This window comes from Bidens hawaiensis, unplaced genomic scaffold (assembly GCF_021521415.1).
Source record: "Bidens hawaiensis isolate Kalapana, Puna unplaced genomic scaffold, B.hawaiensis_p1.1 tig00011733_1, whole genome shotgun sequence".
Lineage (NCBI taxonomy): Eukaryota > Viridiplantae > Streptophyta > Magnoliopsida > Asterales > Asteraceae > Bidens > Bidens hawaiensis.
This window is the reverse complement of record NW_027491929.1, coordinates 587,980-660,068: the sequence shown is the minus strand read 5'-3', so window position 1 is coordinate 660,068 and position 72,089 is coordinate 587,980. Positions and strand designations below refer to the sequence as shown.

The window sequence follows — 72,089 nt, the reverse complement described above, 5'->3', positions numbered from 1 at the left end:
AGTTTCGGCCGAAACCCATTTTGTTCCGAGCCTAATGGATATTTTTTTAAAAGATAACCTATTTTGACCCAAACCAAATTGATACATTCTTAATACGACCCGTATTGATTCAAAGTGATTTTGCTTGAAACCCGTATAACCATAAACAGTTTTGACCCTAACCAAATTCATACTTAATTTAAAAAATACATTTTGACCTGATCAAAATAGTAACATTTTTAAAACGATCTGTTTTGACCCAAATCAAACAAACACATTTTTAAAACTACCCGTTTCGACCCGAACTCAATTTGCTTATAAAAACCCGTAACAACCCGAACTCGTTTTCACCTGAACAAAGACTAATACATTTTTTAAAACGGCCCGTTTTAATCACACAAATGCAGTAATGTGAAAGACAAACTATAAAGTATAAACTCAATCATGTAACAATCAATAATCACTTAAGCACATGTTAGCAGTATAAATAACACACCTGCATCTCTTTCAAAAATAGATTTCTTGTAACTCATATTGAAATCCAAAGGTTTCTGTTCTGTCTTGAATGCACGCTTTGCGCTTTTACGTTTTGTATCTTGAAACTAAACATAAGTGTCTAATGACAGCCCGTCTATTACTTCAGTAAATATTATCTAATTATCTAATAATAACTCTCATTCCCAAGCTTATTCACAACATTAATCTTACCTTGTTCATGTATGGAACAAGATCTTGTAGCGTCCTCACTTATCCGGGTTTGTACTGCCTGAAAATATTCAAAAAGTCATCTGGTCATCTGAAATGTAAAATTAATATTGGCAAGTCAGCCAGGCCCATTTTCACTCCAACTAAAAATTACTCGTTTTGACACACCATTTTGACCCCTACCAAAAATTACTTGTTTTGACACAAACCAATTTTGACTCAGTTACAAAATTACTTGTTTCAAAATGAAGTAAAAACATCATAAAATACGAGTGTGCTACCTATGTGAAATCTGCTATGGTATTGTTACTGTCAAAGTAGAATTATTTGTGAAACTCATAATGGTTTGTTTTGGGATGTGTTTTCTTGAATGACTACATTCATAGTGAACATTAATTAAAGCTACAAACATGTCAGAGAAGACACGACTTAAATTCTAATTGAAAGGACATTTTGTAACAAACATTTTAGTCAAGAATGAACGAACACGAAAATTATTTTAGTTAAATAAACGAACTGTAATAAAAGTTTTTGCACATTCACTTAAACGAACGAACATGAACACAAGTCTCATTTGTTCAGTTCGTCAATACTCAGTTCGTCAATACTCATTTGTGTTACCAAACAAAAATAAGAAAACCATGTTCATTAAATTCTGTGTTTGATCATTTGTCACTTCGTCTGACAAATGATAACGAAATTGTCCTGCTTGTGTTCGTTTACAAGCTTAATATAAATTGACTTGCAAAAAGTATACCACACGCATTAACCAGGATTTTAATTTATTCTTCTCTTATTCTTAAAAGTAACTGAAGAAATGAGAGAATCATCAACTTTGATTTAATTTCTTCGATTAGGCATCCAAAAATATTTGTAACAGAATTTTGCAATCTTGTAGATACTGGTCTAATTGATGTTTTGATACATCTTTAGCTAATTTTCAAAGAAAACAGAAGATATATAAGAACAAATGTCTGCACATAAGAAAGAAATTACATACTTATGAAATGTTAACATTATTAGGGGTGTTCATTATTCGAACTGCACTTGAAAAAGTCAAAATTCGTCCACTCACATCTTGAATGCAGCCAGCTTTGTTTGATGTTCGCTCATGGAATCCGTACAAACCTGAAGCAACAAGTTGTTTTGTTAAACATCTATCTTATTTAGTTTTATGAATTTGTAGTAGTCTTCACTCAAGAGACGAAAATAATTATAAAACAATGGCACTTGACTTAATTTATAGTCACATTATACCGTCTCTGTTTTGAGTCCCAATCAAAAGCTTTTATCAACAGTCAACGCTAAGACCGCCTTGCCAAGGCCACCAAGTACAGCTGTAGTGAACACTTTGTTGTAATCCAGAAACAGTAAAAACTTTATGCACTTTCTTTACAATGCTAGACACAACACAACAAATTTTATATTTGATCATGAACACCAAATTTCAAATTAATAACTCTCTCATAGCATATTTGAGTATTTGGATCGATCCGAAAACCAATATGAGAGTTTAATCATGAGGAAAAGATAGTAAACTATCTGAAACAAAGATGAAGTTATTTATCATTTAGATGCAGTAATAACAATCAAAAAAGCCTTCCCCTTCATTTTCTCATCATAGTAATTATTCACTTGTTATAATAGCATGAACATGAACAATAGCAACAAAAAACCTAAAATATACGCCATAAACACATATATGCAGGGTAAATGATGAACACATCAATATATAATGTCTATGCAGTAATATATTCATGTACAAACAGAGATATTTAAAATTAGGGGTTTGCCTGAGCTTCTTTGGTAGGGGCTATGGGTTCCCACTGGTCTTTCGAATCTGGTCGTTGATGGCCACAATAGAGAACAAATAAACACATCAAATTGATTTAATTAGTAACGAATTTGAACAGAATTGAATAATATGAGTTTGAAGAGGAGATTACCAGGATTTTCGATGAAGGTTTAAGCGCTGAGTCTTCCCAATCAGTCAATAAATATACCGATTAGAGGATGAATTGAAGTCTCCGTATGGCTTGCTGCATCAACGCCTATGGGTTTTGGGGAGAAAGAACGCGATATAAATAGGCGGTATATTCAAATCTAGGGTTTCTAATATTCAATGACGATGAGATGAGCGTCTAGGAACTTGCTAATGTCTTGAATGATGCCTCTGGTAACGGATGTCTTGAATTGAATGCGCCGGATCGTGATAGTTGAAGCCGGGATGGCTGCCGAGAAAGTTATCGGAGCCTTAATAACTATTTAATATTAAGGCGTCTGAAAGAGAGAAAAGCGAAACAAATATTTTGGATTTTATGGAAGGATAGTAAATGAATTTTAGCTGGATTAATTATTTTTTTTAAATTAATATGAAAATGAAATATTTTTTGAAATATAAATATTTCTATTAAGTTGCATTATAATAAGCGTGAATCTTAATGAATTTTAATAACATTTTTAATAATAAATACTATGACTGCAAAAAAAAAATTTAAATTCTATATATAGCTTTATTATTTTGAATATAAACAATAATAAAGACGTTAATTATTTACTAACCAACATGTAACACTAGCGTAAACCCAATTCGTTGCATTTGTATAATAATAAAATTAATAAGTTAATATAATATTGAAATTTTGAAAGTAACTAATGAAAATGATATTCTAAGTTTCAACATCCTAAATGATTATGGAAAGCGAAAATAGTGAAATTGGATTGAAACAAATTTTTTGTTTAAAATTTTGAATGCTTTTAATTAAGTAATTTGTCTTATAAAACATAAATTAAATATATAAAAAAGTATAAATCAAGTCATAAAATATATGTTTATGAAGCATTTTATTCTGAATTATAGAAAAAAATATTAAAAACTAATTAAATATTGATTTTCTTATTGTTAAAACATTTTATACTACACAAAAAAACCATATAAATAAAGGATTAATTTAATATGTACCCTTACAAAATGACAGAGAGTTCATATAGTAAATCATTATGCATATGGATTATAGTTATAATATTCAACTTCAATAATTTAATACTAAACACCAAAATATATATAATAGGTATTCTCTATGTTTGCAATATTTATACAAAATGTTTGGAGAAAATTACGAAAATATTCATTTTCTTGAGTTCAACCGCATATATGAAAATTATTAAATCCAAATTTGAAACCAACTTATATAAAAAATTATGCACTGCTGCTCGAATCCCAGTTTAAAAACAATTTATAGTTTACCATACAAATCTAAATTCTTCGACAATGATGCACCTTTATTTTCTTTATTTGCAATTACCCGTGACTTTTAAAATTTTATGCTAACAGACCTCAACTTTAATTTTTATATTTCCTTATTTTCTTATTTCACCGTTAATGTTAATAAATGAATCGGTTAGGATTTACATTAAATAAAAATATTAAATTCATATATTGAAATTGGTTAAAAGATAAGGACCATATATTAAAATTGATTGAAAAAAATGTGAGAAGAGCTATGAGATTGACAAGTTATAAAAGTGATAGTCTTTTATTAGAGTAGATAGATTAGAGACTTATAACTTTCTAATAGGGCATACCTTGAAAACTTGAAACGTTTAATAGAGAAATAAAGGTGATATAGCAGACAAATAGATAATTAGAAACTAAACGAACCATTTTATAACCTTTGATCAACAAACAACTAAAGGAAGGAATAATCATGAATAGAGTGAAACTAGGGACAGGACACGACATCCCCAAAAATTGTTAAAAATTTTTAGGTTGAAGAGGATAAAAATAGGGTTTTCTAGGGACACCAAACACATATAGGGCTATACGAGGGCCCTATATGCCCCTTATAGCCCTATACGGCGTATAGGGCACCGTATAACCCTATAACGGGATGTATATGGGGTGTTTGGGGTGCCCCTAGTAGGACCCTATAAATATTTAGACCTTAAGGAATTTTTTTTTAATTTAAACAATTAAAATTTTAATTGGCTTATTATGATTTGGGCTACGAATTTTTTCCTTTATAAAAAATGAATTGAGAATTTGGTTTAGACATTAGGGATTTTTAAATATTTTCTCAAAAATTATTAGCGAAATGTGTAATTAAAAATATTACAAGTGAAAGATATCCCCCCCTAAACATTAATATACGTATTTTTTTAAGAATATATATATAGGTGTGGAATCTAGAGAGAACTCATTTTAAAAAGAGAACTATAGAACTAATAAAAACTATTTTTAATTTTTTTTTTTAAATATTTTGCGATTTTTTTTATTTCCTCCTAATAAGATGATATTGTTCCTAAAAAAACCGTCGATGTAGTGTATATGTGCACTAATGTGTATTGCATATATACAATAGTGTTTTATTGCATATAATACAACATAATTGCATTATACAATACACACTATTGAATATATGCAAAATACAAACACTAATAATTGTACTCAAAACAAACAATCGCATATACGTAATACAGCACTAATGTACATATGCACTATATTGTTTTTTTTGTATTTTTATATATAATAAAACACTAGGCACTAATACAATACAAAAAATTGCATATATGCTATTCAACATTATTGCACATATCAAAATACACACTAATGCACATATGCAACAAAAAAAATCGATGTATTGCATATGTGCACTACAATGAGTTTTTTTATTATTATTTTATTTATTTTATTTTTTTAAGTGAATGGTAACAAAATATAAGAATAATGGCAAAAACAGAAATTTAAAAATATTTTTTTAATTAAATTAAAAATATTTATTTATTAGTTCTCTCTTTAAGAAGGAGTTCTCTCTTGATCCTATCTCTCTCTCTATATATATACAGGGAAGATTTCAAATGAGAACCCCTTTGAGTTTTAAGAACTCGAAAGAACTCCGTGTAACAATTTTTTTTTCAAAATTATTTTTACACATACATAATATATGTAGGTTACATATACGTAAAAAAATTACAGAATTTTTTACGCGCCGAGTCGACTTATTACACATGTGTAACGGACGTAAAAATTAGTGTAATCACTTACAACCTTATTATCTCTCCTACTTTGACTTTTTAGTCAGATTTAATCTCAACCACACAATCCAATCCATTTAATAAAATGTATGGCTAAAAATTGAGTTCTTAAGTTCTTAAAACTCAACATGGTTCTCAAAATATCCCTCCTATATATATATATATATATATATATATATATATATGGTAAGGTTAAAATGAAAACCCACTTGAGTTGTGAAAACTCTAGAAACCCGTTCTCAATAACATGTTTTTAATTAAAGTTTAAATCTTGTGGTCCACATCTAAAGTGAATAAAAAATGTAAGTATAAATATAAGTTTTTCTCTCTCCTGAAAAATATATAAAAATTAGTAAAAAAAATTTAAAAAATTAACAAAACAATTTTTTTTTAGTTTTCGATATTTTGTATTAAATGTTACAACATATATTACGTGTAAAAAAACAAAAAAAAAGGATGTTACATAGGGTTTTCACAACTCAAGTGGTTTTCATTCTATACTTCCCCTATATATATATATATATATATATATAAGATCAGGATCATGTGAGAACTTTTTGGGAATTGAGAACTATGAGAACCATTTAGAACCGTAAAAAACCCAAAATAAAAAAAACCATAAACAAAATAACACAAAAATAGAAAAAGTAAAAAAACCAAAATTCTTATTTGTCATCCCGGTTTCATAAAAAACGAAAAAAAATTCTCGGTTTAACTAAATTATACATATATGTATAATACGTACATATATGTACACATATGCTTTTTTATACATATATGTATAATTTAAGGTAAATAATAATGTAGATATGTGTAACATTACGTAACTAGAGATTAAATGAAATTATACACATGCATATTGGTATAATGCGAATTAATTTTTTTTTGGTGTGTTTTTTTTTATGAAACCGGAATTAAAATATAAGAAGTTTTTAGTTTTTTTACTTTTTTAAAATTTTCGCTTTTTTTTGTCTTATAGTTTTTTAAATATTTTTTAGAGGTTTTTTTAATGTTTTAAAATAGTTTTCAAAGTTCTTAATTTGCAAAGGGTTCTCTTAGGATTCTTAAGATATATATATATATATACATACATATATATATATATATATATATATATATAAAGGTTAGTATCATTTCAAAACTCCAAAAAAGTTTAAAAAAAAACTTTTAGAAACTCAGAACAACAAAATATTTTTTAAATTGTTTTCTTATATTAACATTGTTTAAGACTAGTTTTATCATATTTTATATAAAAAATTTTATTACATATATAAATCACAAATTTACATACGTGTCAAAATTTATAGAATAACAAATTTACATATATGTAAATAAAAATTTGGATAATTGTAAAAACTAATTTTCATAATTGTAATCATAAATGTAGATATAAAAAGTAATAAAACTATACTCAAATAACATTAACATACAAAAATTTTTATAAAAAACGTTAGTTATTAAGAGTTCCTTCAAGTTATTAAATAATTTAAGAGTTCTGTAATGATACTCATTATATATATATATATATATATATATATATATATAATATCATTACAGAACTCTTGGGTTAAAATAAAAAAAGATAGTTTTCTATTAAGACTAGGAATAAATCATAGTCATTCGATCATGTTAAAATCAATGGTTGAGATTTAAAAATTATCAAAAATCGACATAGTTTCCTAGAATTATTCTTTGAACATAGGTTATAATGCCACATGTCAAAAATTTATTGGTTCTTACCATTCTTAGGAAACTCCTTATTCTTATTTGAACTCTTTTCTATATATATATATATATATATATATATATATATATATATCTTACTATTCTAATAAATAAGTACTATTATATGCCATTTGTCAATCTCTTAGCAACTCTCACCATTTTTAACTCATTTTCAAAAAATGGTGTCTCTTCCGGTTCAACCCCCCCAATAATACTAACCGGATCCATTTTTATTATTCTTTTTTCTTGAGTTATCAAACCCTAATTCACGCTCTAGATCCAACAGTTGTTCTTCTCTTCCATAGCCACCTACGATGCCGCCATCACCATCGTCGTTCCTCTCTTCCTCTCTTCCACCTTCGTCTATGTTGAGTGTTGAATCCATGTATTTTCTCCGCCGCCATCGCCACCTACGCTACCGCCGTCTCTTATCTGCATCGCCACACCGTCGCCCTCGTCATCGCCACCGCCGTCGCCTACATGTAAATTGATTAACCCACTTTTTTATATTGTTTTTCGTCTATGTTGAGTGCTGACCCTCTAATTTTTTATTTTATTTTTTTTGTTGCAGTCTTTCTGTCTTGCTTTCGTGTTGATACTAATGGGGTTGGTGTTCGCGATGATGTCACTTGTAATGCTATCAAGGAAAAACTGATAAGTTGTACATACTGGTAAAATACTGGACTTTGAGTTTTGACTTGAAACTAATTGTTGCAGCAAATCGACTGTAATATGCTAAATTTTGTGTATTTGAATAGGAACTGATGTAATATGCTAAAGTTTTTTAAGTTTAATTGGATCTTAAAAGGGTATATCACATAAAAAAGATCATACTTGTGATTTAGAATTTAAATCATGATTTTGTGTTATTTTATTGAAAGATTAATATTGTAGGAAAACATATAGATGCATTCAATTCTACATCCTATAGGAATCACGCAAAAGCTGTGTTTAATAATTTTTTTTATACAATTTGCAGGAGACCATGATTATGACACAGTTGGATCACTATGCTCAAAAGATTCGACCCGTTTTCTATCCATTTATGAGTCACCTTGCAAACATCAAAGTATCAGTGATTCATACTCTCTTTTTCTTGAAGAAGAAAAGAAACCATCAATTGAAGTCCTTCTAGATGAGCTTCTTTATGTAATCTTAAGGCGTTTGCCTGGTGGTCAGGCGCGAAGTGCATCTGCGTGTGTCTCTAACCGTTGGCTCACGATCCTGAGTAATGTTAGGACCTCAGAGATTGTTCATGAACCGTCCAATGATGTAACATCCGTATTACGAGATTACTAAATAAAAGAAAATTATTGTTTCGTGTAAGTCGCTCGTTTAAATGGGTGTGTGTTTATATTTGATAAGGATTAGGATTGGTGAAGGAAGTGGGTGGTGGGGTCCATAGCTCTCTATATAAGGCCATCCCCCCCCCCCATCCCTTCACCATTTCTTCCCTCAACACACACACTCCCTAAAACACACACATACTCTCTCTCAAGACCCGAATCCGATTCCGGGCTAAAGTAAGGAAGATCTTGGTGATCAAGTGTCTTCAAACAACAAGAATCACGTCTAGATCCTCGAGTTGTCCAGATCCGAACCAAACCCGAAGCCAAAGGTGAGGTTTAGCCAACAAGGTTAAGTTTTGTGGTTGAGTTCGACATGCAAATCAATATGTTAGTAGATCGGGTTGTAGGATGTAAGAAAAACATAAACTTGGTGAGTCTTAGCCTCACGAGTATGAAATAGGACAAAAAGGTGATGTTCGGACCTCATAAAACACGGGTATACAAAGTTGGTATGACCCAAAACCCATAAAAAGGGTAAAACCGGGTCCTAAGGAGGAAATAAAGAGAAAATTGGCTTTAAAATGGTAAAAGCAAAGAAAAAGGTAATTTCGCATCGCACAGCTATGCAAAGCGAAAAAGGTTGTTTCGCATCGCACAGCCATGCGAAGCGAAAAAGTTCCATGCGAAGCGAAAAAACATGCGAAGCGAAATTCCCATGCGAAATTTTATGAAACTAATTTTCTGATGCGTTTTTGTTAAAGGACCGTTAATGAAAATAAAAATTTTCCGAGCTGACCTGGCAGCTCAACCCCAGCCAGGGGCTCTGCCCCTTGGACCCTGCTAAGGGCTGCCGCCCCTAGACCCCGCTACCAGGGGCGCTGCCCCCGGACCCCCGTTAGTTGAGGGTTCGTAAACTTAAATGTAGGAAGTAGTGGTAATAGATAATTGACACGTGTAATGTATTGTACAGTTAGCCGTACACAGCTAAAGAAGGGCGTTACCATTAACGGCGAGAGAAACCGACTCCAGGTGAGTTTCTAGCCCCATTTCTGTGTTATGTTTTGGGGCTGTGTGCATACTCAATGTGATTAGTTAATACACTTACCTTAAGTGGTAAGTGTATGCCGTATGAATGTTTATAAATATACCTGATTAGTGTAGAAAGAGTTAAACGTATGTGTGAAGAGGTGTATGAGAACAAATATAGCTAATGAAAAAAAGGTATGTACGATATGTGTAGTGTATGAATGGTATGTATGATATGTAGAGCTGAAGAATTAAGGGTTGCTTACCCTAATAATATAGGCGAAGAATAAAGGGTTGCCTACCCTAATGATTTAGGCGAAGAATTAAGGGTTGTCTACCCTAATGATATAGGCGAAGAATTAAGGGTTGCCTACCCTAATAATATGGGCGAAGAATGAAGGGTTGCATACCCTAATAATATATGCGAAGGTTATAGAGCGAAAGGCTCTTTAAAAACGTAGGAAGGTTATGTATGTATAAAATAATGAAGGTAAGTAAAAGTAGGAATGTATGGAAGTAAGAATGTAAAGAATGAGAATGAAATGTATGTACCTGCTTAACTAGAACTCACTCAGCGTAGCTGACTTTTAGTATGCACGCAGGCAAATAGGCTGAGGCAGCTGGCTTGAGGAGGGACACATGGCATGAGCTAAAGAGACGGGTATCTATGAAGAAGCGTCATGATTGTTTTATGTTATGTCTATGAATGGATAATTTGTATGTAAAGACAAGATTCGATGTTTTGTAATGTAATGCATGAAGTTTTTAATTATTCCGCGAAAGTTTTAATTAACTCTGATTTTAGAACTGTGTTTATGAGTAAATCCAAAGCCAAGGTAGGGTTTCCGGGATTGGGGCCTTACAAATGATGTTGAGATGGTTCAAGAAAACGATGGGTTCCTTACTAGATGTTTGGAAGGAAATAAAGCAACTGATCGCGGACTTCAATCGGTTGCTGTTGGTACTTCTGCTCGTGGTGGTTTGGACAAGCTTTCGGTTAGGGGAAGTAACAAGGTTACCAAGATATGGTTCACAGAGATTGCACATGGCTGCCCTTCACTAAGGGTTCTATCTTTATGGATCGTTCCTTCAATCGGAGATGAATCTTTAATCGAGATCTCGAAAGAATGCCACTGGGCCCAGAAGTTATTATGGGTAAGTGCCATCTACCGTATTATCCAGCAGCGTCAGCAAGTAATTACATTTTTGTTATTTGAGTTTCGTGTTTTGTACAAACAGGCCTTGGATGGAACTATCCATGTGATTTGTGGAGTGTTGGTTGCATACTTGTTGAACTTTACACTTTAAGTATTTTATTTTGTTTATATTAATTTATAATTCTGTTTAATAACTCTGTTTTATTTTATTTGTTTTTTTCTATTAAAAAAATATTTAAAATAAGATGGATCTGAAAACCAAAATAATGAAAAAATTTTAGTAATTAGGATAAATATTAATTAAAAATCAAACTTAACATACTATTTCAATCTTTTCTAAATATGTAATATTTAAACGAATCTATTAGTATAAAAAGTTATAAGTCGCTTTAACTTTCAAGTCAACTATTTAAAATTAACATATTTAATAAAATATTACTTTACTAAATTATTCAAGATAAATATGGAAAACTTTAATCAAAGATTATTAGTTGGTTAAATAGTTATACGGTAAATCAATTTAATTTAAAACTGCAATAATTTTCTAAAATATCGACTAAATATACGGTATTACTATTCAAATTTTATTACTGTATTTTCTTTCACTAAACTTTTTATTTTGTGGTTAAATTTTTATTTAATTTTCTTGTATACATGAATTTAACAGTCGAAATAAAGTAAATAAAATTTGATCGCAATGAAACAATTCACGGTTATTTATTATATAACTATTATCTTAAAGAATTTTCAAAACTTTTTTTTAATATGAAGAAAAACGAGATGAAAACTATTTTTTTTTATTTTGTATTTTAGTTTTTTTGATTCATCTTATTTTAGATAGAATTTTTTTATAAGAGAAAATATTCTTATATAATAAAATAAAAGTGGAGAAGATGAAAATTTTGAAAAATCATCTAATTTGATAAATACTGTTGAATTCCTCCATTTTTGTAAATATCTTTTCCACACTAAATTATTTTAGGAATACTTTGTTATGGAAAAGATCATGATAATTTATTCATTATTTTAAATTTAAATAATTATAGTAACATATATATTGAAATTTCAAAAGATTTACAGAATTATAGCCGTCTAAATTTCAATCATTATCTAGGGTTGATTTGTACTTGAAAGAACCCGTGTTCTCACATGGACAGCTATATGTCGCCTTGTCAAGAGTTACAAGCAGGTTTGGATTGGGCTCAAGATTCTGATTCTTGATAAAAAAAAGGTAATCTGACAATGCAACCACAAATGTAGTGTACAGGGAAATTTTTTCTTATTTGTAGACTCATTGCGTAATGTTTTGCTTTGTAATTCCTGTAATTTTAATGAAAGTTGTAATTGTATTAACAATATATGATAATTGTGTTATTGATTGTATTTTGTTTAACGTTTAAATATTGTAATTTTCATTAATTCCCCGTGTAATACATGGGTCTCAAACTAGTGTGTGTGTGTGTGTGTGTATAGGCAAAGTATAGAATGAAAACCCATTTGAGTGAAAACCCGTGAAAACCCTATGTAACATCGTTTTTTTTACACATGTAATATATGTTATAACATTTAATACAAAACATCGAAAACTTAAAAAAAATGTTTTGCTATTTTTTTTTACATTTTTTTACTAATTGTTATATATATTTTCAGGAGAGAGAAAGTGTAAATTAGCTTTTACATTTTTTATTAATTTTAATTGTGGACCACAAGATTTAATCTTTAATTAAAAACATGTGTTTGGGAATGGGTTTTAGAGTTTTCACAACTCAAGTGGGTTTTTATTTTAACCTAACCCTATATATATATATATATATATATATATTGTGTTTAATCAATGGTCAACAGTAGAAATGGCATTATCGTAAATAAAAACACATATTTATGGCATATTTTTAATTAAAAAGCGCATACATGTCTTTTGTGGTGTTGGCCTAATTAAAACAGACATTAATTTATCCGGCGGTTATTTTTTCTAGAATAATCAATGCTCATAAGATGATTAATACTAGTTTAATACATATACATGATATATAAAAACATACACCAACTTGTCTCAAGTGACTACACGACATTAGTTTTACCTACACTACATTAGATATTTCTACACTACATTAGTTATGACAATACATCATTTGAAAGTGTCCCTACACTACATTAAATATGTCCAAAAATACATTAGTTATGACTACATAACATTTGAAAGTGTGCCTACACTACACTACATTAGTTTTGCCTACACAACACTAGATATATCTACACTACATTATTTATGACTATACAACACTTGAAAGTGTGCTTACACTACATTAATTTTGCCTACACTACATTTGAAAGTGAGCCTACGTTACATCAGTTTTGCCTACACTGCATATGATATGTCTACAAGACTACACCACATTAGTTATGATTATATCACACTTGAAAATGTGTCTGCCCTATATTAGTTTTGCCTACAGTACATTTGATATATCTACACAACATTAGTTATGACTACACAACATTTGAAAGTAAGCCTACATTACATTAGTTTTTACAAGACTACATATGACATGTCTACGCTATATTAGTTATGACTATACAAAAGTGAAAAGTATGTATACACTAGATTACGTATCTTTATCTACATTACATAAGATAAGCCTACACTTAGTTGATTAAAATCAAATAAAAAAAAACACTTCACATTAGAGATCAAATAAAAAAATTAATTAGCCATGTGTTAGAATAAAATGATTTTAGATCAAATGGAATTTAATTGTTCAAATTTTAGATGAAATAGATAATAATAATAATAATAATAATAATAACTTATCATTTGGTACTAACTTAACATTAATTAAACCATTAATGAGTATGAGTTACAAAACAAAACATTTTATATTTTACTAACATACCTTTTTATTTAAATAATAAGAAATTAAAAAAAATCATGTGATTGGTTATAATCTCTTCTCGCACTAAAAACACTTATGAAATGAACCAAATCCTATATATATATATATATATAGGTTTAAGTTCAGGAAAGAAATGGAATTACTGTGAGAAATGTGATAAATGAATATGGACCACTAGTTTTATTTTAGGTTTTAAATGTTTAAAAATAAATGAAAAAAATATAAATGCAATAATAAATGCATTCTCTCTCTTCAATTAATACAACTAATATAACCATAATAAATCGCTTTCTAATTATGGATACACATATCCTATACGTGTGTAGGTTATATGTTTTTTGTATGTAGGTAATATATTTTCTTATTCTTAGAACAAGTGTGTGTTATATGTTTTTGTTTAGGTTGTATATTTTTATTGACATTTAATGCTAACATATGTAAGATAGTTTTTTGTATTATTCATCACAATGTACCTACGTGTCGATTGATATTGATATATAATATATGAATAAATTGTATTTGTGTAGGATAAAATTTTCGAGTGTAGGTTATATGCTTTTCGTGTGTAGGTTATACGTCTTCGTGTGCGTGTGTAGTTTATTGATACTGAATTTTGTGTGTCGGTTATATGTTTTTCGTGTGTAGGTTATATGTTTTCTTATTATTAGAACAAGTGTAGGTTATATGTTTTTGTGTAGGTTGTGTACTTTTTTGTTGATATTTAATGCAAACACGTGTAAGATAGTTTTTTGTACTATTTATCACAATAACTACATGTTGATGGATATTAACATATTGAGTTGTAAGAAATTGGTTTTGAATAGAAAGAAATTTTAATGTATGAATAAATTGTACTTGTGTAGGATAAAAATTCAAGAGAGAAAAAATAAATTATAAAAATAAATGAATTCTTATTATTTTCCAATTATAATAATTTGATAAGTTATATTAATTGAATAGATAACTATTAAATTTATTAGTTATATTAATTGAAGAGAAAGCATGCATTAATACTTTCTTTATTTAACTTTAAGCATTTAAAACATAAAATAAAACTAGTGGCCATATTCATTTCTCATATTTCTCACAGTAATCACATTTCTCTCCTGAACCATCCAAAATTAAGGGCTACTAGGGTAATCAGGCAGGAAGCAACCCCCCCTCCCCCAAACACACACACACACACACAAAACCAACAATGACTAGCAATGATAATAGACATGTATTGATAATCTCAATCTTGTGTCTAATTGTAAAATCATGTTCTATACACGACCTAATTATGCCCGTCGAGTATCAGAGTTGGTTTCATGTATATGCCCATTAGTTTGTACAAAAATACCAATTTCTAGTACATTTGTCGCCGGTGTGTATGATGAAGCTATTGAGCAACTAAAGGTGGGAGGGACGATTTTTGAGCTACAACACCGTCTCCCTGAGCTACATATCGCCCCTTTTGACCACGTGTCAAAAGTCTCCCCCATTTTATAGACATCCACTACACATAACCTTAAGAACACACATACCCTAAAAGTGATCATGGGATATTAAAACAAGGGAGAAAAACTACTGATACTTGCCTTTAGAAACCCCAAGTAAAAGAAAAAAAAATGAACCTAAAAAATTATCTATATATATAGTAGAAGTAAAGTTTGTTGCCACAACTTGGCTTTCTGATTTCATAGATTTTATTTAGGATTTGTTTTTGGTGAAAATATACATGAGTGCATTGTGGTGAGTTGGTTTGTTTGTGCTAAGTTAGCAGGTTCTGCAACGCAAGTTTGAATCCACTGCTTCCCTTGAAGTTTTTATTGGTCTTAAAAGCTATTTGCCTTTTTAGTCCACCAGCTTTTCTTTTCCTTTTTTTTTCTTTTTCTTCATCTTCTTTTTTATATATATATATATTGGTTTTTAAACCTGTATTCATTTCTTTGGTAGGCTCAGTAATTATGAAAACTAACCAAATTCACAATTACTGAGCCTACCAAAGAAATGAATACGATGCTTTTTTGTTGTTTTATGTTCTTTTAATTTGTTTTTTTACGATATGGTTTTTAAAAAATCAAATGTACCGGACACCGACCGATTTTGCGTGAGGTCACTGCCTCAATAGTCGGGTTTTACCAATACCCGGCTTTTACTGGCAGATACCACTCCGCTGGCCTATCTCAATTTTTCTATATTTTTTTTTAGTTCCGATACCGTAACAAACATTACTGACACTGACCGAATTTGTGTCGACTCGTCGCCGTAGCGCTTAGGTTTACCAATGCAAGGGTTTTTCCAACACCTAACTTTCGACGCGCGGGTTTTGTCAATGTGCATGCTTTACCGACCGAATAAACATCGTGACGTATACTTTGTTTTCTATTTTCTTATTCTTAGTATGTTTATTTTCAGGTTTATGGTCGGTGCCGTAACGAACATAATGAATACTGACCGAATTTGCGATAACTCGCCACCGCAATGTCCGAGTTTTATCGACTGAATTAACCGCGCAAGGCGTGGGTAAATAACTAGTTCTCTCTAAATTAGCTATATGTGCACCTTACAATGCACAAGGTACAACTTCTATTGCGTACTCATTACTGATGTGGAATGCAGAACTCATTGATACATCATGAATGATATGTCACGGTAATTTATAGTTATAGAAGTACTTAAAAACAAAAATGTGATGACCCTCAAGCAATAAAGAGTTGTATGGTACAAGTGTACACCCCAATAACGCGCACTATACTGTACAACATATGATCTAAAACGTCCATACCTACGGCCACGTCCTTCATATGTCTAAAAGCGTCTCTGTAAACATAGTTATATGTACAACTTGTAATGCATTACTCATTACGAAGGACTGTAAAACTTGTAAGAAACAATATACTTTACAACATCATGGGCTATTCTGTACTTATGAGGACCCTTCAGTCTAGATTTTGTTGCTTCAACTTCGTAATAAGGGATCGCACATATAATATTTTTAATATGTTAATATTAATCTATAATAATTGTACTTGTCAATAACAAGAATAGCGTTCGTCATAGCGTGTTTCATAGCGAAACGATACTTTTGTGCTATAATTGATGTATAGCACCTTAATAGTGTGATATAGCGATAGGGTTTTTTTTTTTTTTTTTTTTTTTAATATTAAAAACCGATTTTTAAACATTAAAATTGATTAAACATCACCAAACTCAAACCAATTCCACCGTAAAAACTCATATTGCGAATGAAACCCCCATGTTTAAAATAAAGAAAAAAAATCTAATACATCATCGTTAAACATCAAATAGCATGCTATTTCATCGCTATTGCTACGTAGCGTGTAGGTAGGTTGTCACTATTGACCGCTATTCGCTATTCACAACTATGATAATAATATGTGCAGATGTAATAGGAATTAAGAAGATGACCATCCCAAAAGATCACCTAAAAGAGTGTGCACACAAAGTTGAGCATATGACCAAAGTGTCAAACGCGTAAGATTAGCAAGTTATTATTAGGTAGACCGTAGACAAGGATGGTGTAAACGAGCTTAGTCACTCATTAGCTACATAACTGTTTGTTAAAAGATCAACACACACTTAGTCACTCATTAGCTACTCATACCTGTTTGTTAAGATCAACACACACGCACCCACCCACACACATAGCAGGTTAATAACCGGTTATGGCATTTCAACAAAAATAGTTGTTTTTAATGGCTTTCTAGCGGTTTGGACATGAATAAAAGTATATTACCTTTGGAAACTCAAAGACCATTTGAATGCATGTAGCTTTAGAAGTTTAAGTAATACGAGCACATGCTAGATCTACAACGTAAGTAGTATTAGACTTCTAAAGTTGCATAGAGTTACCGAAGGAAATATACTTCAATTCTCGTCCAAATGGCTATGTATTTTGTTCAAAGTTCAAACGCATATACGGTCATCAACCTAATATAAATAACCGGTTTCAATTAACTGGTTATTAACCGGTTCCCACATGAAAATCAATAAGGGTCGTCAGAGGCAGACCTAGCATTTAGCCAGGGGTAGCGGAAGCTACCCCTCAACTTTTCGTCAGTAATACAAATTTGATATGTTTTGGTCGGTTTTCGTATTTCACTACCCTTGAAAAAATATAACGTTACCCTTGTTTGTTTAAAGCCCAACCAAATTAAAAGTCGAAACTAATTAAAGCCCAACCAAATTTAAGCACCAACTAATTAAAACCATTTGTTTGTTTTTCCTTTATGCTAAAACGCTTGTTTTAGGTCAGACATCAACATTCAATAAGTAAAGTTTCATTCAGTCGTGGCTTACGCCCCTCACTGCCCCAACCCCCCTGCATGCTGTAGCCGAGTAGCCAACGCTCGGTGCTCGTTCAGTCCATCACTCACTCGTCAACGATTTGAATTCTACTTGTTTAATTTAGGTATTCTTCCACTTAAAATTGTAATTGTTTATTTGTTTATATAAATTGTTAATTTGGAATTGTTTATGGACAATTAAATGATTTTTTTAACTGTGAACTTCTTTTAATTTTTGTTGTCTTTAGGATTTGAACCCAAGACCTCCCTTTCAAACCCATGTGTTTTAAAGGCTTTGCCTTTGGCAATAGAGCACCACCCCATTGATAGCAATTGAAAGATTGATTATGGTTTGTTGAATATTCGGATAATATTTGATAATTGTAATTGATTAGGGATTTAGGGCTTATGTGTAAATTGAAATTGATTATAGATTTATGGTTTAAATTTTATCCCTTCTAAAATTAGGGAACTTGGAAGATGAAACAACAAAGTCTTATTAGCAATCATTTTAAATAAAATAAAAAGAAAATGATGATATCGGTCCAAAGGCAAGTTAAATAAAAAACTATTGTACGAAATATCGTAAAAAAATTCGTAAAAAATTTATTTTTGAACGTTACCCCTGAAATTATAGTCTATACCCGCCACTGAGGGTTGTATCGGTTTGAAACCGATTTCTCAATAACCGGTTAAGGTGTTCGTTTATAGATTAACCGGTTAAGACACTTTAAGATTAAGTAATTTACAAATTAACAAACATACTGTACAACATACAAAATAGTCCATTGAAAATATTCAACGAATTCTTTAAACATAGTCATCATATTTTCCCTCAACTTTAATTAACTTTTGTAAATTTAAATAATTTACAGCAATGGCCTTTTAACTTTTAATCATATGTTTTTTTTTAATTTCACATTTAACTCAACTTCCATCCATGACTTTATACGGTTATAATTTTTTCAAACGCTAATATTTTTTTTTAAAAAAAGGGCACCATAAAAACGAGAATTTTATTCTCTTTAATTTGAGTATGATATTGCTTTAGTTTTTTTTACTTAAAAAAATTAACATTTACGTAGCGGTGTTTGCGATCCGGTTTCGATGGTTTTTAAATTAAACCATCAGTAGCGGTTTTTTGTCATCGAAAACCGAAACAAAACCGTTAAAAATTGAAACCGAACCTGTGTTCCTGCTGCAGCGCGCGGGCACCTGTATAATACATATTATATGTATGAAGCCACTCAGGTTATATGTATAACCAATTAACCATGTTAACACAATAATCCTACACAAACTATAGCATGGGAAAAGAACATTACATCTTACCAAAAAGAATGTGTGGAAAGAACAGCAAAAGTGCTGAACATAATAAAAAGAAAAAAGAGAGCTTGCAATAATCTGAAGAGCAAGCAGGCTATCTTGAGCAGTAGCTTAAGGCTTTCTTGTAAACATGGCTCCAAACAAATAGAAAAAACCGACATAAAAGGTTAGTGCATTTAACATTAAATTGAACACAATAATTATTAGGCCCATAAAAGTAAGAAGCGCGCAAGCGTACCTCAAAACAAAGCACTCCAAGGCGTAAGTCTTCTGTCATGAGCTTGCCTGCAATCGAATGAAGTACGCCACATGACCTTTCAATTGTGCTCGCTTACCCTCAGTATTTTGTGGATTATATGAAACAAGCACTTGTTTCTTAGTTTTTTTTAAAATAAAGCCTGTACTGTAATTTAACTAATACCAACGCAAAATAACAGTTAATAGGATTATGAAGATTAAAACGAAAATAGATACTCAAGCTCTGATGCTGTAGTTTGAAACACCAAATTCTTTTTACTACGGCACGTTTGGGTCATGTGTTAGTATCAATAGGGCCAGGGTTATCGTATTAAGTTTATATGGTTCGATTGATAATAATCAAAGAGTCGTGACTGAGTTTTACGCATAAATCGGTTGGGTTTTTTTGGGTTGCTTAACCCAACTGTCAGAAAACTACAGTAGCCACTTCTTATAAAAATAAACCAGCACTTCCATTATTATGAACATGTATTCTGCAGATAGATGTAAACATATATTCTGCAAACTTTCAATTCTTAGCCACTTAAAAGGCATACTTCACAACAACTATATGGTCGACAAAATAAATCACAAAAACTAGAGAATCACAAACAGAAAAAAATAATAATAATGGGTCTTATAATAAGTGATTAAAACTGTATAATATTAGCATATATAGAAGACTTTTGCATGCAAAATTGGAAAAACAAAGAGATCACTGCATATTGAAGAACTACAGTAAACTGATAACAAGTGAAAACAGGAACTTAGGAAGATAAACAAAATGATCACTTTGCATTATTACAAGCTGTGGCTTTAGCTGTGAGCTGTTGTAGAATAATATAAAAGAAAACACGCATAAAAAGCTCATATGACAAACATGATTAATTAAGGATAAAATAGCATCTTTGCATTATTACAAGCTGCAGCTTGTTTTAAATGCTGCTAAAAACTACTTATTTTCAAAGATCAAAAGCTAACCTCCTAAAAGCTAAGCGCCAAACATACACAACGTGAGGGCTAAATCAAGTGAGCACATTCTCAAACACCACAAGAACTTCATAAATTAAACATTATAGAAATTAGAACATTGATTCACTATCACTTACAGATGGTCAACACTCTTAACATACTTTGAAGCCCTGCTGTCAATAGCGAAGATAGCGAGCGGTAAAGCGCAAAACATAGCGAAGCAGGAGTTCCCTGCAATCTAATGCATAGTGATTGAATAGAGCGAAAATAGCGATAGCTATGGTTTTTTTTTTAATAAAAAATAAACATCAAAAGTGTTTTTAGGCATCTCTTTTGACCAAACTCCACGAATTCCACTGTAAAAAAAAGTTTCATCAACGAAATCCCTAATTATTTTTAAAAAAAATTTCTACTCATTATCACTAAACATGAAAAGGCGGGCGCTATTTCACTGCTATCGCTACATAGCATATAGGTAGCTTGTAACTAATGACCGTTATTAGCTATTGACAACTATGCTTTGAAGAGTTGATTTCAAAACCATGAAGAATTTGCTTACATGACATCCCCTACACTCATATATGAAAAAGATACTATTTTTAACTCTGCAACATTAAAGCAGCAATATGAAATATCTCCAAAATACAGAAACTTTGATAAAGAACAAAACAAATATGATCCATTACACTCATGTTTAAAAATATGGTATGTTTTTCCGTTCTATCGAAATTGCCTCCATGTCCACTATATTATTTAAATTTCAAGTACATGAGTATGCTATGAAGATAATTATGAGAAACAAAATGCCTAAACCACATCAACACAGGACTTCAATAAAAGCAACTAGGCCTGTAAACAAACCAAACGTTTGGCGGGAAAGTTCATCTTTTTTTGTTCGTTTAATTAAATGAACGAACATGAACAGATGTTTTGTTTGTTCATTTATGTTTGTTAATACGCTAGTTCACGTATGTTTGTTTATACGCTAGTTTTTTGTCTGCTGATAAATGCATATGTTTGGATGAATTGTTCGTTTGCTCAATCATGTTCGTTTACTTTTGTTTGTTTAGTTTACTTTGCATTCACAAACTGATCATTTAGTTTTAAAAGAACTAACATGAGTAAACACAATAATGCACATTTTCTTAATGAACAAACATGAACAAAAAAGTTTGTTCTATTACGTGCTCCTGTTCAGTTAAATAAACAAACAATCACGAACATGACCCATTCATGTTTGTTTGGTTCGTTCACGTGCCTAAAAGCAACAGCTCCCAAAGAACAACTAGTAAAACTTGATATCAAACAGGCATAAGTACGAAACGAAACCAAATAATTGATTAACCGCAAAGCTAAATTCATATAAGAAAGACTAAAACTTTACACCTAATAATCCGCTACTAATTCACTATCATAACATTAAAACTAGTTCAGAACGCCTCTAACCCATAAAGCACGCCCGCATACTTCTCCGGTCCACCACGGCAAAGCCCCCTAATCCTCTCGAACGCGTGCCACGTCAACAAACTATCCGACCCGGCCTGATGACACTTCCCAACCGCCCTGTCCACGTCCAAAGTCTTGGCCACACGGTCCAACCCGCCATACAAACTCTCACAGTACCTCATCAAATGCTTCACATCATAAACCCTATCCCCAAAAAACGTCCTCAAAACCTCCAGAAACCGACTCAACTCATCCGGCAACGCCCGACCCGTCAAAACCTTAACCAAGTACCCGAAATCATACGCGCTGTGAAACGTCACCCAGCTCACTCGATCATTACACACCAACCCTGACGTCATCATCAACTGAGAAAACCTAACCGAACTGATCCCGAGTTCTTTGTTCCGATCGAAATTGATACCTTGCCGCCTCAAAAGCTCGATCGAATCCAGCGCGTGGAGGTCACGCGCCGGGTCAAAGTCCTTGAAATTGAATTCCCAGATAAACCCAGATCCAGATCCAGATCCAAGATCCGGGAGGTTGCCGTTGACGTCGGTGAGTGTGAGGCCGACCTGGATGAGATTGAGAACATTAACGTTGGATTTGAGGAGGTTGTAGTGGTCGTTAGGGTTTTGGTTAAGGAAGTGATGGTGTCCGGAGTTTGGGCGGACGACGACGCCAGGGAACTCGGTGTCCATGGAGACGAAAGGGTAATCGTCAATGAGGGTTGAAATCAATTGGAACTCTGAGTCTGCGTTGTACGCGAAGACTGATCGGACGATGATGTTAGGTTTTTGTTTCGATTTAGGTTTTGACATGTTGATGGCGGTGGTGGTTTTGGCTTGATTGGTACTGGTAATGGGGATGAGTGAGGGTTAGGGTTATATAGAGATGGGTTGAAGTTTATAAATATGAAAGTGGTTATTGTGAATATTGTGTTTCCTTAACGGTAATAATAAGATGACAAGTTTTGAAAATTTTTTATTATAACTGTTAAATTATTATTATTATTATTATTATTATTGAAGGAAACAATACGTTGAAGGACGAGTCGATGATCAATTTTATAACATTGGGTAACCAAAGGTCCAAGACATTGTAAACACATAATATTATTATTATTTTACTTTGCTGTTTTGATAAATAGATTGATGATTTGAGGTCTAATGATCGGTTCATGGTGGAGAATTTGACATAAATAATTATCTGATATGTTACGTTTTATAAAATAAGAAAACATTCTCTTTCCTTTTTTAAAAGTATGATTCGGTTTTAAGGTAACATGGTGAACGAAATTGTTAGTAATGGTTTTTTATTACTAAGAAGTGAAACAGAATCGCTGAAAATTAATAGCAACAGTTTGGTTACACAGTTTTGTTTAAAAACATTTTAGAACGAATAAATTCTCGAATAATTTGTATTTAGAAACATAAAATTTGAATTTAACAAATTTAGATTGAAATTAATCTTAGTTCGTTATAAATATACTTTCTACAAATATATTTTAGAACTAACCAATTCTTGAATATATTTTAATTGGTTAGTTGTTTTGTAAACTTCTAATCAAATTTAATAATATATGCATTTATTTATCAACGCGTTAATGTTTTCTTATGTGAAACACATCGTATATTATGAAATCCACAATTATTTCCAATGAGAATTGATCAATTTTTATGTGTGATACGTGATTCTAATGTAATTTTGTCATTTGATGTGTAATCGTAAGTATAACATGTTAAATCGGGAATGTTTAGATAGTTATTTTTTATTATGTAACATAACTAATTTAAATATGTCACACTAATTATTTTATTACAAGTAATTAAATGACATCTTTTTATTAACTAAATATTTTGTATTTGTAGAATGTTTATTCTCCAAAACTTTCTATATAAACCCCACACTATAAATAAGGTCTTTCTTCTTATCAAAATCCATAAAAACATGGGTTTGAAACTCAGAAAAAAACTTAACAACACTAAGGGTCTGTTTGGTATGAGGTAATGGAATGAATAAATGAATGAAATGAAAGTGTAATGGAATGGACAAAGGAATAAAATGGATTATTACCATTCCATTGTCTTGTTTGATGAACACATAGTAATGAAATTAATCATCAATTTATATTATTTTGTTTAAATAGGAAACTATACACACATACTATTTTTCATCAATTAATAGATGAGAAATAGCATAACAATGATATAATAATATAAATAAAATTATAATTATAAAATTAGAAATAAATAATCACACATTTTGTATATTGGCTGATAATAATCTCACCTTTAAAAATCACTAGCAACGGTTCCACCTTTTAACTATTTTTGTCTCACTGGTCCTCCGTTAAAAAATGCTTAACGTCGTTATGTTTTTTTCCCTAGTTTCAAACCGATGTTTTAGGGCTTTTGATCGGAAGAACGATATGAGTCGACTGATGTAAAACTTATCTCGAAACGGTGATTCAATATAATAATAATAATAATAATAATAATAATAATAATAATAATAATTGTTGTATACATATATTATAATAGAAAAGTAACATCGATAACAAAATAATACTTATAATAATGATAATAGTTATATTGTAATAGAAAATATAATATTGATAATAAATAATAATTATAATATTAATTATTATTATTATTGATGACTTTTTTTCATTATATTCATTGAAGGAATGAAAAAATAGCACATTCTCTTAAGGAATGAAAAAAACTATAAATGGAAGGGATTGTATTCCTTTGAAATAATCCATTTCATTGATGCATGACAACCAAACAGGTTTAATTCCATTACTTTGGAATGATCTATTTCATCCCAACCTCCAATTCCTTCATACTAAACACTACCTAAGTGTTTTTTAACGGGTATCCATTAAGACAAAAATAGTTGAAAGATCGAACTGTTGATAGTGATTTTTAAATGTGAGATTATTATCAACCAATACACAAAAGACAAGATTATTTATTTCCAATTTGCGTATGACTAATGATTCTGATAATAACCTACACTTCTATTTAATTTAGCAAGCATGTATTTGTTTTTAAAGGGATTTTTACATATTTCTCCTTCCTAAACCTTTGAAATTACATATTTCCCTAAAATACAAGTTTTTAATGCACAATGTACAATGTTTTTTAAGCATGGTTTTAGGAAATATGTAATTTCAAAGTTTAGGAAGAAGAAATATGTAAATGCCCCTTTTTAAACAAGTTCATAATGTTTCATATACCCAAACTAGATTATTAAATATTTTTGAGTTAAGTGTTATTTTCATACCTGTGGTTTGCTCAAATACGCAACTTTAGTATCGTTTTTGAATTTACTGCAGTTGGATACCTCATGTTTTAAAAACATGCAGTTTTAGTATTTTTTTTTAACCCCGTCTATTTTATTCGTTAAGTCGGGGTAAATTGGTAATTTTCTTTATTCCTTTATATCAAATATCTCCACCGTCTCCGGTTGCGTGAATCCTCAAATATGACCACCGATATGCCCCCTCCACGGCTCCACCTCGTCGTAACCCTACCCCCATCGTCACCTCCACGTGCGATTAATCCTCACCGGCAGAAACTGTCACCACCACGCTATGCTAGATGACACAAAGAAGACTCTTATGCACCCTCCACGGTTCCACCTCCCATACAACTTCTCCCCCAAATTATACAAACAGACAAATCCGTACCGGTTACCGATTCAGCTGCTAATTCGACGACGATTGAAGATGCTAATTGCCAGAGAGTAAGAAAATATGCAGAAACCGTCTCGCAATGCCGGTGGTGCACTTGCAGTTCCGTATTTGATGTGTAAATTGATTAATTTGGTGTTTAAACTTTTCTGTTCTGTACACATCCTTTTGTATCAAAAGTAGTTGTTTTGACCCAATAGTGCTTCAGTGTATGCAGCATGGGATACATAAATTCATTCTGTGTGTTGTATTGTGATAATGTGCTTAAATTGATGTAGATGCATTGCCATGGTTATGTTATAGTATCATGTGCATTAACATTTGGGTTTGAAGGATCGATGTGTGTGGGAGGGTTAGAGATGAAGATATAAAGGGGGAATTTGATTACAGGAAAATAGAATATAAATAAAGAAAATTACCAATTTACCCCTGACTTAATGGATAAAATAGATAGGGTTAAGAAAAAAAAATACTAAAATTGCATGTTTATGAAACATGAGGTATCCAACTGCAATAAATTCAAAAACGGTACTAAAGTTGCGTATTTAAGCAAATCACATGTATAAAAATGACACTCGACTCAATATTTTTAATTGAAAAATGAGCAAGTATAACACATAATATTTGAGAATTATAAGGGGTGACCAAAGTTGCTACATTAGTCAAAGCATCTCTAAACGACGTGTTGTAAAATCATATCTAAAAGACCTGTTTTGAACTTTTTAGAAGAGAGGGATGATGTGAAGAGAGATGTATGATGAATGTTCTTGCATATGAACCCCAGAAAACAGGTTGTGTGAGGAGAAGATACAGGATGCATGCTTTTAAGGCGTCTTGGGCAGGTGCTTAGGTGGCCACATTTTTTAGACCTATCATTGTGGGTGCTCTTCGAAAGCATGCAAAAAAACCCATCTAATATGCCTTGCAACAATGTTTTAAAAGCTGAACAATAAGATAGGAATCAGGTGTTTCGGCCAATTCAGCTACAAACTAATATACCAAGTACAACAAATTAACGATACGATCTAATGAAAACCATTTAAACCCTCAATGCTAACCTCTATCATATGTTGGAGGATCAGTTTTAGACGGCATTGGTCTGCCAATTTAACCGGTGCGGTTATCAAAACATTGACTTATCGCTTGACCTAAAAATAGATTTATTGGGGAATTAATAAAAAAAAAACACCAAATAAAAGGTTTTAGTAAAGCCAATGAAACATGCACCTAGAGCCAAATCTAGCAAATTAACATGTCAAAACGATACACATATCAAACACTCAACACAAACAAAGATCATTCCCATTAATCAAACAACATTAAGATGAGAAAACATGACAAGGGTTCTTTGTTTTTTGAGGAAACATCATCCACTACATTTTGTTGACTTCCATTGACCATTAATCATTTGAAAAATGTGCACCAGATATCATATGACCATAATGTTTTTGTTTAGTCAATAATTCCTTCAACCGCTAAAAGAAAGTACCTTCCGGTGGTTAAACAAGCTTACGGTTATGAGGAGCCGCCATCTCTTTCTTCAACTGTATGAGTATGTCTTCCATTGTGTATTCCCTCTGCCAGTTTGCCAAAATCCCAAACTTCTTGGCTTCCACCTACAACATAAACCAATTAATCCACAGAATCGAACCCAAACGACTGAATCATACAAAAAAACGTATGATTTGCTTTGTATTTACTGAAAACCGAATTTCACGGTTCAGTTACGCTTTGTATTTTCTGAAAACTGAAAAAGAAAATCGAACCACACAAAAAATCGATGGTTCGGTCCTGAATTTACTAAAAACGAATTTTCCTGTTCGGTTTTGGTTTTGTATTATCTGAAACCAAATAAACAAAAAAAAACATTGAATTTATGTATAATTTAATATTTGAATGTTAAATAGTTTATTATAAGTTTACAAATGGTATAGCCCAAAATATTTAGACATAGATATGAAACATTTAATTAATCATCTACTAACAAAAACTTTTAGACCAGAATTCATTATTTTTGGGGGTTTTTTTTTGGCGTAAAATTTCAAGCTGAAATGGCAAATTGGAAAAACCGAACGGGAACCCATCGGGAAAATCGAAAACTGAAAAAACTGAAACCAAACGGTTTGTAAAAGTTCAAAAACTGAACTTTTGGTTTTTGGTTTAGTTCCCCAAAACCGACCCATGCACAAACTCAACTCATGTTAATAATATCAACCTTGACCCAAACACACTTATAATCGTGTTAACATAAACACGAGCGTTTAACCCATTTATCTAAACAAGTCTAATGGGTTGACCGATTGGCTGCTAGCAATAAAGTTGCACACTCTAATCGGGTTAGTAGGTTAAAATCATAGTTATCAAATGCGCTAGGCGCACAAGGCGCGGAAAAAAAGCGAGGGATTGAGAAAAATAAAGCGCTTTAAAAAATAATAAAAATTTCATATTATGTATAAGAAAAATAATACTATTCTTCAAATACAATAAACAAAATCTATTATGTAACAATTAATATCATCTAATTAGTACCAAAAGTTTTGAGATAGTTATTCCTTCCGAAATTTATCATTTTTCTTAAACTACACCTTTAAAATTTATTTTTAAATTTTAAATAATAAAACGGGTTACTGTAAAGCAAATTAAATTATAAGGAACATGAGCAGCAGAAATCATATGCAGATTAATCAAGGAATACAAGAAAGATGATTAAAAAAATATACTTTCACTAATCTTGTAGTCTTGTGTGAATTGTAGAAACCAAAAAATCGATGACTATACAGAAAGATAGGAGTTAATCAAGTAAATCCAATTATTTTTTAAAAAATTCTTATCAATTAGTCAAGTGATAAATCAAAAAAATCAAAATAAGTCAAAAAGAAAAATAAAAAAAATCAAAATTCCAGATTTGGTTCCTAAATAAACACCTTCACCATGGAAAGTCGGTGAAGTAGCGCATCGCCCAAAATCGACCAGGTCCAGGCGGCCGCTTTTAATAACTTATAATAAATGAGTTTAACAGATCATAAACGGCTTGACAGGTCAACGTGTTTAAGAAAAAGGGTTAAACAAGTCTAAACAAACACGACCTGTTTTTATTAAACAGTTTAATATGACAACCCGAAACTTGATTATGTTCATGTTTAGAAAATTGCCACCCATATACCAATGTTACAGAGTCAACACTTTAACTTATAAACAAGGTCAAAGAGTGCATACCTCTCCAGTTTCATCGTTGACACAAGTCATGTTGACCCGGGAATGAAACCAAACAGTAGGAGGCTTCTCAGGGTAGTCTTTGTCACAAAATAGCTTCAATTGGTAAATCCTTCCTTCATGTACAGACTGAAAACACCACACAATAAACAAAATGTATTTAGAGGGTGTTTGGATGTAACTTCTAAATGTGACTGGTAATATATAACCAGAATAACTTAAATCAACTGCAATTAAAGCAGCTATAGATTTTACTGTTTCGGTTGTTTGGCAAATGATTATCTGAATCGGTTATTAATATGTTTATCCAAATATCAAAAATTCATTATTACAACTTGAATTCACATTAATTAAATTTCTTTTTCCATAATTTATAATAATAGAAATGGTAACTTGTGTAACAATACTTAAGGGCATTATTAGGGACAAAGAGTTTGTAATGTTTTTAAGAAACATAATGCAATCATTAGCCAAACATATTTGAATGGAGCTTGTTTGTGTTTGGTTGTTTAACTTTAGTTGAGCAAACGATCAAACACAACCAGTTAAGTGAACAAGGTTTTCTTGTTCTTTCATTAAGAAAATGAACAAGTTCGTTTTCGTTTATGCTCGTTCGTTAACAGTGCAGACGAACTGTTCACAAACATTACTAAACATAGATGTGGACAACAACTGTTGTGCTTAAAAGTTATCAAACTAGACTACATTGTAACGAGCTAAAAAAGTTAGATGAATATATTAAGAAATGTAAGCGAACGAGCTTAAACAAACATAAACTAACGAACGAACCAGACACGTGCTCATGTCCATTGTTTTACTAAACGAGCAAAAGTTTCTATTCATGTTCGATCGTTTATTAAATAAACAAATATAAACGAATTTCCCGCTAAACGGTTCACCAAGCTTCGGTCCGTTTACAGTCCTAATATATGCCACAAGGCCCAAAACTAAAATCACGTATATCCTGATTCTGCAATCAGGTTATTATTATGAAACAAAAGGATTATGTTTTGATCGATTTTATTAAAAGTAAAAGCTCAGTTTATAATATATATATATATATATATATATATATATATATATAATTGAGTTTACATTATGAGGACCGATGATGGTGCCGGTCCACGAACGCATATAAATGTCATCTCCATCGTCAATCCCGTAACTCACGGTACCATCTCCGATACCCTTTTCTACACGCTCGAGTTCCTCCAGCAATCTGAAATTTCTAGGCACTACAACAAAACAAAAATAAACAAATAAATAAATTTGAGTATTATCATTGAAGCAGGTTTTAAAAAGCGTGAATGTTTATAATTCAACGTATATTCTTGCCACTTCTACATATACACCAGAACTAACACGAAAAATATAGCAAAACAAATGCACACACATTGATAATTTAAAGTTGGACTAACCTTTCTTATCTCTATATACAATAATAAAAAGTATAACATGCCTTCCTTATCTTTATGTAAAAACATAAAAAGCATGGCCTACCTTTCATCTCTATGTATAACCATATATGATATATTTTCACCTTTCTTTATATCTATAGCCTCTTAAGTATTAAAAGGCGCTCTGAGAAGTTTTGGTATCAAAAGCCAAAGGCAGAGGCGCTTGGTGTAAAAAATATTACTAATAACTTATTAGAACATAACATTTTAACCTGTTAACTTTAAAACGCAAAAACAAATAAAATATTAAAATGAATACAAATAGCCTCTAGGTACAACCAAAACTGCGCCTAAGGCACAAGCCACATCGCTTTTGACCACCTAAGGCGCACACAGTCCAAAAAGCAAACTTGAGGCGTGCGAGGTGCACTGAATACAGCCTGAGGCGCAGGTGAGACACGCCTTTTGTACACTGGGTGTTTTTATGGATCAGAATGTTGTAAAGCTGGCTTTCTAGGCTGTACATGTATGTTATTTAAATATCAAATCATATATAAGGCTTAATTATAGCTAAAATTTAGGGTAGGAGATACTAAAAACCTATGAGATACATAAAAAACTTATATAAAACGTTGTGCCTGGCTGCCCGCATATAAAAATCAGTGCACTTTTGGGCTTCCGTTTTAGACCATGTCTCTTATCTGCGTTTCTCGCTTTTTAAAACCAATGTTAAAAAAGAATTCCAGATATTCTAGCCTTCTCCATGGACCTTCAAACTTGATATGTACCCTCCAATTTTTGACTCAATTAAAACCCAAGAATCTAATACAAAGAATATACAAGATTACAAGTATCCAAACAGTCCCCGAAATATCAACATTGTTGAAGATTTGAAGTTGATAATAGGACCTTATCCAAATCTACTAATAAACGTGTTATACACCCAAATAACATGTAAAAGAAATAATATCCATTTGCATAAAAAGCTTACATTCCTAGACATTAAAGTTCTTAACATATGCAGCATGTCAACATATGCAGCATGGCAATTGGGTACCTGTTAAATACACGATAAGACCTGTTAAGCAAAAAAGTTGCGGTATGTGATTTTTTAATTTTCTTAAATAATTGAAATTAGTAGGCTAGACTCCATTATATTCCCTTATTGGTACATGAAACTTAAAACTGTCTTATAGTCATGACATATAAAGTAGTTAAACAAGTCGTATTCATGTTTTATACTTTTGTTTTGCGCGTCGCTTCATACCTGTTAAACCTGTTAAGACACGAATTGCCAGCCCTACAGCATGATAAATGAAAGACGTGCATTGAACACAATCTTTAAAATAGTTTTCTATAAATACGCAGCGCGATAAATGATACACGTGCATGAAACCTTGAGTCCACAATTAACGAGCGTAAGAGCAAAGTATCATTTTTCAACTTCTAAAATATCTCACACTAAGACCAGAAGCTATGGCTAACTGATAGTAAATGTTCAATGAGAAAAATCACACTGAACAACAAAGGATTCGGATCCAGTGGCAAAGCTTGGACGAAAACACCGGGGCGCCCCGACTGAATACATATAAAAAATTCATAAACCGGGGTGTCTGGGCTCAAAATTTTTGAACGAAAACGCATAAATATACACTACTGAGGAAAAAACAGGGGTGGTCGGCCCACAATACAAGCTTAGCCCTTGTTCGAATCATAACTCACAGATCCCAATTTTCTTGTAGGTTCGGCCTCAATGGGAAAATAACACGTGTGTCGGCTAGGGCATAAGGGGCATGATGACTTGACGCTTATCACCGGCAGTCTGTTGAGTTGAGGGTTCCATAACAATTAACCTAATTCTGAGAATTAAACTAAACCCTAGAGCTAGAGGTGATGAAACAATTAAAGTTAATCTGCAAACAGAAACATGTATGTATATATATAATCCATAAAAAACACATAGTGTAATTGTGGAGCAAATGAATTAGCGTGAATTGGATCGAAACCCTAAAAGACGTGAATAAGCGTGGGTTTTGGAATAAGAAAACTGACCGACAACAGTGGATCCACCTGAGCCAAGCGTCATCGGTTCACAATTCCAAGATCCAAGAGACCAAGCAAAGAGAAACAACAACAGCAGAAATTAATTAATACCAAAATTTTTATCCTTTATTTTTATTTATTTATTTATTCTTATTCCTTTTACTTTTAGAGTGGTTTTTTTTCCTATGATTATAGCGTTACATGGGTCGATTAATTATTACCAATGGAGTTAGCTGGATTTGATGTTATTTTAGGGATGGACTGGTTAGCCGCCAACCAAGCCCGAATACTATGTAACAAAAAGGCTATTGAAGTTTTAACTCCAAATAAGAAAATGATGAGAATAGCTGGCGATAAAGATTCTGGTAAGATAGGAATCATTTCAAAAATAAAAGTTAGTCTTTGTTTGGGAAAAGGTTGCTTAGCATTCATGGCTTATGTAACCAAGGAACCCGAGCCTAAGAAACTAGAAGAGGTCCCAATTGTCGCTGAATTCAAGGATGTATTTCTTGATGAGTTGCCTGGAATTCCGCCCGATCGAGAAGTTGAGTTTAGAATTGACTTAGTTCCGGGAACAGCTCCGATTGCTAAATCACCTTACCGATTAGCACCAACTGAAATGAAAGAGCTGAAGAAGCAATTAGATGAGTTATTGGAGAAGGGGTTTATACGACCAAGTTCTTTACTGTGGGGAGCACCAATATTGTTTGTTAAGAAGAAAGATGGATCAATGAGGATGTGTATCGATTACCGTGAGTTGAATAAAGTTACAATCAACAATCGATATCCACTCCCAAGAATAGATGATCTCTTCGACCAGCTACAAGGGGCTAGTTGTTTTTCCAAGATTGATCTAAGATCCGGGTATCATCAATTGAAAGTTCAAGAAGAAGACATATCCAAGACAGCATTCAGGACCCGATACGGACATTATGAGTTCACTGTTATGCCTTTTGGACTCACTAATGCTCCGGCAGCTTTTATGGATATGATGAATCGAATCTACAAACCTTACTTGGATAAGTTTGTTATTGTTTTTATTGATGACATTCTTATCTATTCCAAGACGAAAGAAGAACACCAAGCTCAATTGAAAACCATACTCGAAACATTAAGGAAAGAGAAGCTTTATGCCAAAATTTCGAAATGTGAATTCTGGTTAACCGAAGTACAGTTTCTTGGACATATTGTTAATGAGAAAGGTATTCAAGTAGATCCGGCAAAGATTGAAGCTATTACCAAATGGGAGAAACCCAAGACTCCGACTCAAGTAAAAAGTTTTCTGGGGTTAGCAGGTTATTATAGAAGGTTTATCCAGAATTTTTCAAGGATAGCGGTTCCATTAACTTCACTTACTCAAAAGTCTGTGAAATTTGAATGGGGACCGAAGCAAGAAGAGGCATTTGAAACTCTTAAACAGAAACTAACAAATGCACCTGTCTTAGCCTTGCCTGAAGGACAAGATAACTTCATTGTATATTGTGATGCTTCACATATAGGAATGGGATGTGTTTTGATGCAAGGGAAGAAGCTAATTGCTTATGCTTCACGACAGTTAAAAGTTCATGAAAAGAATTACACTACACATGATCTTGAACTTGGAGCTATAATTTTCGCGTTGAAATTATGGCGACATTATTTATATGGTGTAAAATTTACCGTTTATACAGATCACAAAAGTCTGAAGCACATATTTGACCAGAAAGAATTGAACATGAGACAGAGGCGATGGATGGAGACGTTGAACGATTATGATTGTGAGATAGTTTATCATGAAGGTAAAGCTAATATGGTAGCTGATGCTTTAAGTAGAAAAGAGCACGAAAAGCCAAAAAGAGTATGAGCTTTGAGGTTAGAACTCAAAATTGATCTATTAACTGAAATCAAGGAAGCTCAGAAGTTGGCACTAGAAGAAAATAACATAAAGGCTGAAAAAGAAAATGGAACAATAGATCAATTAGTTAAGGGTGACGATGATATACTCAGATTAAGGAAAAGAATCTGGGTACCAATGGTAGGGAGCTTTCGGGAGAAGATATTGGAAGAAGCTCACAAATCTAAGTATATGATGCATCCGGGAAGCGATAAGATGTATCGTAATCTCAAGGGTGAGTATTGGTGGATCGGAATGAAGAAAGATATTGCCTTGTATGTGGCTAAGTGTTTGACATGTTCAAAGGTTAAAGCCGAGCATCAAAAGCCTATGGGATTGTTAACCCAACCTGAGATTCCGATTTGGAAATGGGATATGATAACCATGGACTTTATTATGAAACTACCAAAAACCAATTGCCAAAACGATGCAATTTGGGTTATCGTTGACCGATTGAATCAGTCAGCTTATTTCATTCCAATTCAAGAAACATATAGCATGGATAAATTGGCGCAACTATATGTGGAAAACATTGTATCATTGTATGGTGTGCCGTTGTCAATCATATCCGATAGAGATAGTCGTTTCACTTCTAACTTCTGGAGAAGTTTTCAAAAGGCAATGGGTACGCGTTTAAATTTGAGTACTGCTTATCTCCCACAGACAGATGGACAGAGTGAGAGAACAATTCAAACATTGGAAGATATGCTTCGCGCTTTTATTATAGATCTAGGTGGAAGATGGGATACTCACCTAGCATTGATGGAATTCTTGTATAACAATAGCTATCACACAAGCATACAAATAGCTCCATATGAAGCACTATACAGACGGAAATGTAGAACACCTGTATGTTGGTCTGAAATTGGTGATAATCAGATATCAGGTCCCAAGATTGTTCAAAGAACAACTGACCAAGTAATACAAATCCGAGAAAGATTGAAAGCAGCACGTGACAGATAGAAAAGTTATGCTGATGTAAGACGAAAATCATTAGAGTTCAAAGAAGGAGACAAAGTGTTGCTCAAAGTATCACATTGGATAGGTGTGGTTCGTTTTGTAAAGAAAGGAAAGTTAAATCCGCGTTTTGTTGGACCATTCAAAATTGTTGAAAGAATAGGTCCTGTAGCTTATCGACTTGAGTTACCCGAAGAAATGCAAGGAATCCATGACGTATTTCACGTATCGAATCTATGAAAATGTTTAGCTGATGAAACACTTGCTATGCCTCTAAAAGATGTACAAGTGAATGAGAAACTCAAGTTTGTAGAGGAACCGATACAGATTGAAGATAGGCAAACCAAGTTTTTAAAGCGCAAGAGGTTGAAATTGGTAAAAGTAAGATGGAATTCCCAACGTGGTCCGGAATTTACTTGGGAACTTGAGTCCGAGATGAAACGAAAATATCCACATCTGTTTACATAAATCTCGAGGATGAGATTTTTCTAAAGGTGGGGAGGATGTAACACCGTGAAAATACCATATCTAGTTTTGGGCCAAAAATGTCAATATTAGAAGTTAAAGGACTAAAAATGCTAGTTCTGAAAGTTAAAGGACTGAAAATGAAAAATTTGGGTTTTTAGACTCATCGCGCTACGCGATGGTCTCCTGTTAAACCTCGTCGCGCTACGCGGCAGAGCATCACACAATTCAAGAAAAGGGGGGCGCCGCGCTACGCGACGGCCAAACCTAACTGGTCCATCGCGCTACGCGATGACCAGGTTAAGTAACCCGAGACACGTGGCCAACCACGTGTCAACACATGGCAGCCTCTAGTAAATTGCGGCGTCGCGCTACGCGGCGGTCCCTGGGAAAGGGTCATCGCGCTACGCGACGGCCTGGAAACTCAAGTATAAAAGGGGCAGCTACGGGTTTAGCCCATTCCATCACCATTTCACACTCATTTCACACACTTAACCTAGGTAATCGTGCCAAGGGTGTTCTAAGGCGTCGAGAGATGTTTTCGTGAAGAAACAAGGTGTCGTTACACTGTTTAACGAGCTGCTGATCTTGTAACAAAGTACAAGCTGAATTGCTGTTGATTTCTTAAGTTCTTAAGTTCCGTCAAGCCGATTATGGTAGGAATAAGGTTAAGTTACTTTACTAGTTACTTTAAATATCTAGTTACAACTTAGTTAAGAGTATAGTCGTTAAACTGTTAATATTTTCCAAGTAATGTTTTATAAAGTAAAGACGTTGCTTCCATGTGAAGTAATGTTATCAAAACTATTATTTGACGAGCATGTAGTAACTGGAAGGGGGGTATTATTAGTAGACTCTTCTTGCCTAAGGAAAGCAATTCGTACAAATCCCAATCAACCGCGGGACCCGTTTGCTTCCCTGGAGAAGTTTGCCAACGTGATATCCTTTATTAGGCCAAAGCGTGCTATTCCAAACGTCATATGTAAATCCAAAGTATATCCACAAAACGACTATAACTATACTAAGGTTAGGTCAGACCTAAGAGTCTGCTGAACTGAATCAGACTTCAAGTATGCTGATCAGACCTCGAGTTTGCTAAAACTGAAACAGACTTAAAGTCTGCTGAATAATACCAACTAGATACTTATGCATACCTATTATGAATATAGGTTAATAGCATACTGAAGCCAAGGAGGTTGACATTTCCTACTGATAATATAAGGTGAACACGTTAACCTTTTACTGTCTGAACTGATTTTACTCTTGTAATAGACTGGTTGTTTATTACAAAGAGTCTGATAAATGTTTGCATGAGATATAATCTCTAAAATCGTTATAATACAAAATAGATAATAAAAAGAAACTCAAACCGAATACACATGTGTCTGGATCCAAACATAACTGATAATTGGCATACAAAAACCAAGTCAGTTATAACCGGTTCTCCAACAGGGTTACACAACCTAGGGGAAGGTTATCTCCAAACAGGGGCTATGTACTCGGGGAACCTTTGAATTGCGTGTGTAGGGCAGTGGTACAAATCCCGGGAATGGACAGGCATTCCTGCTGAGATTGTGATCAGAAAACTATGTTTGTATTTAACGACTTTTATAAACTGTTTTATTGAGTCAACGTTTCACCAACATATAGCTGACGTGTTTTTCCACCCTTGCAGGTGATTAGATGACAATAGATGGTATACAAGGATTGGAGTCATAGAAGATCGCTCGAGATGGCTCGTTTTGAATATTATAAATCCTTGTATTATTAATATCGCGGTTTTTTTAAACTGAAACTCGGGTGTTTAAATCCCGAGTAGTTTTGATAATGTAAATTAATATTTTAATATTTAAAGACTTCCGCTAAAAATAAACCCGCTACTCTGATATATTTACAAAACAGGTACCAACTGATGGTCACACTCCTAGGCCCTGGTTTAGGGTGTGACAAATGAGCTTGACGAATGAGAATGATGAATGAAATTGGTTTTAATGAATGAGTTCATGAATAACTAATGTTTTAACGAAGTGTTCTGTTAACGACTGAGTGAAAGACGAATAGGTTCTTGATAACGAATAAGACAAGTTTTAACGAATGGTCAGTTATAACCGTGTGACAACTGGCAAATGTTTGTTACAACTGCTCAACAAGTAGGCTATAACGAATAAACCTTCAACCACGCGAATGAGCATTCATCCTCACGAATGAATATTCAAACTTGTCCAGAAATCCAAACCAGTCCACAAACCTATCAAAACACGTTAATCCTAACCCTAATCCACTTGAAATCCAATTCCGAACAAATCCAAACCAATCCAAACACTCAATTCACCACAAATTCAAACCAATTCACACTTTTCAAACACAACCCATTCCCGCCATAAAATCAATTACAATTAAATCGTCAATTCCAATACAATTAAGCCTCAAATCCTTTAATAATAGACTATCGATATCAAACCAAATCCATTAATTCGTTCAATTAGATTTGATTCAAGGTCCAATTAGTCAATTACAGTTACTGTAGTATTCGTTTACTTGTTAATCGATATACTGATGTCTAGAACAATCAATTACACTCAAAATCGATACGATTAACACTCAAAATCACACGTAGATCTGAACTCAGGCTCTGATACCAATTGAGAAATCAATCGAGCCTTACGGATCTTGTTCGTATGATTACAACATGTGATTTGAATGTATACGATTAAACTAATACGATTAGGATGAAAGTTATACGATTAGTGTGTGTTGTGTGTGTCTGGAGAGAATTCGGCAGAGTAACAGTGCAAAATTATAAAATAAGAATTCTCATTAATTTAGAATAAAGTACAGAGCTATATATAGATTATGAGTCTTTCGTTAAACATACCTTAACGAATGACTCCTCATCCGTTACATTAAATGATACGAATGACATTAAGTCATTCGTCCCTATTACATTACACGAATAGCCTCTCATTTGTTATCACATTCGTTAATCAGGTTAACGAATGTGATTTACATTATACGAATGAACACATTCGTTATGGGATAACAAATGTGCCTTACATTTAGGCGATTGAGCAGTTTACTTTAATTACAAAAATGACCTTGATACATTAAACTAATATAATAATACATTATAAAGACCAAGATGTCGAATCATGTATCAACACGATGCAATTGGAATTCAAATGCTATGCGATTTGAAATCCAAGAGCGATGCGATTCAAAAATTCAATTGCGATGGGATTTAAATCAAATGCGATACGATTGATTTCTTATGCGGTGCGATTGAATTTATGGGAAGCGATTCAACCTTCTAGGAAAACCATATCTTCTTGGAACTTGTTTTGTACGATTTTGACCATCCCTTTTTGATAGTTTCAACCAAGTACACTTCTAACAACAACTAACACCACTGAGATGAAGTGTCACACCCAACCTAATGCGGAAATATCGGGGCGTGATCCAATTGCTCACAACTCAAAGATACCATCATAATATAAATGTGGCAATATCTATAAGTTAATTATTTTATTCAAAGAATACACACAATATCCAAATATAAAAAAATATTTCAAATAAATAAATATGATCCAAACAAGCTTAAACAATGATTTTCTTTGTTAATTCCTAAGGTCTTGTCTAGGTGTCCAAACTTCAATCTTCAATACAAAGCAACCTGCATATGCGTAAAAAATGGAAGAGTTTGTCAACATAAAGTTGAGTGAGAATATCACCAGTTTTGCATGTTAATATAAATAAGCATAACGTAATAAGTGCGGTAAATGTAATCAAACCATAAACAAGTATGTAGACTGTTGCCAAGAGAATTGGGCGTTGGTCAATAGCATGAGCACCCAATACATGGGAATACGTTGGACCTCTCCGAATATACGAATGAATGAATAATTAATACAAGTAAGCATGTAACACGTATATTTGATTAAATCACCCACAAATACACGTATGCATTTGTTTGATATATATATAGTATGAAATATGAATATGTACGCATATGTCCCCAAAATTTTTAGAAAAGTTGGTAATATAGGGGAATGATAAACTCACCATAGATTAATGACAAGCGAATATAAATACGAATAATCGAGTTAACGAATAAGCGAGTCGTCCACTACACGTCAAACGATATAAATAATTCAGAATATGAAACTTTGAGATATGATAATATAAGTAAAAACAAACTCGTTTCCGCTGGAATCAACCCAAACGGATGTTTAGAATTCAAGTTATGTTTGTTTTAAGATTTAAGCGAGCTGGTACTGACCAGAATCCGAATAGCGAGTCGGAACTCAGGTTTTGGTCAGTAGCCTTAAAATTTCGTTACGAGAATAAAATTCTTCTAGACCGAACGTTGAATCCGACCAGAAGTATGAGAAAACGTTAAGTCAAACTAGTTGACTATTTTGCGCTTTAATGAGTTTTAAACGATTTGACCAGTCAACACCCTTCAACCACCGAAATTGATTGAAGGTTATTGACTAGGGAATATGTATGAACGATTCCTATGTTTACTACTTACCCGGAAAGTGAAAGAATCAAGAGATATGACGAGTCAATGATCCACACGCATGCAAAGTCAAACGTTTAAGAGTATGCCTTCAACCAAATAAGCAAAAACCGAGAAGATGAGAAGAGGGTAGTGACAGCTGAGGATGATTCATAGGGTTTATGTGAAAGTTTATGGCAGAGGCTTAGGTGTTGTTTATATAGGAAAAGCAAAAACGAGCTAATTATGGGCTTTTTACTCGATTAAGAAAGAATATATGATTTTAATGAAAGAATCACTGAAATAATCAAAAAGATTTGATCTTGGGCAAGAGGAAACGAATTAGGACTTGTATCTTGGTTAAAATATGTTTACTTGGTCCTTAATTCTCTCGATTATGCTTAAAATAAATGATTTTATACCAAAAACGAGTTAGGAAAACGAGATCGATGCATAAACTGTCCTGCTATCCGACCACGCCGCGCGGCCGGCCCTAGGCCTGCCGTCACGCGGCGCTCTGGGCACCGGAGGGTGGTTTTTCACATGTTGGCAATATTGGTCCTTTTAGTTTATTAATTGATCATTTCATGAACTAGTTATGTTATGAATAGGAATTGAACATAAATTAAAGTACAAGGACCTAAAGTGAACATAAAGAGAACTTAATAAATTATAAATATTTGTTTTTGATTAACATTAAAGATCTAAAATATTTCTGGTTGGGTTATACGTAAATGAATACGGTTTGGAAAATCCGAAATGTTACAGTCTCCCCTACTTTAGGGAATTTCGTCTTGAAATTAAGGAAACCCAAAACATCATCGTTTTAAAAATAATTGAACTTTTAAGAAAAATATCATAACATAGAACTTCTAATAATCGAATTAACGCTTCAAATGGCAATCCAATAAGGGCACTTATATATAGGATGTAACAGCGGCGTATCCACCATGTCCTTATTATCTCATCATTTGTACCATTACCAAAGCTACCTTAGGTTCTCAATCGTGACACATAATTGTACGTATTATGATTTCCATGCGAGGACTTTGGTAATTACGTGTCGACCCATAATTACTTAGATCGTCGGATGGTCCGCATAACTCGTTTCATCATATGGGTTATAAAACAGTTAAGCCCATCATTTCGAAAGAAACAAACGTTTTGATAACTTTAAATATAGATTTAGGAGATACTTAATAAATGTCCGAGTTGGATTATTAAAACCATGAAATTTCTAAAACATCTTTTATGGCAAAGATATGAATTATGATGATTGAGAATAAGCTAAGAGTAGAATATTATAAGAAATTAACCTTGATAGATAAAGGAACTTGATTCATGAGATGGTATGCGCAAAAGTTTACTTAACAACAAATCTCAAAATACCTAGTGACATGTGAACTCTTTTAAATATCGTATTTATTAGGAATAAAATTCTTAAAACTGATAGTATAAGTTTAAACATAATTAACGAAAATTTTGATGAATCGAGTTTGGTTAATTTGGGAACTTATGAGATTAAAGAGAAGTTAATATAAAGTTATAGCTTTTCAAGTTGTGATTTTGAGATGAGATTAATTCGATTTTATATAAAATATTATAATAATTAGTAAATAATAATGAAAATGCGAAAATGTTCGTATTCAAATAAATCATTAATAGAAACTGGGAAGCGGATATTCCCGAATCACCGAGATAGTCCTATTCCAATTAAATCTTTAAAATTAGATAAAATATAAAGTGGGTAATTGAAGATATTAAATTAGATTAAATTGGGAATTCGAGGATTTTTCCTTTTTTCACAAAATCGTTATAAATATTAGGAAATATGTAAATTAAATTATTGATAATGGAAATTCAAGTAAATAACAAATTTTAAATTAATGGTGATACCAAAAATAAGATGTGAAGCATATTATAAATAAGATAAATGCGAGACTAGAAATGCATGAATCACAATGACTATTCTAACAACTACAAATTTATCATTTAAAATGTTCAAGATTTTCAAGATGTATCAAAAATCAAAGTAGGGGGGTTGAAATATTTACGAACCAACGTTTAGTTTCAAACAACAAACTTAATCAATAAATAAAGTGAGTGATGGGTTTTAATGGAGATTTATCAAAAAGTCATTTTAATGGTAAAAATTTAATTAATGGAAGATTTAATTTAATAATAAAAATTAAATTTGAATGATGAAAATTTCAGTTTAATATTAATAAAATTTACAATTGTTGAATTTTAGTAATAAAGACTTATAAAATGGAAAGTAAGTTGTGAAAACTAACATGAGGTTGAGGAAAAACAAGAGGTAATAAAATATTTATAGTTTTAAAGTTGAGGCTAAATGTACTTGTTAGTTTATAGTTTGAGAATATGAAAATAAATGAGAGGATATGATTAAATAATATTTTAACGGATATGAGTTAGTATAAGATTTCTTGTTCGGGGTATTTTGGTTTTGTCGAGGTTGGCGGTTATTCGGTTAACGGCATACAGCAGCATACTCCTTGACGATTCTAGTAGTCAGACGACGATCATGAGAAGCAGACGAACAACTTTGATCACGATGATAAATTCTTAGGGAAAACGTTTTATGAGGGAAAAAGATAAAACTTTATGAGATGATGGGTAAGTTGTGGAAATGAATTGATATGAGATAATAGAGAAGTGTACTTAAATAGAATTGTGCTAGTGATAACTCGAGGACGAGTTAGGATTTAAAATAATGTGAATAAGTTTGAGGCATTTAAGTAAATAAACAATGTTTATAAAATTTTCCAAGTATAAAATAGCCAAACATATCAAACGAGTTGACCTCCCATGAGCTTTTCATGGCAATTTGAATGACCCAACTAAATAAAGCAACATAAAGTTTGTGAATTGGGCCTCCCATGAGCGTTCCATGGCAATTTGTTGGCCCAATTAAAATAACGAGTAACAAACAATTGAGTTGGTCAGCCCATGAGCGTGTACATGGCGTTTAACTGAGCCAACTAATTAACGAATTATCAAATCAATAGAGTTGGTTGGACCATGAGCGTTACATGACATTTAACCGACCCAACTAAATATCGAATCAACGAATCAAATAGTTTAAAAATAATTAAAACACAATTTTGGAAGTTTTCCCAAATTTAGCCACGAACCACCGTGAATTCGGTTTTTATAAAGGAGTGTAACCGTTTAGCCAGTTATGTTTACCACGCAACCGTTTAGCCGGTTACGTGTACCACTTAAAGTTACGGTTGTACGACATTTATCATACCCCCATGGTTCAAGGTGAAAGGGCAAAAACAAAACACGGGAATTCTTAAGGAATTTCCCAAAATAAAAGGCAATCTACTAACAATAAGAGGATTTAAAAATATTTTAATAGTGAGGCATAACCTTGGAATTTGTGTGTGTGTGTGCAATAAAGAATAAGACAAGATAGATAAAATAATTATTCTAATTAAGCTGTAAACAATTAAATAGCACATAAGGCAGTTCAGATAAGCACGTATAGGGTCCTACCATATGACTAGATAATTTCTAATGACCTATCTTATAACCTTCGGCTCTGATACCAATCTGTCACACCCCAACTTAAGGCGGAAATGCCGGGGCGTGATCCGATTGCTCACAGCTCGAAGATACTATCATAATATAAATATGACAATATCTGTAAGTTAATTATTTTATTCAAAGAATACACACGATATCCAAATATAACAAAATATTCCAAATAAATAAATATGATCCAAACAAGCTTAAACTATGATTTTCTTTGTTAATTCCTAAGGTCTTGTCTAGGTGTCCAAACTTCAATCTTCAATACAATGCAACCTGCATATGCGTAAAAAATGGAAGAGTTTGTCAACAAAAAGTTGAGTGAGAATATCACAAGTTTTGCATGTTATATAACGAAATAAGTGCGGTAAATGTAATCAAACCATAAACAAGTATGTTGCATGTTTTGTACGTCGTCTTTATCAGGATATTAATGTAATAGTTTATTATTATAGGGGTTTTAATGTAATTATGCCATTCACCTAATTGTAAGACACATTCGTTACTTGGGTCACATTCGTATTAATGTAAGTCCCATCGTTAACCCAGTTTAACAAATGGAACATAACGAATGAAGGCTATTCGCTATCTTTAATGTATTAACGAATAAACATGTTTATTCGTTAAGTAATTGTAACGAATGACCCATTCGTTAAGTCTATCTTAACGAATGAGGTCATCCTCTATATATATCCCCTGTAATCTATTCTAATGTAAGAGTTCTTATTATCCGATTTCTCTCTCGTTACTCTGCCAAAATATCCTCTCAATACACACACCTCACACACTTAAAGTAATATAGCCTAATCGCATACCTAATGACGAATGTATCATTATAATCACAAGATCTAGATCCTTATCATGCTCTTTCAAGTGGTATCAGAGCCTCGGATCTGATCCTCGATGCTATTCGTTGTTTAATTGTATCGATTCATCAATTAGTGAAGTAATTTCATCATGAATTGATCAGTATTGTAGTTCGATTGATTTCTAGTGAAACAGAGCATCAGTCTTAACAGTATTTGAACGAATATAAGTGTAATTAGGATTAGATATAATGTAATTGTGGATGATTATGGATATTTGAGGTCAGAATTGAGTTGAATTGGATAGGTATATCGAGTGAATTGAGTTTTGAATTGTGTGGTTAGTGGCGGTTGATTAATTGGTCAATTGAGGTCTGGTTTGAATAGTTAGTGATTTCGGACGAACATAGGGAGGTTCGGAATCGAATTGCGAACAGATTGATATAGGTTTTAGGGTGAATAAGTTATATTTGGACGGATTTGAAGTTTGGTTTGAATTTTAGACACGATGAAGATTTGAATACTCATTCGTTACAATGAAGACTGATTCGTTAAGTCTTAACTGCCCATTTGTTACGTTTTAACTGCTCATTCGTTAAAACTTAACTGCTTATTCGTTAAATTCTTAACCATTCGCTGTTCAAATTACATTCGTTAAATCTGATTCCTTATTCGCTTCAAGCATACACAATCGTCATTCCTCATTCGCTAAACTCATTCGTCTATACTCATTCATTATCCACTTTTGTTTCACTTCATAACGAATATCGATCAATTCGTTAATAAGCTCATTCGTGTAAATCATTAATGAATATCATTCATTCGCAATTCACATTCGTTACTGTTCTGACATTCGTGTGAACAGTAACCATAAGTTTTAAACAATAACAAGTTTGGTCCTTGAAGTTTAACAACTGTTTACTCATGGCTTCACAAAACGTTTCTTACTATGCATTAGCATCTCAGAATGTTTTAATGCAACAGATGCAAACTATGGACAATGAAATTGGCAGTCACAACAAATGTCCTAAACTGCTAAAACTATCAAACTTTGCTCGGTGGGAACCGAGGTTTCGTGCTCACTTGGGATCTGTACATCCTAGTAGCGTGCGTTTTCTCGATGACGTGTATGCGGCACCTCTGGTAGGTAGTGACAACATGGGTTGGACGCCGAAGGAATTCAAACACTATGAAGCACAAGAACTGAAAGATTATGAAAGTGAGACAAAAGCTTACTCGACTCTCACGATGGCTTTACCAGAACAAATCTTTCATCAATATAGTACTATTAAGATCTGTGCTTCATTGTTCACAACTTTGAAAACAAGAAGTTTGGGGAATACTCTCGAGAGTAAGAAGACTCTCGTAAAATTTCAATTTAGAAATTTTATTTTGATGAAAAATGAGACGGTTGAAGAGATGATTAACCGATTTAGTCATCTGATTGTGAAGATGTCAAGTGTTAATCTTGAGCCAACTGAAACAGACAAGATTGATACGCTGAAGAATGCCTTGCCCCCATCATATTCGACTTTCCTGTTTGTATTGAAAGAAAACGGTTTCTTTCGAAACACCGAGCTTACTGCTGTACAATTTATTAATAAGATAGAGGAAAGGGAATTTGATATTAAATGTCAAAATTCGTTGAAGGAAAATCAACACCAGCATTCCTCAAACCAAAATCCTTCAATTTATGAAGGAGCTATGCCAGCTAATCATTCTTCAAGTTCTGTTCCAATTAATGCGTTCTTTGCTCAAGCTCAAGAAGAAACTCCTAATGTAAACAATCTGCATAATGTATGATTTATGGCCAATGGAGTTAATGCAAGCACAAATTCTCCAGCTTCAAACTTGCCTAAAGTAAATCTTCAAGAGGCTGAACAACAGTTTGAATTTTTATGCGCTTTCATTACTTCGTATGAACAGCTTGTTGGAAGCAAGATAGCCACGAGTGAATTAACAGATGAAGACTATGATCAAATCGACCCTGATGATCTTGAGTTAATGGATCTCAAGTGGAACATGGCTATGATTGTCAGAAAAGTCAAGAGATTTATGCAGCGAACTGGGAAAGATCTTCCTACTTTGAATAAGAGGGTTGGATTTGATAAACTGAAAGTGAAATGTTACAATTGCGGGGACTTTGGTCATTTTGCCAAAGAATGCGATAAACCAGGAAAAGAATATTCTGGGCACACAATTCAGATAGATCTTCAGGAAAGAATTCATCTGGTGGGGATAAGAGTAAGACGACTTCAGCTGGTGGTGAACAAGATAAGTCTCCAGCAAATCAAGCTCTTGTGATAAATGAAGTTGTTGACTGGTCTCAACGTTTGTTGGATAAACAGGATGAGATCATCCTTCAGCTCATGTGCAAAGATGACGAATTGAAGAAGTTGAAAAATGATGAAGATGATCCGGATGGAACTGGTGGTGTAGATCAGCAACCGGGCGGCAGTTCTGCACCGTTGGCAGGTAATAAGACTGATACGAGTGCTGGTGGTGGGTCTGGAGATAGTAATTTGCAGATTGTGCCATATAAGGATTATACGAGAGCCAAACCGATTGATATTATTCCAGAAAATATGATTTTGTTTGTGGGGATGAATGGAATCGTGTATAGTATGGTGAATGCAGAAGAAGGCAAATTCGTAGATCATTCATTAACCAAAAGCAGATTGCCTTGCTTCTGGATCTAAACGAAGAGGAGGTTGACGTGTTGGGTAAAAGTGTGGACGTGGATATTGAGATGGAAGAGAGTACGTATACAGGTATTCCACGCGGGAATGTGTCTGATTTTGATGAGGTGGAGGTTGAAGACGTTACTGCTGAGGAGTACCCTGAGTTTTACACCGACAACAACAACAACGACTCAGGTATTCCGTTTTTCACTACTGAAGACTTCGATGCAGCAGAACGTCGCTTGCATGAAAAGATAGAAAAGTGGAACAAAGCTGCTGAAATAAGTCACCTTACGGCGAAAGAAAGAAAACAGAAGCATGCTTTGGAGGGTATGTTTGAGCATGATATGCAGAGAATGAATAAGATGATCGAGGCCTTTCGATATCATGAAAAGGAGGAAGTGAAATTGGCCAAGGCTCGAGCATCAGCATACCAAATGAAGAAGTACAAGCCTGTCAAAGATGTAAAAGGAGATTTGGTGGCTTGGCAGTTTGATTCGGAACTTAAAGTATATATCGTGAAGTGGGCACATGGTATTTATTACTTCAAACGCCCACACGATATCTTATCTATGCCAAGGTGGGACGTTAGAACACTAGCCAACAAATCGTTCATGAATCGTGGGAAAGAACAGTGGGTTGAGTGGTTCTACGCTCATTTCTTGCATGAAACCCGTTATGGTTTCAAGTTCTTCAAGCCGCAGGTGTCGACTCACAAGTACATTGATGAGATTGATCAGCACACTAGCTGGAGGAAGATGATACTACAAGTAAAGCAGCCAAAGACAATGAAGAGGTCTCCGATGAAGACATTCCCTCAGAGTCTGTTCACCTCGTTTAATTATTGGTATTATGACAATCATACAAGTGAAGCGGTTATTGTATATGGCTCTGGGTCAAACACGAAGACCATACGTGTTATTGATCCAATGTGGTTGGTTAACTTATCTGAGTCTAATAACGATGCCTTATTTACAAGTCAGATCAGATTTGCTAACGTATGTGACTATGAACTTGCTATGCAATTCCAGAAAGTGGTTCGTGTCTGTTATGCATACAAGATTCACAGTTGTGTGGATTGGAAGACAAAGATGTTCCAGAGATGAAGATAAAGAGCTCGAGACAAGGGGGAGTTTGTTGATGCATATTTTGTACGTCTCGGTCTTTATCAGGATATTAATGTAATAGTTTATTATTATAGGGGTTTTAATGTAATTATGCCATTCGTCTAATTATAAGACACATTCGTTACTCCGTAACGAATGGGTCACATTCGTATTAATGTAAGTCCCATCGTTAACCCAGTTTAACGAATGGAACATAACGAATGAAGGCTATTCGCTATCTTTAATGTATTAACGAATAAGCATGTTTATTTGTTAAGTAATTGTAACGAATGACCCATTCGTTAAGTCTATCTTAACGAATGAGGTCATCCTCTATAAATATCCCCTGTAATCTATTCTAATGTAAGAGTTCTTATTATCCGATTTCTCTCTCGTTACTCTGCCAAAATATCCTCTCAATACACACACCTCACACACTTAAAGTAATATAGCCTAATCGCATACCTAATGACGAATGCATCATTGTAATCACAAGATCTAGATCCTTATCATGCTTTTTCATAGACCGTTGCCAAGCGAATCGGACGTTGGTCAATAGCATGAGCACCCAATACATGGGAATACGTTGGACCTCTCCGAATATACGAATGAATGAATTAATATAGGTAAGCATGTAACACACTATATTTGATTAAGTCACCCACAAATACACGTATGCATTTGTTTGATATATATATAGTATGAAATACGAATATGTACGCATATGTCCCCAAAATGTTTAGAAAAGTTGGTAAAATAGGGGAATGATAAACTCACCTTAGATTAATGACAAGCGAATATAAATACGAATAAGCGAGTCGTCCATTTTGGTATTACTATATGATTGTTTACACTAAATTAACTATGTTTATGTGCATATACGTGTAATTAAAGATTTGTCTAACCAATGTGATTTGCGTTTGAAAACATATTCTTATTTAATCTTTTGGCTCAAGCCATATGAGATTGACATCATTAATTATGGTACAAGTATATTTTTAAGTTATATATATATATTTGTAAGTTATTTATTTTAACTATTGATAAAATACGTAGGAATCTTTCACCTAATTATTTAAAGATTTAATTATGTAGAAGACTAACTAGTTTCAATGGAATTATTTGAACACAAGAGTTACAACCAAAGAGTTTGAGGTATATACTAGATGACTAGATACTTTTTTTATTTATAAATAATATTATTCTTTTTTATATACGGTTTTAAATTATGATGAAACATCTCCACATGTTTCTATAAGCTACAAGTATTTAAAGATTTGATTATGTAGAAGACTAGCTAATAGTTTCAACGGAATAATTTGAAGACAAAAGTTGCATCAAAAAGAGTTTGAGGTATATATACTAAATTATTAGATACTTTGTTTATTTCCAAATATAATTATTTTTTATATACAGGTTTTAAATTATGACATCATTTCTATAAATTACAGGTACTCATTACTATACATGTTTTTTTAATAATAATTAGTTGATATTGAAAATATATTTTTTTTTTCAACATATGGATTTTGATAAGGGGCCGGACAAGCAATTTGGCTACTAGATGAAACACTAAGAGATCAGATAAGTATTTATATTTTTTGATTACTTTATAGTTTATGGATTTGTTATAATCTCATTATCTATTATAGGTGATAAACTTAAAGCACACTCCCTTTCATCAATTCAAGATTTTATAAACGAATAAATATTTTATTATATTATATTATGGTTGTACGTACCCGTTGTATATAATTAGCCAGTTGTATTTAGTTCATTGAAAACAAAAAGGTTCATGACTCATTGTGTAAATAATTATGAACACCGGTTTTGGGTTCCTTGCATTAGGTTGTACACAATTTTAAACACCAGTTTTGTGCCCGTTGTAAAAAGGGTATTAACACGGGTTGTAGCCCATTGTTAACCGGTTAGTTGCCCGTTCTAAATCTTTCTCAACAACGTTAGATCCGTTGTATTTAGTTACTATACAACGGTTTTTTAACGTTGTAATTTACAAATATATACACCGGATAGAGGCCCGTTGTAAAATTTCAATACCATCGTTAAGTGTTAACTACCGTTTAGATATAACACATCGGGTGTTGAACCATTTTAAATATCAGATTTCATCTTTTGAAACGCAACATATATAACACTTTCCAGACCGTTTCAAATATCCTAAATAACCGTTTAAAATGGTTATTTTCTGTACTAGTGACTCTAATCAAATGAACTCTAGACTTTGATGTGGTTTACCTTAGAACCTTACGGAGTATGTGGAAGGTTAAATGAATAAGTTTTCTATGAAAGACAGGTTCTTTTGGTAAACTTGGTGGGGGGAAATAAAGTCCCTTGGGCCCTTGGCTATTTATCTTTATAGATAAAGAACCGATCAAAACCAAACTGACGACGCCAACGTGGGATAGTGGAGGAGTTTTATAATATAGCAATGCAACGTAAGTAGGTGACTTGATTTATTTCGGCTATAATTTGGTCTTTGACTGACCAGTGCATATATATATATATATATATGGTTAGAATGAAAACCCTTCCCACTTGTGAAAACTCTCGAAACTCTGTATTAACCGTTGATTGAGTTTAATTAATGGATGAGATTGAAAGATGCTTTTAAAGGTTAATCAAACAATTTTTTAATTGATAATTGTACTAATAAGGGTAAAGTTGGTATAAAGAGAATTCTCTCTCTTCCTGCAAGTTATGTTCTCTTTCCTATACAACTCATATTCAACTAGATCTTTCTCTTTCCTATTATTATTATTATTATTATTATTATTATTATTATTATTATTATTATTATTATTATTATTTCTTCTTTCTAAATCACTGGAATCATCATGGACACACTCTCTCTATGTATAAATCCTTCTCGGTAGTTTCTATGTATAAAAAAATCTGAATGTTGACGGTGCACAATTCCGGCGGCTACGGCTACGTTGACACACTCAGACGACGAGTAAGTTGATTTCTCTCTCTCTCTCTCTAATTTGCACGTCTGAAACCTAATCCGTTGTTTTTCATGAATCGCAGAATGATGACGGTGAAACCGACATGCCTTTTTCGGTCAAAAATGAAAAGGAGGGCCTGTTGAAAACCCACATGTCTTGGTACACGGTGGCGTTCATATTATCCCTTTAACTGATTTTGACTTTTTAGGAGATTGATGTCATGCTGTGAGAGACGGTGAGATTAATTTCACTAATAAAAATATTGATATATATCTTTTTGTTGGCCTTTTTAAAAAGGCTTAGGTTTTTGCTTAGTTTTTCAAATGCTCAAAGTGTTTTTTTAGTGAGGATTTCAAGTTAAAATGACATTTACTAGTATTTATGTATATACGAATTGTTAGTTATTGTTAACTATGAAAACAATTGTAAACGAGCATGTTTCGATATAAAGTTACTTATGGTTAGTGATAAGTTTAAGTACGTTAATTTACATATTTTAAAGTTTTAACTTTTTATGTAAATGGAAATATTTTAAAGTTTTAAATTTTGTGTAACTTTAAATATTTTAAAGTTTAAAGTTGTTTTTTGTTAATTTACATATTTAACATAATTTTGTTAATTTACATATTTACATATATTAAAGTTTAACTTGTTAATTTACATATTTTATGTAACTTTTTATGTAAATTTACATATTTTAAAGTTTAAAGTTTTTTTTTGTTAATTTACATATTTAACATAATTTTATTAATTTACATATTTTAAAATTTAAATTACATATTTAACATATATGTAACATATTTGTAACATATATATAACATAATTTGTAACATATTTTAAAGTTTAAATTACATATTTAATATATATATAACATATTTGTAACATAATTTACATATTTAACATATATGTAACATATTTGTTTTTTTATTGTAGTGGGAATTCGGGTGACGCATTTTTTTCGGAACATGAGATTGTGGGCTTGTGCTAGCCAATGTTGTCTGTGATCACGGGCGTATGCACCCGTCTTTTGCCATTGAATAACGCCGAATAATCGAGTTGTATTCGTTGGTCGTTAAAAATAACATACTGAACAACTAATTTATTTATTAAAAACGTGTTTTGCTAATTAATAAAGGCCAATAAAAAAAGGCATGAAAAGGAAATAACTTTGTGGTAGTATAAAAGAATACGGACTTTACTGTTTTGTTTTTATAATATGTAGATTGAAAATGAAAGATTGAAAATCAAAACTAAGCAGGAAAGATTAAAAAACAATAAAATATATAAAAATCTAAATGAATCATTTAGAACTTCAATGAACCTAAAATATTAATTATTTCTAATTATCTTCACTAATCATCTTCATCTTTATAAACCATGAAATAAGACCTAAAAATATTTGATTTAATGTACTTTGGACTTTTCAAATGGTATATTAAAAAAAATAGGTGTAGACTTATTAATTTAAAATATTATATGCTCATTATATGCAAGTACATTAACAATTAATAATGTGACGTCAGAAGAGAGAAAAGTGATACACTAAAATTATCATAAGGCTGAGGGGTGTGGAGGGCTTTAATGGGGGCTTTAGTGAGGGCTCCAACCAATAATATTATGACGTGTGGCAGAGAGAGAAACTGGATAAGGGGGTTGTTGGAGCCCCCATTGGAGCCCTAGCCTCTGGTGTGGAAGGGCTCCAGCAGGTAGAGGTGCACAAATCGGTTTTTTTGAAAAAACCGGTTCGGTTATTAACCGGACCGGTTTTTTTTATCCAGAAAAAAACCGGTTCGGTTAATAACCGGACCGGTTATTAACCGGTTTTTATCAATGAAAACTCAAACCGGCCAAACCGGTTTGGACCGGTTTAGAAACCGGTTAGAACCGGTTATTAAACCGGTTTTTTTATAACCGGTTTTTAATAACCGGTCTAACCGGTTAACCGGTTTTTTTTTTTTTTTTTTTTTTTTTTTTTTTTTTTGCTTTAGGGTTTAGGGTTTAGGGTTTCGTTGTTAGCATTCTTTGCTTGGAAGATTAAAAACACATAACTTTCATTTATAGCTTTTACATTAAAAATACAAACATTAAATCGTTATCGCATATTCGTAACTCAAAAATACAAACATTAAAGAATGCTTAGACACGATTACATTAACAAGTTGATGTTTGTTACTCATTTTCTTCGCTACCCGATCCCGAGCTATTCCTTAGGTAATCGTCGTACGCGGCTTCTTCATCGGTCATTGGTTGAGTGTGTCCTTGATTGACCTCGTCTTCATACAAGGCCGCCTCATACTCCATTTCCCCCTCGAGTGAGCGTTGATGTTGTGCCCTATCTAAAGAGTCCAAGTAATCCTTGTAGCAAATCGACATCTCTACAGCTGGTGGAGTGAGTCGAGTCCTCCTAATCGATATAACCCTGCCAGAAACAGAAAAAGCAGACTCCGAAGCTACCGTGGAAGCTTGGACCGTTAGTAAATCTTTGGCCATGGCGGCGAGGATCGGAAACTCATCCTCCTTACCTCTCCACCAAGCCAGCAAATCAAGACTTCTAAATTCATCCGGAGTCATGTGTTTCACAAAGTTGGTACCACCATACCTTCCAAGTTCACTGCTTGGGGTGTTTACCCTTTGACGTTTACCGGCGTCTTCCCAAATCATGTAGTACATCCCCATTTCAAGGTCGGTTTGGGATTGGGATTGGGCAACAGCTCTTAACGAGTCATGAATTTGGGAAGACGACCCGTGTTTTGTAAGGTAAACATCATACATGTTTGCCAAGGTGGTGTTGAAAGCATTCTTTAAAGTTTGGTTATAATGGGGGTTTTGATCGTCGTTTAACTCTAGCTCATCACAAATTTTTTCTATTAAAGCTTCAACACCACCAACATTGATGCAAGGGTTTAACGCAGCCGCACAGGTCAAAACAGCGGGTAGTTGTTGAAAATATTTTCTAAATTTTTCTTTCATTTTTGCACCCATATCAAAATAAGGTGCACCCCTACAATGAATTTCAGTCAACTTTGTGCACATGACAGCAATTTTTGGTAAAGCAATGGGGCTTGTTGGATAGTAAACCCCGGATAAACTAGTTGTGCAAGATTTAAAAATTTGAAGAACCTCCGTAACGATCTCAATCAATAACCAGTTTCTAGGATCGTACGGTGCACATTTACCCCTATTTGACAAAATTTGATGAAACGCAATTAACGATTGTTTTTGTTGGATGGCTTTCTCAAACATTTCACAAGTCGAGTTCCATCTTGTTGGACAATCCCAATTAGGCCCCAACCATTGACAGTTAGCTTCTTCACAAAATTTTTTGTATCTTGAAAATGTTGAATTGTTGCTAAAAACATCTCGTAACATTCTTTTAAAATTGTTTCTTTGCGTTTCGATCACGTTTAACCCATCTTGCACGGCCAAGTTGATAATATGTGCAATGCATCGGCTATGAAAAAACGCTCCATCACAGATAGGTTTATACTTTAATTTTAAATGGCCAACCGCGGCCGTATTGTTGGACGCGTTATCAAACGATATTGAAAAGATTTTATCTTCAATCTTGTATTGTCGAATGACTTTATCCAAGAGTTTAAAAATATTTCTACCCGTGTGCGGGTAATCAAACAATTGAAACGCAACGGTTCGTTTCATCATTTGCCACGACCGGGGGTCAACCCAATGAGCCGTCACACAAATGTATGAGTCGGGCGAACCATTAGGTACCGACCACACATCCGTTGTTAAGTTCACACCAGTTTGTAAGTTTGAAAAGTATGAAATTAGTTCGGATTTAGCGTTTTTCCATGCTTTAAGACAATCTCTTCTAAGGGTCGAACGACTTACGTGTTGGTAGCGTGGTTGAACATACTTTTGCATCATCTCCGTGAATTGAGGGTTGTCGAAGTGGTTGAAAGGAAGTGATTGTTGAATCACAAAGTTGCCAAACTGTTGACGTACCGCTTCAAGGTCGTACGTAAACACCGTTCCTTGATTCGTCATCTCCGGCTGCGAACTACTTCCGGATTCGTCCTTCAAGACCTTGCAAGAGGGCTTTTCTACATGAGCTCTTAAACTGGAGTTTGCTTCTTTGTTATAAAACTTCAAACAATGTTTGCATCTAGCTTTTTGGGTTCCGTTAGACATTTCGCATAGGTCGAAATGTTGCCAAATATCTTGGTTTCGTTTCGTGGGGATGACCCGAACGACGGTTTCTCCCGTGTTCGAGGCACCCATGTTGACCGATGAAGCAGCACTTTGGGAGGCCATGATAATCGACTACGAATTAAGAGTGGTATACTCGAGTATGAAATAAACGACTACGAAAGAAGAGCGTTTGGAGTTGTATAATCGCGTATGAAATAAACGTTTAGAGCGTTTGGAGTTGTATAATCAAGTGTGATCTAACCAATACCCAACCTAAACTATATATAGATGTTTGTGGGGGTAAAATGGTAAAAAAACAAAAAAAAAACGGCTAAAAAACGGTCAAAAAAAAAAAAAAACGGCTATAAAGCCGTTTGGTAACGTTCGAAAACCGGTTTAACCGGTTAACCGGTTATTAAAAAACCGGTTAACCGGTTTTTTTTATAACGGTAATAAACCGGTTATTTTAAAAACCGGTTAACCGGTTTTTTAATAACCGGTTATTCAAAAAAACCGGTTTTTTTTATAACCGGTTATAAAACCGGTTTTGGCTCCAAAACGTATAACCGATACGTAAACCGGTTACGTAAACCGGTCAAACCGGTTTTTAAAAAAACCGGTTTTTAAAAAACCGGTTTCCGGTTGAACCGGCCAAACCGGTTCCGTAACCGGTTTTTTTGAACACCTCTACCAGCAGGGGCTCCAGCGAAATTTTTTATTTTTTATTTTTTTATAAATATATTCCAACAATGACATTTTTTTTGTGTTAGTTTTGAGAGGATTTTAGGAGGAAAGGTGTATAATTGTGAAATGAAGTATATTTTATAAAGGTATATATTTATAGTTTAAGAAAATATTTTTTTTTTAATTTAATATGAGCTCAACGGCTCTTTTCCGTAAACCTATATAGAAAATATATTTTTTTTTGTTTTTTTCGGCTCCCAACGGTCCAAAATACCTCAAAAGGTGTGCTCCTCTCTCTCTTCTCCCGCTAACCAGCTCACGCCTGCATTGTTTTTCGCGTTAGCGCCCCGTTAGCGCCCCCGTTAGCGCCCCAGTGGTGTGGTGTTAGCGCCTGGGGGCGCGAGCGGAGGGGCTCTAGCGCCCCCGTTGAAGCCCCACACCCCTCAGCCATCCTTTTGGATGCAAAGAAAAGAAATGAAAGGTAGGAGATGTGAATGATTGTGGTCCACCCATTGAGTTTTCATAGTTTTCTTAAGTGGATAGGGATTTTATTTTAAACATCTCCTATATATATATATATATATATACACTAGCTTTAGAAATCCGTGTATTACACCGTATAAATTCATGTATAAATTACAATGAATAATTTAATACAAATAAAATAAAAGACAATTAATTCTTTTTATATTATGTAAAAAATTTATTACAAATATAATCGTTTTATATCATCAAATGCATTTGAATTTTAAATCAAGAATGAGTTATTCTACAATCGGCATACAATAATGAAACAACGTCACTGAAAGCAACATTTAAAATAATGAGACCTTTAGATCTGAAAAATGTAGTTAAAGTCTTTCACAAAAATGTTTTTACTCCATACCCTAAACCATAAACCAAAAAAGTACCGGATTTTCCTTTTTGAACAGCTTTCATGATATATCTTATACTAAATATAAAAAAATAGAAAATTTGTTTATGATTTTTAAGACTTATTAAACATTGAATATTTGTAAAAAGTAAACAAAATTATTATAGTTTTTTTCAATATGAATATGTCTTAAGAATTAAATGTTAGTGCACTTTTTAAACATAAACTCTTTTATATACATTTTAATTTTAAAGAAAATATCTTTATTATATATATTAATATTTTTTTATATTAAGTATGTTTACAATATAATTTATATCATTAATAATTCAATTAATGGAGATTGACCAATTAATACGGTATGTTGAATTTATAATTAATATACTATACTTAGAACCAAGATATTTTTTTTCTTTTTCATCAATAGCTAGAAGAGAAGTGATTTGGGCGAGAATTTAATAGTAAGAATTAACCTCAGAATATCATCTATACAGAATTATTTTATTTTATTAGTATAGGTAGATATGAATACTTTAGTTGGACTTTAAAAAATCAAAACCCTAGACTTTGATAAACCCCTTAAGCTTGAACCCTGGAACTTATCTTTTGAAATTCAAACTGCTAGACACAATAAGCATTGTTCACTTCTTACTTATTTTTCTGTGCGAATTTGCTTGCTACGTGTCTCATGAGATTCTGCCACATTCAAAAAGAGAAAGAAGAGAAACACAGGTATCAACACTTCTCTGAATATTCTCTGAAAATAAGGTTAAAAAAGATGCCAAACGCCTACAAGTAAAAAAAAAAAAGTCCGATGTGAAAAATACAACAGGCTGTATGAATAGCTTAAAAAAGCAGAGGCAAGCAGCGTGCGTGCAAAAGAAAAAAAAAGGGGGGAAAGAAAGAAAGAAAAAGCATATATAAATCATAATGAAGTAACTGCGCGCTAACTATTTTCCAAAACTCCAAATGCTATAGGAGCTAGGAGGGTTAAAAACAACAGGTCATTTTGGCTAGCTAGTACAAGAATTGGGTAATAACCAATTCACCAATTATTTAGAGTTAATTTAGTTTAATTTATTTAATCCTACTATAAATTAAATATATTTTAAATAAATATGTCAAGCCCGGTCAGATTTTATACGACCAGTTTTTGGTTAAAACCGCAAACCAAATTGTTCCATACGGTTTAAAAGATGACCATGGCACTAACTTGATCATCATGTTAGACAGATTCACGGTTTTTAATTGAAGTATGAAACCTCTATGTCAATCTAACATATGGACAATTAGGACCGAACTATACTACGGGAAAAAACAATGAAATATATCCGTTCGTCATCCTCAACGTGACCGACAAATTCACACATTAAGCCAAATTCATTCGATATTGACAAACCAAGTGTCTGGAGGACCACTCATCCAATACATCGTATATACTCTGTCGAATAATGTTAAAAGTTATATTGAATTGTTTTGTATTGCAGTTTTATTCCATAATAAGTATTAACTTAATATGCATTGTATCTAAATCTATTCTCTCTATCTATATGTGTGTATTCTCTTACTCTCTTATTTCGGACAATCTATCATTTGTTGAGATCATTAATAGTTACTCGCTCACTCCAGAACCAACACACATCATAATCGTAACTTAGATAATATAACCCCTAATTAATCCATGCAAGTGTTACAACCCAAACAAGTAATACTTCAAGAATGACACTTTGTGTGTTTTATATTATTATGGTTGAATATATTATTAAAACAAGGAAGGGTTTAATAGTATATAATAGACCATTTCAAATAATTGACTTTAATATTGACATAAATAGAGTTGATTATGGGAACTTTACCTAATTATTTAACATACATTGGAAATTATATAGAAGTTGAGGGTACCTAAGTGAAATTATAAATGCTTATTTAACTCCATTTGCAAAGAAACTGAAAATTCATTCTCCGAAACACCACTTAAAAAAATATGAGATATTCTTGTTTTCATTTCAGCTCTCTTGCACTTGGACCTCGCCTTCTCATCATCACACGCATCCGAACCCGCAACCCATGTGAACCGTGATGTCTACGCTCGCCTTGGTGAGCAGCTTTTCGAGGCAGCAAACTCCCCGCATTTCTTTCACTGGATGGTAAACATTCGCCGAAAAATCCACGAGTAACCAGAACTAGGGTTTGAAGAATATAAGACAAGTGAACTAGTCAGGTCCGAGCTTGACAAGCTTGGCATTGAGTACACGTGGCCGGTTGCGGAGACTGGTATTGTTGCCACCATTGGTTCTGGCAAAGAACCTTTCTTTGCTCTACGGGTTGATATGGATGCTCTTCCAATCCAAGTACATATTTTTATCTTAATTATTTATTTAATTATATATACCCTTTTCTTTTGTTTGTTTTTTTCCCAAAGTTTACGTTTGGTGTTTATATACTACAATTTACTTCACTATTATTCCAGTGTTTTTAAATTGGGTCCTACGATTTTGTGTATAAGCTGTTGCCGTATACTATTTTTTCTTCATAAAGTTGGATTTTGGAGTTTCAAATGCTACGATTATTCATGCATGTTAAATTGAGTCCTATTATACAGTCTATTAACTTTGGTAGTCGATAATTTGGTATCAACAACACTGGACCAACCTCTATTTTTTTGTTTAGTAATATAAATGTACCAATTTTCGTCCAAACATGTTTATACTTGGTGAAAATTTATCTTCTATATCTGAAAATTTAAGTGAAACTTCACCACTGATCAACGATACCACCTTCACAATTATCATTTAAAAGAAATTAAAATCAAAATAAAACTTTGATGCAGTGGTTGCAGATTATTACCACCCCCCCCCCCCCCACTGTATCAAAATAGAACATCATAATCACTATTGATAAACACGATAAGATGGTGTGCAAATAAACTGTGAACATTATGTTTTTTCCAAAATAGACGCTCGCTTTTGTCTATTTTACATTACACTTTCCAGTTTTAAAAATATATAATTGCTTAACTTATTAACTTTTTGAAAAAGCCAATACGTCAATAAGTTGTTTTCGAACTCAGTCATAAACCTGCTCTATTGCTCTATAATTCTTTTGGGGTTAAGAGTCTAAGACGACTGTATAAGTTTTTTGTTTTCTCTTTTGTTTTGTGTTGGTACCGTACCAATATTATAGGGAACAAAACCGATATCAATTGAATTCTCGCAGTTACTCGTTGCAACACACAAGTTGAGTCCCACCAATTATATTAATGTATATTAATTTCTTTACCTTAATTATTTATTTTAACATATAAACTACTTTTTCCAACTTGCCGTTTGGTTTTGATTTTGGTTTTCTATGTATTAAAAACTAAAAAAAACAAACCGAATTTATAGATTTTTATATTTGATTTTTTTTTATTTTAAGTAATTTATAAGAATTTAGTAAATACTACAACCAAAATAGTTTAGCCTAAATCTATAATTATGAATATTATTAATTAACAAAAAAGATTAAGACACAAAATCGTTATTTTGGGCCATGCCAGTTTCAATTTTTTTTCCTAGCCAAATATTTCAAACTCAAATGGCAAAATCGAAAACAAGCCACATCCAACGACAGAAAAAACCAAAACAAAACGATTTTCAAAATTTTCAGTTTTTGGTCTCGTAATAGTTCAAAATCGTCTCAAAACCAACTCTTTCACAACCTAAGTCCTATCGATTTATTTTAACACAAATTCTATTTTATTCCTAAATTTTGTGTTTCATGTTTAAACTTTAAAGGAGAATGTATGTTTATTTTTTTAAGGTATTTGGTTTCTCTAAATTGGTGTTTCTTATCAGGAATCAGTCAATTGGGAACACAAAAGCAAGATCGACGGAAAGATGCACGCTTGCGGTCATGATGCTCATACAACGATGTTACTAGGAGCCGCTAAGTTGCTCCAAGCCAAGCGGCATGAACTTAAGGGCACCGTAAAGCTAGTTTTCCAGCCCGCCGAAGAGGGTCTCGCTGGTGCTTACCACACGCTAAAAGATAGTGCACTTGACAACATCAAAGCCGCATTTGCCATCCATGTAGTGCCACAATTAAAGGTGGGTATGGTGGCTTCACGGGCCGGTACGATGCTAGCAGGTTCAGGAAGATTTACAGCCACCATTAAAGGCGCTGGTGGACATGAAGCAAACCCACATTTATCTAGAGATCCGGTTGTGGCTGGTTCGATGGCGGTTGTTGCTCTTCAACAGATAGTATCTAGATAAACCAATCCACTCGATTCCAGAGTAATATTCTGAGTTTGTACTTAACACCTTTTAAGTTTTAGAGAATAGCTCTCTATCTATATATATTAAAAAAAAAATGGGTTTGGTTCTAGCTACTTTGAGTTCTCTATCTCTATATATAAAAAAAATGTGGAGAACAGTTCTCTGTCTCTATAATTGTTTTATAGAAGTGTGTGTGTATATATATATACACACACCTACACGCTTGTTAAACATAGGTCAGTCTTTGTTTTAAGGTCCTTTTTTGCGTCGGCTATTTGTAGGTTGTCACTGTCGGACAATTTCATGGAGGCATGGCGGATAATGTGATTGTTACAATTTCAGGAACATATCGAGGTTTGTCTTTGGAAGGTCTTGATCACACAAAGGCAAGAATTAAGCAGGTAATTAAATATGAGAAATTTCAAACATCCAATACATTACTAGATTTATGGAGAAATGGTGATAACCCAAGATGAAGTCGATCAGCTAGAATTATGAAAAATGTTACCTTTAGTGTGTTTTGTTGACCTAAGTATATATTGTAGTACTCCTTGGGAACTTGCTATTTCTTAGACCTAAATTTAATCGGAATTTCAAATGAAACATCTAGTGTTCTATTTTCTTACACAAAAATTTAATAAGAAGTCACACTTCGGTCCTCATGGTTGTTTTTGTCGGATAATTTAAAAATCATTTTATTTCGGTTTCTTCTTTTTTTTTTTCTCCTTTTTCTTTAGTTGTTGGCTGTCACTATGGATTTCGTTCGGTTTCAACTTTTCCGCTTAATCTTTTGGCTTCAAAACTTTGATGGAAAAACGCCACCAAATAATTAATTTGGTGATCTGCAACGTTAAGGATTAAGTTTTTACTTATTTATAATTAACTCATTGTTACAAATTTGGATATAAATCATTTTTTGCTATATCATTTATTAATTTTTATAAATGACTTAAAATCGAATTTTTTTGTGTTCTCCGTTTATGTGATTGGGTTCTAATCGACTGTGCTCGATATTTTGTTGTTAACAAAACCGAACCGAAAAATAGCTGTTTGAAAAATGTAAAGCGGAACCCTATACGCTTCACAATGGTTGTTTGCCTTTAGATTGGTTATTCCAGTTATAGTTAGCTTATTTTGGTTTCGCAAACACCCCTTACACTTCACAAGTGTGATTACACTATAAATCAAAAATCAAGTTGGAAGGGAAACCAAAAGCAAGACTAATCTAAAAACATATTACTTTTTTCAAAATTTTATAAAGCATACATACACCTATAAGCGTATGATTTCAGGTTATTGAGATGCAAGCCAGTGTTCACAAATGCCAAGCTGAATTGGATTTTAGGGAGGAAACGCTGCTTCCATACCCGGTAATGATAAATGATAAAGGGATGTATGAACATGCAAAGATGGTGGCAGAAATCATATTAGGAAAACCCAATGTGCACTTGATGCCTATAGTAATGGGAGGTGAGGATTTCAGTTTTTTTGGACAGAAAATGCCTGTTACCATGTTTCTCATTGGGACTGCCAACGACACATATACTGTACCAGAAAATTTACACTCACCAAATTTTGTTATTGACGAAGAGGCTCTTAAGGTGGGGGCGGTATTTCATGTTGCTGTTGCGATTTCTTACTTGAAAACCTATGAAGAGGGTGTGGAAATTACCACACATGATGAGTTGTAAAATTTTTGCTTATGAATATGAAAAATAAGATGGAGCTTGATTAACTACTTCAGAGATGTTGGTGCATTATGGTGTGTCAGTAGTCTAGAGGTTTAATGTTCGTCTTGTCTGTAATAAACAATAGTTTGTGTTTTGTGTTTGACGGGTTAGGAATGAGCGAAGTTGTGAGATAAGCGAAGTTGCAATAACTTCGCCTATTATGTAACAGGCGAAGATATGTAGCATGTAAACATATCTTCAGCCTAGGGTTTTATGCTAGCTGTTCATTTCAGCTGTAAACTTGTAAAGTACTATTGTCATGTATTGAAAGATAAAGTGTTATTATTCAATACAAGCAATCGTTTTGTTTAATCGTTGTCTCTTGTTCTAGTTTGCATTAATACTCGTAATCAATCACTAAGGGGATTCCGCACCCTTAGTGTAGGTCCCTAGACGGGTGGATCTAACAACGTTCTTGGATCAACCAAACTTAGTGCTAGCGGAAATCACACTAAGCAACCTAAAAAGTCTCGAATCTTGAGTTTATTTTCGGGTATTTTAGAGAGAGAGAGAGAGACGAGAGAAAGTAAGTATGTGTGTATTAGAAAGTTTGGCAAAAGGTGTTCTTTCTCATGGCATGCTCCCTATTTATAGGGAAGCATGCATGAGAAGCATTTCATTTCACATGCCCAATGGGCTTCATTGCATTATTTCCCTTACGCCATTTCCCTATGGCTTACAATAAACAAGATCAAACAACTAAAGCCCAAAATAAACAAAAGTGGCTAAACGGCCCAATTACATAAACGAAAACAATACAAAAGACTAAATACACAAATGGGGCCTAACAATCTCCCTCTAGTCTTTAGTATTGGAACCCGTCGGTGTCGTAGACCAAGCATTCGTCCTCGGTTAGTGGAAGTTCAACAAGTCTTCGGACGAACTTGTTGAAGGCTTCAACTATCTGGTCTGTGTTTTGACGACCCAAATCCTCGACGGTCCCTAGTGGTGAGTTGTAGAGCTTTTTCATATCCTCAATGTGTAGACCCATAAGCTCATGCTCGTCAAATACTCGAATCTCGTGCATATCACGGCAGTGGATGACGGCTTCACCTGGTGTATTGTCGAACTCCCAACCAATGAAGTCTCGGAGAGTGTTGGGAAGATAAGGCTCGCCATGATAAATCGTGTGACAGTCTTTTGGCGCCTTGTATCTCCACATGGTTCTTGGCTCTCCGGTGGTCGGGTCAATTTCTTTTGGGTTCTTGAACTTACGACCCTTATTCACTTCGAAATCCTTGTAGCCTTCCTTCGACTGATGATGAAGATGTGTCTTGACCCAACCCTCTAATGTACTGTCGTACTCACCACGTCCAATAGCTTTACTGAAGTAATGGAGATCAAGCACTGGTAAAGTCTTCAGCTGGTGGTGGTCGAGATAGATGAGGTCACCGCTATATCTTCTAATGGCCCAAACATGGTTTCTCTTATCATACTTCGCATAAATGATCAGCGTATCGTCATGATAAGGATAGTTGAGCACGAGGGCACATGCACGACTTGACACAATGTGCGTCTTTCTCTTCTTCTTTGGTGGTTCGTGTGTCAAGTCGGCTGCTGGATTGGAGATGGGATCAACTGCAGGAGCCTCTGAAGCTTGAGCTGGTGGAGTGTTAGGATTCGGCGAATAGTTGATGTAGTCATCAGTTTCGTACACTGCCTCCTCTGTTCTTGTTATAAAGTCTTCAAAGCTCATACCTGCATCAATAAAAGCATTTACCACTGCAGTACCTTCTTCTGGAAATAGTTCTTTATACATGTCACCGATCTGTGAGTCATGCTCCCTGACTTTTCCAGCAGAGTTGTGAGCAGCAGGGTCTTGAACATCCTGTTGAGTGTGTGGAGGTGATTGAGTGTTATCTCCACCTCCACCACCTGCTGCCCCGGCACCTCCATCTCCACCGTGTCCACCATCACCATCTCCATCATCATCATCATCATCATCATCGTCATCATATCTATCGTGCACGTTCTCGTCCTCGTCACCATTATCTTCATCATCATTTTCATCTTCTTTCTCCCCTTCTTCACCACCACCTTCATTTCCACCCTCAGCTTGGCCGCCCTGTTGTACAATACGACCAACAGTCGCCTCATCTCTGGAACCTATACCCTGTACTCCTCGCAAGGATGCGCTCTGTCCTGCGGTTGGTTGAGATCCCTCAATCCTCAAGGTCTCACCGGGCCCCTCCAACTCCTGAAAATAGTATCAAGCCGGTCTTCCAACCCATGAAATTCATTGAAAGTGGCTTGATGCTTGCTGAGTAATTCGTCGATGAGCTTCAATTGGCGTTCATTTAAACTTTCTTGTACAGCCTGTTTAGCCTGAAGAGCTTCAATTTCCGATCTCAGCCTTGAGTTCTTAGCAACCAGTGAATCAGATGAGCTTGATTGATTCTCAAGAGTTGAAATTCTGGAGAGAGTGGCCTTCTTCTATACGTCCCACTCTGTCACCGTATCATCAATCTTATTGAATAGCCTCGCCTCAAGTATAGTGGCAGATGGCAGGTTTCTTTCAAGTGTTGCCACTCTATCGGCGAGTCTGGATTATTCTGCTCTTAGTTCTGCATTCTTTGTTGACTCATGACTCATAAGCAGCTAATGATTCTGAACTCGAGTATGCAGCGTGTTGATCAGCAGCCGTTGATTTTCAGCAAGCGTATCATTCAGCTCCTTCTGCTCTTCCAACACATGTACCCTTTCTCTCAACGCTGCCTTCTCTTTCTCATTGTCAGCCTCCTTCTTTTTCATCTCCTTAATAAACCTGAGAAGCCCAATCTCCCATTCTGCCCTTTTCGTGTTCGATTCCTTCAGTGCGACGATCGTATCAAGGATAGGATCGGCGTATATTGGAGTTGTCAAGGACTTCCCTCTGGCAATCGGTTTAGGTGTAAGGATGGTGGTTGGAGGAGTGATAGACATGATGGGTGATGTGGTTGCTTGGACGGGTAGGATAATGGATTGGGTGGGTGGTGGTGAGATTGTGGTGGTGGTTGGTGTAGGCTGTTTTGTTGGTGGTGAGGAGATAATGGTTTGGCTCCATACGTATGTGGATTGGATGGGGAAACTAAAGATGGAGGATGGGAATATTGAAGTGAAGGTGGGTTCTGAGGTGGTTTTTGCGGGTGATGTGCTGGTTAGTGATGGTTCAGGTTGGGTAGGTGGGTGAATGGTTGTGTGGGTTGGTTGTTTGAGAGGTGTTGTTGTTTGTGATGGCTCGGGTTCGGATTGGGTGGGTTGTAGCTGTGATTGAGGTGGAGAGTCTAGTATTCTTGGTAGGAATGTAGATACAGGTTGGTCAATTTCTAGGGCTTCGGGTGATGAGTCGGGTGAATCATGAAGTAGGGTTTTGGTTGGCTTGGCCTTGACTTTCTTTCTGGTTTTTGGCTTCCTATAAGTTGGAATTTGTATTTTAGCTACATCTAAGTCTCGAAGTACTTGGGCTATGGTTTCCTTGGTAACTACGAGTGGGACAGAGGTGAAGGGGGGTTTACCTTTTGAGGGAAGCTTGACGACGAGCTTGGAGGACTTCTGGGAGTCTCCATGTCTCCTGATACGCTTCATGAGAGGTTGCTCTTCTTCTTCCTCCTCTTCAACATCCTTCTCCTTTCGTTTCAGATCATGCTTGGTCTTTGTTCTGCCCTCAGCTGGATTATCAGATGAATCTGCTTCTTCAGCCTCAACTTCTGGCTCATCAACCTCTTCACTCTCAACAGACGCCTCATCCCCAGCAGGCTCTGTTTCCTTGAACAACCCAAATTTAGGACCTGGTCTTGGTCCAACATACTGATGCCCCTGCCCTTGGTGCTCAACAACACACCAAAAATCGATGTCTTGATCTCATTAACGTGATAGGGCTCCGGCAGTGACTTCTTGTCCTTGGCTTTCTTGGACCCCGGCCTTGGAACATCTGGGATCAAGTCATCCAGAAGCATCTGTATAAATCTCGGATACATGATCCATGTGGATTTAGTCTTTATGTTGGCTATCATGCACAGGAATACCCTCCTTGAATAATTGAACTCCTCCCGTCTTGTCAATGCAAACATAATGCAAACCCAATCAACCCTCATGCTGTTATAACCTCCACGAATGTCAGCAAAGCAGTGAGTCACAATGTGAAAAAGAAATCTCCAGTATGGTGGGAGATGCTTCTTTTCCAGACTCCTCCATTCTGTGTCGTACCCCATACTTCTCACAAAGTCTTCCAACTTAGCCTTGTCACCTTTCTCATAAGTATAAGTCGGTTCGTCTTTGATCTTTAATGCCCGTCTTATATCTGCTTCAGTTATTGTCAGTTCCTTCCTAGCAACCTTGGTCTTAAACGATAGATCATCATCAGCAACACTTGCAAAAGCCCAGAAATCTAGAACCCACTTGTAATAAATAGCTGGGTTGACTGTGATAGCATGTGCAAAGGGTGATTGCCTGAGCCCCTTGACCATTGAAGTGAATACTTTGTCGTCCTTTGTCTTTGGCAACCCGAGAGCACAAAACATATTATGTCCCTGAAAACAGACCACGAGATCATGAGAATCATCATTATAATATAATAAAATCAAAACAAAACAAATTAAATTATATACATATGCCTTAAGTATTTACATAATACTTAACTTAATTAATTTCTTATAATTGATTAATTATGTACATTTAAGTTTTAATAAGTTAATAAGTTGATTTTAGTTTATTTATAAGTCACTTAGTCCAATATGTACAAGTATTAAGTCCAAAAACAGTCTAAGTGTAATACAGTTCATAAATGTCCTAACAGTCCAGAAGCATGAAGTCCAGTTTTCTGAAAATTTTGCTAAGTACAAGAATTTCGCATGAAGCTTATTTCGCTTCGCATGAGACGCGAAGCGAAACAAAGATCACTTCGCTTCACATGACCAGGCGAAGCGAAACAGAAGGCATTTCGCTTCGCATGACCAGGCGAAGCGAACCAGAAGGCATTTCGCTTCGCATGACCAGGCGAAGCGAAACATAACGCATTTCGCTTCTCATGACCATGCGAAGCGAAACCCCTTTTCATGCAAAAATGTTCGTTAGCCTTATTTTTGATATCTGATCCTTTCAACATGGTCGCCAAGACCCAAATTAGATTTCTAGAGAGTTTGGGACGACATCCTTTTGATTTACTTGGTCAATTGAACCCCAGTACCTTTGAACAAACCTAGATCTACAAACTTTACAATATCAAACCTAAAACTAACAAGTTATGATGATAAACATATATCTAAGATCTTGATAACAGATTCTTGGCATGATATGGAACACAAATCATGAAGATCTATCTTAGATCAAGCCGACGGTTCATAAGAACCACCGTCTCGATCCACGAGAGCCCAAAAACAAAGAAAAAAATGGATGATCCATGGTGTTTATGAAATTATACTGGTGGAGTTGGGTCTGGATTCATCATCAAATGTGATTATCAGGCCGGATTGGTGATGATTTTGAATAAAGGTTAGGGTTTGAGAGTTAAAAGATGAGAGAGAAGAGAGAGAGAGTGAATTTGTAAAATGTGTTGGTGAATAGTGAAAGAGTTTTTGATGACCTATATATATAGGGTCAGCCTATCTCGCGATAAGGTCAAAACATCGCGAGTAATCACCGAAAATACACTCTCGGTCCTCGGTCTTTTAAAATATTTGCATTTTCAAACCCGAAAAACATTTACCCACCGAATCCAAGCACTTGATTATATTTCAGATTTTTCTTTTATCGGTCCGTGACAGTTAACGTTTGCATTAATGATCTCTTTGTAACAAAACAAAGTAAATAAAGTAAAATTTGATTTTAAAAACAAAGAAAAAATCAAAAATCGAATTAAAAGACATTAAAATAAAAATAAAAATAAAATATTTACAGTTAAAGTAAAAATTGAATTAATCTACATAAGTTCTTTTCTTTGAGATATTTGCAAAGAACAATCTCGACGTGGAATCATATTGGTTTACAAAGCCCTAGATTGTGTTTATATTTTGAAATTATTGTGACACAAATTCATCATCAACTGCAGATATTGTCCACATGTTTTAACTTGACAAGTGTTTTGGTGTTAACGTGATGCATTTAATGTTCAGTTAAGCACGATACTCATGTGGTCCCCACTTAATTAGACATGTTACTGATTCCATCATATCTCGAGACTAGTTTGTGTTGACATATCACCTCAACTTGACTTAAACCTTTCTTAGTTGATCATAGTACCCTTATTAACATACTTGACACTTTGTACATTGTACACTTAATACTTGGTGCTTTGCAAACTTGACACTATCTAGCAAGATTAAAATAAAGCAGAAGATTCAGGGCCTTAACTATCAGATCTTGTATGACTACAATCAGAGAAAGTCTAATGCTTAAATCAAAATAAATGAAGAAATAAAGCAGAAGTTAAAATCCCTAAGATTGACTCTTTTGACTCTTTTTCTTGATTTTTTTATTTTATTTTCTTTTTCTGACTCTTTTTCTTTCTTTCTTTTGCTTTTCCTTGAAGTTTTTCTTGACTCAATAAAAATTAAAAATTGACACATATTTCATAAGACGACTATGATCAATTAAAGAGAGGCTTGGGTATGACATGTGTAATTACATTTCATCCTTCATCAATATGACTTTAACGGAATCATGCAACCACTTCATAAACGTATAGCTACTAGTATCGGCAAGAGTTTAGGTTTATATCACTCAACACTTACTTGTTTGTCAAGCCTATCTATACATCGATGAATGACAAAGCCTTTTGTTCTACTCTTTTAACGTGCTAGAATCATTACATACCAATGTACTATCACTTTCCATAAGGTTGGATCAAATTCTTTTAAATGAAAATTTTAAATATCCGACTCCCTCTAAACAGGAGCTCCCTCTAAACGATATACTTCTGTTTGAATTTTCTTAATTTACTTAAATAGGAGTAAAGATGAAATTAATATTAAAAAAAATAAAATCTTTTTGTTAAGTCAAGTGACTCGTTTTTTTTTCTTGAAGTAATTTAAAAATCTTTTTGATGAGTTAACATTAACTCATTTTCTCCCTCTAAAATTGTGACATATTTGAAAAATATTTACAATTTTAAAACAAAAGATTTACTCAAAAGAAATCATGCCCAATGATTCAACGAGAAATAAAAATCGGGCACGACTGAAAGCTTTGGTAAAGAGATCTGCAAAGTTATAGTCATAATGGACCCTTTTTATATCGACAAGCTTACGATCAAAACAATCACGAATAAAGTGTATTCGGATGTCGATGTGCTTAGTCTTTGAGTGCTAGACCGGGTTTTTAACTATTGCAACGGCCGCCTCATTATCACATTTGATCGTGGTTCCATAGAAATTCAAACCGTAATCCAGCAGCTGATACTGGATCCATATCACTTGAGAGCAGCAACTGGATGCGGCAATGTACTCGGCTTCTGCTGTTGAAGTTGATACAGTAACTTGCTTCTTGCACTGCCATGAGATCAAACGATCTCCCAGGAATTGACATCCACCAGATGTTGATTTTCTATCCAAATTGCATCCCTCATAATCACTGTCAGTGAAAGCATGAAGTTCCAAGGGTGACTCCTTTGGATACCAAAGACCTAAACGTGGTCTACCCTTTAAGTATCTGAAAATACGCTTGACAGCTGTCATATGGGATTCTCTTGGGTCAGACTGATATCTGGCACACTGACAAACAGGGAACATGATGTCCGGTCTGCTTGCAGTGAGATACATTAGGGAACCAATCATTGATCTATAAAGGTGTTGATCGACTGGTTTTCCCGATGGATCAGGAGTGAGAATAGGTCGCGTAGCGATTGGTGTCATGAAAGCTGTTGAGTCCTTGAATCCAAATTTCTGAACAATGTCATGAACGTACTTTTCTTGGTGAATCAAAGTCCCGTCCTTCTTTTGCTCGACTTGTAAGCCCAGGAAGAAAGTCATCTCCCCTAAGGAACTCATCTCAAATCGCTTCTGGATAATCTCAGAAAATTCCTTGCATGGATTCTCATTCGTGGACCCGAAAATAATGTCATGAACAAACACTTGAACAAGAATCAGATCACCTCTGACCTTCTTGACAAAGGGAGTTTGATCGATGATTCCTCTCTTGTATCCGTTCTTCACTAAATGATCGGCCAGTGTGGCATACCATGCACGAGGTGCTTGGTGAAGACCATAAAGTGCTTTGTCAAGTCGGTAAACGTAATCAGGATGACTTGGATCTTCAAAACCTGGAGGTTGATTGACGTAGATTTCTTCTTTTACTTTCCCGTACAAGAAAGCACTTCTCACGTACATTTGACACACTTTGAAGTTCATGTACGAGGCGTATGCCAGAAAGATATGAATTGCTTCTATCTGGCTACCGGTGCATAGACTTCATCGTAATCAAGACCTTCACGTTGCCAAAAGCCTTGCACAACAAGCCGGGCTTTGTTTCTAATGATTACCCCCTGTCATCTTTCTTATTTCGGAACACCCATTTCGTTCCAATCGGCTTCTTATGTTCTGGCTTCTTCACTAGCCTCCAAACATTCAGCTTCTTGAACTGTAACAGCTCTTCTTGCATGGCTTCCACCCAAGAGTTTTCCTTCAAAGCAAATTTGTAGTCCTAGGGCTCAACCTGTGAAATAAAACAAGCAAAAAGACATCTGTTAATGTTACTTGAAGTACTGCGTGTTTGAATGCCAGCGGACGGATCTCCAATGATATTCTCAGTCAGATGTTGACGATGGATCGGTAACTGTGGAATTTACTCGACATGCTCGACTGGTGTTGCCTCAAGCTGAATGGTCAAGTTCTCTATGGGATGAAAGATAGCATTCACATTGACAGGAGCACTTGGTTGAGAACCAGAGGGATCTTCATGTTGATCAACCATATGTTCTTGTGCAATGGGAACCTCCCATAGGTTGTCATAGAAAAGAACAACAATGGCTGGAACTGTTGTGGAGTCGGTGCTGCCAGAAGCTCCATTCTGAACAGGATCATTCTGCACATCTGCTTGAACAGTCTCCTCAGCAGATCCATGAATTTCTTCGTCAGAGGG

The 72,089-nt window shown here is 34.0% G+C and overlaps 1 protein-coding gene and 2 pseudogenes across 1 annotated transcript; 1 reads left to right on the top strand and 2 right to left on the bottom strand.

Annotated features, from left to right (window-relative positions):
- Positions 1-21,981: 21,981 nt before the first annotated feature.
- On the bottom strand, positions 21,982-22,900 carry LOC143538848 (putative CCR4-associated factor 1 homolog 9 pseudogene; annotated as a pseudogene).
- A 4,151-nt stretch (positions 22,901-27,051) lies between these two features.
- Positions 27,052-32,487, bottom strand: LOC143538849 (ubiquitin-conjugating enzyme E2 variant 1D-like). The gene is made up of 4 exons (XM_077032305.1): positions 32,442-32,487; positions 30,088-30,227; positions 28,996-29,121; positions 27,052-27,395 (listed from the first exon to the last, which is right to left on the bottom strand). Exons 1-4 carry the CDS (start codon positions 32,473-32,475, stop codon positions 27,279-27,281), a joined length of 417 nt encoding a protein of 138 aa, XP_076888420.1. The 5' UTR covers positions 32,476-32,487; the 3' UTR covers positions 27,052-27,278.
- Positions 32,488-59,102: 26,615 nt separating this feature from the next.
- On the top strand, positions 59,103-62,999 carry LOC143538843 (IAA-amino acid hydrolase ILR1-like; annotated as a pseudogene).
- Positions 63,000-72,089: the final 9,090 nt, after the last annotated feature.

Bases quoted from the DNA above. Each gene is read 5' to 3' on its own strand.
- LOC143538849 (XM_077032305.1), bottom strand. From the start codon at position 32,475: ATGACGCTTGGCTCAGGTGGATCCACTGTTGTCG. The intron at 30,228-32,441 runs GTCAGTTTTCTT...GTTTTGTTGTAG, and splicing joins AGGTGGATCCACTGTTGTCG to TGCCTAGAAATTTCAGATTG. The intron at 27,396-28,995 runs GTATGCACTCTT...TTTATGTTGTAG, and splicing joins TCAACGATGAAACTGGAGAG to GTGGAAGCCAAGAAGTTTGG.